General features: G+C 44.2%; 1 pseudogene; it reads right to left on the bottom strand.

The window, feature by feature from the left end:
- Window positions 1-32,959: 32,959 nt before the first annotated feature.
- Window positions 32,960-36,388, bottom strand: LOC137312579 (probable G-protein coupled receptor 139; annotated as a pseudogene).
- Between the last annotated feature and the right edge of the window lie 35,701 nt (window positions 36,389-72,089).

A 72,089-nucleotide genomic window follows, 5' to 3' on the forward strand; every position in this document is an offset into this window, starting at 1 on the left:
CTCTCTCTCTCTGTAAACACCTAGAGGCGGTGAAATTCTCTCTGAAAAACTGTTCAAAGAAAGAAATACATCGGACATGGGGAATGTACAAAAACATCGGTTTCAAATGACACCGCCGCCCCCCCTCCCCCCGCCCCCTCACAGAGCAGAGAGAAGGAGGAAATCAACACACATTCAAGCTCTAGATCTGCTGTTCATTTGTGGCATGTTCTGTTTAACTTTAGTTCTTTAAATGTCGTCGCCATGCAGTGTGGGATGTGTCAGGAGACGCTGCGTTACGTTATGGGACCAGTGACACTGAGACACACACGGACAAACAGAATGTATCGTCAGGAGACACGTGTCCTTTGTATAGACATTGGGATTGAATTGCGCTGAGCTGTGACACAAATGAATATGCGATTCAAATAACAAATTCAAATCAGTTTGCTGCAGACCTTCCCCATGTGTCCGTGTGGTTTCATTACAATACAAATTCACATAAGGGCACAAAATGGCTTCTGAATTAACAGCAATTTCTTTCTGAGTTTTAGGTGCACTTTTTCAAAATAATACTTAAAACAAAGAAAATATTTTAAGGCTGTTTTCATATTTGGGCAAACTGTGTGCTGCAAGGTGCTCCCAGTAAGTGCTTTTAATTTCGATTAAGACACTACATATGTTACATTGTTAGCCGTGGTTCAGTGGGTAGCACTCTCTCCTCTGAATTAGAAAGTTGTGGATTCAACTCCCACTCCAGAGACTTCAGCACAAAATTTACGGTGAAACTTTCAGTACAGTACTGAGGGAGCACTGCACTGTCGGAGGTGCCGTCCTTCAGATGAGATGTTCAGCCGAGGCACTATCTGCCCTCTTGGGTGGATGTAAAAGATCATTTGCCACTATTTTGAAGAAGAGCAGAAGAGATGTCCCGGCCCATATATTTCCCACAACCAACATGAATAAAATACATTTGATATGGTCATTATCACGCTGCTGTTTGTGCAATCTTGCTGTGCGCAATTTGGCTGCCGCCTTCCCTACGTTATAACAGCGATTACACTTCAAAAGTTCTTCATTGTCTCTAAAGCGTTTGGGATATCCTGAGGTCGTGACCGGTGCTGTATACATGCGAGACTTTCTTTCTTTAAACTCACCCCAAGTCAAAATCGAGACAGATGTGAACTGGCTCAAACTTTTTAGATTCGATGAAATGGACATTTAGATTGCCAGTTGTGGAGGTCACTTTATGAAGCATTCTGCTTGCCAACACATACGTTTCCCAATGAATATTCTGTTCTCACTGCTGGTAATAAGTTAAAAACCTGTCGGAAATGCACTCAAATTCTGGACTTCTATCCCTCTCACTGTCTCTGTCTCTCTGTCACTCTCTATCTGTCTCTCTCCAGGACTGTCCTACAAGCTCTAGGAATGATGTATTCATCTCCTGGACACTGCTGTGAGAAAAAATCCGGGAGAAAAATCATAGAAACTTTTTTAAAAGTACTTAAAATATGGGGATTTTAGGAGTAGGGGGCACAGTCTAAAAATTAGAGCCAGACCTTTCAGGAGTGAAATTAGAAAACAATTCTACACACGAAGGGGGTAGAAGTTTGGAACTCTCTTCCACAAACGCAAATTAATACTAGCTCAATTGCTAAATTTAAATCTGAGATAGATAGCTTTTTGGCAACCAAAGGTAGTAAGGGATATGGACCAAAGGCAGGGATATGGAGTTAAGATCACAGATCAGCATTGATCTTATCAAATGGCGGAGCAGGCACGAGGGGCTGAATGGCCTACGCCTGTTCCAATGTTCCTATGTTCCTATATATGTTTGCCACTGCTTATCCATCACCAACAGTGTCTATCCCTCTAACTATACGGTCGCCTACAAAAACCTCATTCCTTTTACTCCCCCTACTTGAATGGCCCGTATCACTTGTCCAAAAACACAACCAGGATTCCCCCTCGCATTCTGTCTCGCGCTACCCCTGTGCCCTCCTGAGTCTCAGGGTCTCCAGGCCCTGCAACGTAACCCTGTTGTCTGTCTGTCTGTCTGTCTTTGTAATTCCGTCTCCCCATTTATATAGAGTGCACACAGTCCGATCCGGCCCACAGCAGTGACCTGTGATTGCCAGTTTTGCCCATTTTGCTGTCGGTGCGGGGCAGTCATTCAGTTGAAGTCCAGCTGAGTTCTTTAGTGCCGCATTTTTGAGCAACAATTCATGTGTCGGCTGCAGAATAAGTCCTGCCTCAATAGGGCAGATTATTTATAATGTATATCAGAATCAGATTTAAGATCATTTCCGAGCTCGGTGCTGCTAATATAAAATGTATTTTCCGTCCAGTGTGAAGTGTAGGGGATAGAATATGAAATGGGATTTAGTTCTAGTGATTGAAACCCTTCAGCTCTTTCTATAATTTACCTAATTTAACAATTAGAATCAGTGGGTATTTCACCGCGTTCTTCAGCTCCTCTCTGAATTTAGTCTGGGTCAGGACATAAATACACGTGTTTGTGCAGGAACTGAGAAGCTGCAGCATTGCTGCTGCGCGTTCCGCGATATAAAGAGGGTCAGTGGGGAAGTAATGATGAACGTTTGTAATTCGCTGATAGATGGAAACTACAACCTGTGTCACCCATAACAATATGAAACTACCCGATATCCTGAAAAGTAAAATGATGAACTTTTTTCGGTTCTCCATCTCTGGATCCTTGTCATTCTCTCCATTGCTGCGACCACGGAGTCCCCTGCGGACTCGATTGGACAGCAAAATACGTCTGACCGTCAGAACATTGAGCAGCAAAATCAGACAGAACGGGATACAAGGGGTTAAAATGCGGTGAAACAACTCAAATGCGGCCCATGCGGGGGAAGTATTGAAGCTCGGTTTAATCGAACAAAACCAGGGAACGTAGTCAATTATAAAGTAAGGTTCAAATGTAAAGTACCAGGGGAGACTCTCCAAACAGCTCAGCACACTCACTGTTCCCAGAACCACAGCCGCCGTTTTCTCGGTGCAATATTTTGTTTTCAGCTTCTGACAACAAATGGCCACCAATCGATCAAAGGTGAAAGCGACTGTGAACCAGACGGAAACCTCTGTGGTTGCAAAAATCAGGAAGGAAACGAAGCTGCACACGGGAGTAATATTCAGGAATGAAAATGGGAAATGAAACAAACTGATCCCTCTCAATATAACATCAGTGATAACGACCAGGAGATCGGCCGCCGCCATTCCCACCATGTAGCGACTGATACATTTGGAGAGTCCGCACTTTACTCGGGACAGGATCACAATCGCCATCAAGTTAACTGTAAGAGAGTGGAAAGGAAGTAGATAAATTATTGATGAGACCTGGAGCCAAAGCATCAGTTTGAAAGGATCTGGGTTGAAATTTCCAGCATTGCTGCTGCATCGAAGGGTGGAAAGTGATTCGTTGACCTGGGCAGCGCTTTTGGGCAGAGAATTATTTTTAAACACAATGATTAATAATGAAATGGGAAATCTATAAATAAAGTGAATAAAGTGAGCACCGGATCCACTGGAAGGGCTGGGTGAGGGCACAGTGCCGGTGGGGTTGGAGAAGAGGTTTTACCGAGCAGGAATCCAGCGGATTAAGGCCGGGTTTGGGCTCCAGACGGATGGGGAAGGGAGCGAAGATTCGAGAAGGTGTAGGGACAGGTAGAGGTGCAGCAGGTTTGTTGCTCCGGATTAAAAAAGCCGATAGGGGCTGGCGCTAAACGGGGAAATGCGGCTGGAAACCGAGCCAGTGAGTGAGATTGGGAGGGAGACAAGGAAAAGGACAGGTAGGAGCTGGAGGGGAGACTGGAGCAGATAGTTTGGGAAAGCAAATAAATTGAAGCAATGGATCGTGGACAAAGGATTCAATGCAGTGGGAGGAGAGGCTGAGATTCACAGGGAGAGACAGCAGCAGAGTGTCAGAGGAAATCTAATCTATTGGTCCCAGTAACACAATCCAAATAATAAATTCAACAATTGATTTCTGTGGTTATTGGTGCAAGGGAACAGTTCGTTGGGTACGTAATGTGTCCAATAAATTACTTTGCACATTCAATTAAAATTATATAAAAATTATTAATGAAATCAGCCTCGTTCTTTATTGAATTAAGCAAATACATAGCTTTTGATTTCAGTATCGTAATAATTCACAACGGTTAACAAATGACTGAGTTTATTCTTTCAATACATTTCAATAGTGCTGATTTATTTAACCAGTAAATAAATGAAAGTAACAATAACCTGAACAGACTGAGGACAAAGTGGTGATAAACATACCATGCTCAAGTAAAATAAAACTCTCACAATCTGACAACATCCGAATGACACATTCAAGTCACATTTCCTCTTCACCATTGCACTGGAAGTTTCAAGAGTTCATTCAGTTTAATTGCTCACCTCGCTGCTGCATTCACTTTCTCTCTGACGATCTCTATCTCTCCCTCTCAGTCTGCCTCTCTCTCTGTCTCTCTCTCTCTGTCTCTCCCCTTGCCTCTGACACTCTTTCTTTTGCTGTCTCGCGTTCCATTTCTCCCTCCCTCTCATTTTCCTTCTCAGTCCATTTCTCTATCGCTCCTCGCTATCTTTCTCCACGGTCTCTATTATTTCTCTCAATGCCCCTTTTCACATCCGATTCAATCCTAACATCCTGCGCCTGCATTCTGTTCACCAACCCCGTGTTCCAACGATCCTATTATCAATGTCAGTTTATTAAATGGTAAAATCCCTGTGAATAGTTTAATGTTTCTACAGATCATACAATTCTACACCCGTTCCCCTACACTGTTCGCTCCATCTACAATGCACGGAAGAAACAGAATCGAAAGCCTGTTCCAGACACACCTCATATCAATTGAAATTCCCTTTCCTGTAGTTATAAAGCACAGTGTAAGATGGTGGCTTTCTTCAATTAACAAAACGCCAACTTCACCGCTGCTGCTTATAATCTACAGATAAATAGTAGGGCTCCTGATTGCAACAGATAAAGTGCAAACTGATTCAACATAACCTCAAAACATTTCATTTTACAGTTAATTCATCCACAGTGAAGCAGAGGAGATATGAAAGAATCAGCAACAAACTCAGTTCAGTATCCAGACATCTGAAGCGGTGTCAGATACACACATAATGAAATAATCTTTCACAACAGTGATAACCAATCAATACATTGAAATCCAAATTAAATTGAACGATGTTATGGGGGGTGGGGGTGGGGGGCGGACATTGCGCTGCCTCCTTGTAACAATGAGACCGTGAGCTGTCTCATTTTCAATCACGGAAAACGCATTGATGAAAAAATATTCCAGGACAGGTTAGTTCCACAATATGAAACTGTTAACAGCTCCTGATGGTCTGAAATCAGCTCTTAGCCCAGACACCTGATTCCAATACATTCAGTACAGAGAATAATCCAGTAACAATGCCAGGGTTGAATGCACAAAGTACATTACAGACATAATGCAATTGCTCCAGAACCGAACGTTTAGAAGTTAAGCGCATAATATTATTCAACAACACATTTGGGACAGAGAATAATCCAGCAACAATGTCAGGGTTGGATTATAAAGATCATTACAGATTTAATGCAGCTGCTACAAGACAAAAAGATGAGAGACAGGACATTCCATCAACTGATGGAACACAACAGGTAGCTGTTTAAAATATGATGAGAAAAATAAAATACCAAGTACAGCAGCACAGTTAACATCGATTTACACCATTAACAGCTGAGATTTCGGCTTACCAGAAACCCCAATGGCTGCAAGAACATCGTAATAACCGCGTTCTATCAGATAGATTACTGAATATCCCATTTCAGTAAGAAGAACTGTTTTCTGCTGTCTTGGAAACTTCAGCTCTGGAAGGCACTGTGAGCTGATTCATTCTAACGAACTCTGATTTATACAGGGGATAATTCTCCACTGACACAGTTGTACCCCTGATCATTGCTGTTATTTACAGTCACTTGATCAAACACATTACATCAGCAGCTTTGCCTCCAATGTAAAATAATGACGTGGATATAACAGAAACACCTCAAAATCCAGGCCATTATCATAATCAGACTCCTCTCAGGAATCAATTTACAAGCTGTACTCACACAGGACTGATCCAACAACAATGAGCGGCTTCATTTACAGTTTTCATATAATTGTATTGACCATGTTCACTCCTGCCGATTTATTTATCAATGATACCGATTTCTCTGCAGTATACATTGAAACTGGGGACACAAACAGACCCGTTTCTGCAGGAAAACGGAGTTGAGGTCGAAGATCAACCATGACCTGATTGAATGGCAGAGCAGGCTCGAGGGGCCGTATGGCCTTCTATTACTATGGCTCCTATTTCTTATGTTCTTCTTATGCTCACTGGGAAGGACAGACAATATAGAGATGGGCACGAAATACAAAGTGAAACGCAGACAAGAAATTATGGAATGCTAGAATTTTACAGCACAGGAGGAGGCTATTCAGCCCGTCGGGCCTGTACCGGCTCTTCGGAGGAGCTATCCCATTTAATCCTACACCCCAGCTTTGTCTCAATAACCCTGCAAATTAATCCTCATCAAGAACATATCCAATCGCCTTTTGAATGTTCCTATCGAAGCTGCTTTCACTACTCTTTCAGGTAATGCATTATAGATCTTAACAACCCTCTGTGTGAAAACATTTCTCCTAATTTCAGTTTTCGTTCTTTTGCCAATTATTTTACATCTATTATCTCTGGTTACCCACCCACCTGCGAGAGGAAACAATGTCTCACCATTTGCTCTATGAAAACCCTTCATTATTTTGAAACATCTCTATTAACTTTCTCTGTTCCAAGAAGAACAATTCCAGCTTCTCCAATCTGTCCACATAAATGAAGTTCCTCACCCTTGGTATCAACCTGGCAAATCTACTCTGTGCCCTCTCCAAGATCTTGACATCTTTCCGAAAGTTTAGGGCCCAGAATTGTACACAGAAATCCAGAAGAGGCCGAACCAGTGATCTGTAAAGTTTTAGCATGACTTCCTTGTCTGTGTATTCAATGCCCCAATTTATAAAGCCAAGTAGCCCATACGCATTCATAACCCCCTTATCAACTTGCCCTGCAACTTTCAAAGATTTGTGAATAGGAACCCCGGCCCCGGGCCCTCTGCTGTACCTCCACACACAAAATAGTGCCATTCAGATTGCACTGCCTTTCCGTGTTGTTCAGCTTAAAGAGCATCAATTCACACTTATCTGCATTAAATTGCACTTGCCAGATCAGAAATCACAAGTAAAACAAATGCACAGATCTCAACGTTATGTTTAAAAACTGGTGTTTTAGATCAAAACATTTTTAAAAGTTTTCTCAAAACTACATCCCACATCTGCCAATCTCCATGCCAGACCCAACCGATCTGCCGATGTGAGTTTGCACCAGTCCTTTTCTCTGTTTCTGTTTCAGTCTCTTGGTCTCTCTGTCTCTCTCTCTCTCACTCTCTCTCCCTCTGTCTCATTCAGTCCTGCTCTATTTCTCATGGTTTCCCTCTCTCTGTTTCTCTCTCCATCTAGCTTCCTTTCTCTTGCCCTCTTTTCCCCAACTCTTAGCCTCCCTGATTGCTGTTCTCCCTCTCTCTCTCTCTCACCCTCTGTCATTGTTTGTCTCGCCCTGCTTCTTGCTCTGTGCCCCTTTCATGCTGTCTCACTTTCCTTCAAACTATGTCTCATTGTCTCCCTCTTTCACTATTTCCCTTTCCCCGATCTCTCTCTCCCTTACTCACACTGTCTAACTTTCTGTCTCCTTCTCTTTATTTTCGGTCTCAATTTCTCTCTGTCTTTTGCACTTTCTCCCATTCTCTGTCTGTCTGTCTCTCTATGCCTTATTCTCTCCGTCTCTCTATCTCATTCTATCTATGTACGGTACATGTACAGAAGCTGACTCGGGGACACACAAGGACCGTACGGTATCAGACAGGCTTCAATCGTTCACTTTTAACTGCAGTGGACTGGGCATGCACATGAGCGGACACTGAGAAACACGTGGACCGTACATTACAGAGAAGGAGGTACAGACTGAGAGACATATTTTGTTCCAATGTAAATGAAGTGACTTTGATTCAGGAGTAGTCCTCAATTATGTGTTTGTTCAGGGCAAAAATTTTGAGTTAACACAGCACTGGGAAATTTATTGCAATGTTTCACTCCTAACTGGGAGAAACACACATTGTGCAGAATACCACGAAAAGCAAAGTGAAACACAGGTAGAGGATCACAGAATGATAGAATCTAACCACACAGAAAGAGGCCATGCAGCTCATCGTGCCTGTGTGAGCTCTTGGAATGAGATATCCCACTTAGTCCGAAGCCCAGCTTTTTCCGTATCAGCCTGCAAATCAGTCCTCTTTAGTGCAATTGGCTTTTTAAAGTTCCTATGCAATCTGCTTCCACCACGCTTTCAAGAAGTACATTCCAGATCATAACAACCCTCCAAGTGAAAATATTTATCATCTTTTACGCTCCAGTTCTTTTACAAATTATTTTAAATTCATGACCTCTGATTATCGACCCATTTGCCAGAGGAAACACGTTCTCCCTATTTGCTCTATTAAAACCCATCATTATTTTGAACACCTCTAATAGGACTTCCATTAACCTTCTCCAAGGACAACAATCCCAGCTCTCTAATCTCTCCACGTAAATGAAACACCGCATCCCTGGTATGAACCTGGTAATCGTCCTCTGAACCCTCTCCAAGGCCTTGGATTCCTTCCTAAAGTGTTGCATTGTGCACAATACTCCAGCTGATGCCTAACCAGTAATTTGTAATGTTTAAGCATGACTTCCTTGTTTATGTATTCAACGCCCCTATTTATAAAGGCAAGTTTACCATATGCTTTCTTAATCCACTTATCAACTTGCTCTGCCACCTTCAAGATTTGTGAATATGCACCCCGAGTTCCCTCTGCTCTTCCACCCCCTCAAAATAATTTTTAAATGCTGCTATTTCATTTTAAAATATTGAACGAAGTTTTCAAAAAATTACATCCTGCAAACTTCAATCTGAATGCCAGACACGACAAATCTACCGAACTGAGTTTGTACTCGAGCATTTCTCTGTTTCTGTTTCAGTCTCTCTCTCTCCATCTCTGTCTCTTTTTCTCCCTCCCTCTCTCTTACATTAAAACATGAGAACATAAGAACACTAGAAATAGGTGCAGGAGTAGGCCATCGGCCCTTCGAGCCTGCTCTGCCATTTAGTAAGATCAAGGCTGATCTTCGGCCTCAACTCCACTTTCCTGCCCGATCCCCATATCCCTTGATTGGTTTTGTGTCCAAAAACCCATCGATCTCAGTCTTGAATATACTCAGCGTCAGAGCATCCACAGTCCACTGGGGTAGAGAATTCCAAAGATTCACAACCCTCTGAACAAAGGAATTTTTCCTTATCTCGGCCTTAAATAGCCGATCCGTAAGCTTGAGACTATGATCCTTATTTCTAGACTCTGCAGACAGGAGAACCAAACACTCAAAACTTACCTTGCCATGCCCTCTAAGAAATGTATACGCTTCAAGGAGAACACATCTCATTCTTCTAAACTCCAGAGAATATAAACCGATTCTACTCAAACTCTCCTCATAGTACAACCCTCTCATCCCAGGAATCCATCTAGTGAACCTTCGTTGTACCCCCTCGAAGGCAACATTATCCTTCCTTAGGTAAGGAGTCCAAAACTGTACACAATACTCCAGTCGAGATCTCACCATATCCCTGTATAGTTGCAGCAATCCTTCCTTTCTCTTGTCCTCCAACCACCTTGCAATAAAGGTTAACATATCATTTGCTTTCATAATTACTTGCTGTACCTGCATGTTAACATTCTGTGATTCGTGTACAGGGGCTACTAAATCCCACAGAATACCAACATTTCGTAGTCTCTCAATTTCTAAAAATATTCAGCTTTTCTATTCTTAGAAATTGGATAATTTCACATTTTCCCACATTATGCTCCTACTGCCAACGTCTCGCCCACTCACTTAATCTGCCGATATCCCTTTGCAGCCTCTTTGCGTCTTTCTCACAGCTTACTTTCCCACCAAACTTTGCATCGTCAGCAAACTTGGATGCATTCCACTCGGTCCCCTCATTTAACTCTTTGATTTATATTGTAAACAGCTGAGGCCCAAGCAGTGATTATTGCGGCACCCCACTGATTACAACCTGACAACCCGAATGTGAACCGTTCATTCCTGCACTCTGTTTTCTGTCCGTGAACCAATTCCCAATCAATACTAATGTATTACCCCCAATCGAATGAGCCCTAATGTTGTGTAACAACCTCCAGTGTGGTACCTTCTCGAATGCCATTAGAAAAAACAAATATACATCCACTGTTTCCCCCCATCTACCGTGCTCGTTACATCCTCAAAAAACTCAACTCATCAATCAAACACGATTTATCTTTCATAAAACCGTGTTGAATCTGTCAAATCATAATATGATTTTCTAAATGGCCTCTTATTGCTTCCTTAATAATAGATGACAACATTTCCCCCACGACTGATGTCAGGCTAACTGGCCTCGAGTTCCCTCCTATCTCTCTTCTGCCTTTCTTGAATAACGAGGTTGCATTTGCTGTCTTCCAATCGACGGTGACTGTTCTGTCGTCTGCGAAATTTTGGCAGTTCACACCAATGCATCCATCATCGCTGCAGCCACGTCGTTAAGAACCCGAGGTTGTCGGCCATCAGGTTCAAGGGATTTGTCAGCATTTAGTCCCATTAGTTGCTCCATTACCTTTTCTGTACTAATCTTAATTACTATAAGTTCCTCCCTCTCATTGGACCCTTGGATCACCATTATTTCTGGTATGTTTTTGTGTCTTCTACGAGAAGACAGATATAATACATATATTTTTTATTCGTTCTTGGGATGTGGGTGTCGCTGGCAAGGCCAGCATTTATTGCCCATCCCTAATTGCCCTTGAGAATGTGGTGGTGAGCCGCCTCTTGAACAGCTTCAGTCCGTGTGGTGAACTTTCTCCCACAGTGCTGTTCGGAAGGGAGTTCCAGTGTTTTGACCCAGCGACGATGAAGGGACGGCGATCTATTTCCATGTCGGGATGGTGTGTGACTTGGATGGGAACGTGCAGGTGGTGTTGTTCCGATGTGCCTGCTGCCCTTGTCCTTCCAGATGGTAGAGTTCGCGGGTTTGGGAGGTGCTGTCGAAGAAGCATTGGCGAGTTGCTGCAGTGCATCCTGTGGATGGTACACACTGCAGCCACAGTGCGCCGGTGGTGAAGGGAGTGAATGTTTAGGATGGTGGATGGGGTGCCAATCAAGCGGGCTGCTTTGTCCGTTTGTGTCAAGCTTCTTGAGTGTTGTTGGAGCTGCACTCATCCAGGCAAGTGGAGAGTATTCCATCACACTCCTGACTTGTGCCTTGTAGATGGTGGAAAGCCACCATCTGTAAACCATTTGTTTAACGTCTCTGCCATTTCCTTATCCACCATTATACATTCTCCTGCCTCTGCCTCCAAAGGAGCAACGTTTACTTTCGCCATTCTCTGCATTTTTACTTCATTATAAAAGTCTAACAATCTGTTTTCATTCATGTCAGTTTATTCTCATATTCAATTTTCTCCCTCTTTATCAATTTCTTCCTTTGCTGATTTCTAAAACCCGCCCAATCTTCAGGCTTACTATTATATATGCCACGCTTGGATCATATTTCCCGTTGAGTTTTTGTTCCTCAAGTGAATGTATATTCGTTGTGAATTATGAATTTGTTCTTTAAATGTTCACTATTGCTTATCTACCATCTTATCCTTTAACATAATGTTCCCAATCTATGGTAGCCAACTCACCCCTCATATCTACATAATTGGCCTTGTTCAAAGTTAAGACCCTAGTTTCGGACTTAACTACTTCACTCTCAGAATCAATATGAAATTCTTTAATATTATGATCACTCTTCCCAAGAGGATCCTTTACTATAAGATTACTAATTATACCTGTCTCATTACACAATACTATATTTAAAGTAACCTGTTCTCTAGTTATTATTCTGGAAAACTACCTGGAATGTATTCCATGAACTCGTACTCCAAACTATGTTTGCCAATTTGCTTTTTCCCTTCTATACGATGTTTAAAGCCTACCACGATTATTGCATTAATCTTGTTACATGCGCCTCTAATTTCCTGATGGATACCCTTTCCAAATTTAGAACTGTTCGGGGGCCTATAATATGCTCCCACATTATTTTCTGTCCCTTGTTACGTCTTAACTCCACCATATTGATTCCACTTCCTGATTTTCTGAGCTCACTACTGCCTTTATCTCACCCTTTATAATCAGGGCTAACCCGGCACCACCCTTATCCCTCCTTTTCCATTTTGCTTATCTTCTCTAACAGTCAAGTGCCCTGGAATATTTAGCTCCCAACATTGGCCATACTGCAACCACGTCTCAGTGATGGCTAAAAGGTCCAACCCATTTATCTCTATTTGCACCATTCATTCATCTATCTTGTTGCGAATGCTTCGTGCATTCAGATATAGCGCCTTCAATTTTAACTTTTTACTATTTTTCCTTGATGGTACCTTTGTCAATAATGCCCTGTTATCATTGTTAAACTCTCTGTGTCATTCTGACACATGCTGCTTGTTTTACTCAAATCGCTACACTGCTCTGCAGCATTAACTTCTGTCTTTACATTAATAGATGTACCCATCCCTGAACCAATCTCCTTTTATTAGTTTAAAGCCCTATCTCCAACTCTTGTTATTCGATTCACCAGTACTGAGTGAATCATTCCCATTTACTTTCTGTGTATTGTGCATGTGCAGATGCTGATCATGAGGTACATGCATGCCGTACTCCCATTAACTTTCTGTTTACTGTATATGTACAGCCGCTAACACTGAGGCACACACGGGCTATACACTATCAGATTGGAGTTAACTGCTCCTGTTTACCGCTGTGTACTGTACATGTGCAGGAGCTCACACTGAGACATATTCGGGCCCTACATGATCAGACAAGAGTGAATCGTTCCATTTTAGGACATTGTACATGTATAATAGCAGAAACTGGAACACACAGGAGCAGTACGGTGCTAGACAGGAATGAATCGTTACATTTAATCCACTGTGCCTTGTACATGTACAGAAGCTGACCCTGAGTCACACAAGGGCCATACAGTATCAGACGGGAGTGAATTGTTCCCTTTTACCGCTATACACTGTACATGTACAGAAGCTGACCCTGAGACACACATGGGCCATACATTATCAGACGGGAGTGAATCCTTCCCTTTTACATACACGGACACGCTTCTCCTGATTGGACAGTGTTTATGTGTGCAGAAGTAGTGTGTCCCATGTCCACACTTTGCTCCTTCCAGCCCCTGTGTGTGGGTGTTGGGGGTGAGCTGTGTCTGGAATCGATCTCTTTCACTGGGGTCTGTTCCTTGCCCCCGAGCCCTGTAAAAGGGGCTTGTGTGAGTTGATTTCGGGGCAGTGGGGAAGGTGTTTATAATTATTGCAAACAGCAGTAATAATCCCCACTGGGGAGTGGAAAGGTTTCAAATCAGCAAAGAAAAACAATGTGTGGGATGTGAGAGGTGCAAACTTTCAGTTCTGGTATCATCCTTGTAAATCTTTCTTGAAATTTCTCCGGAGCTTCTATATCCTTGTTGTAACATGGAGCCCAGCACTGTTCACAGTACTCCAAGTATGGTCCAACCAAAGTTATGTAAAAGTTCAACACAATTTCCCTGCTTTTCAATTCTATTCACCTATAAATGAACCCCAGAGCTTTTTTTGCTTTTGTATGACCTTAATAGCTTGCGTTGCCACTTTTAATGATTTGTGCATTTGTACCCCTGGATCCTTGTGCTCCTTTTCCTCATTTAGACTCTTAGTGTCCAAGGAGTATGTGGCCTTCTTATTCCTTCAAACAAAATGTACCACCTCGCTCTTATCCATATTGAAATTCATTTTAAATTTACGCACCCATTTTGCATTTTTATAAACGTCTTCCTGTATTTTGTCGCAGATCTCCTCAGTATTATCTACGCCCCCGATTTGGTGTCATCCCCAAATTTTGAAATTGTACTTCCGACTCGGGAGTACAAATGGTGTCTGTCTTGTCAGAAGCAAACTTTGTGCGGTTTTAGGAGTTAAACCCTTAAATGCCATTTATAGCAATACAAAACTATATATTAAAGTAGATGGCGGAGAGGGCAGGAATGCTGTGGACCCAATCCCTCATCTCCACCCGGCTCAGTAATGCCAGGAAATCATTACCTGCTCCGCCATAAATTTTCTTGCAAGTGCATCTTTTCAAAAATAATAAAACGTGCATCAATCTATTTGTCGCTTATGTATGGCGATAACGTGACCTTCAGGTGAACTTGTGGAGTTATTGAGATGTTGTAACCGAGGCTCAGGCTTCATAAAGTGACCTTTACAACTGGTAATCTAAATATCCATTTCATCAAATCTAAAAAGTTTATGTCACTCTGTGCCCATTTAACATTTGTCCTGATTTTGACTTGGGGCCAATGAAAGAAAGAAAGGCTTGCATTTATACATCGCCTTTCACGACCTCAGGACATCCCAAAGCGTTTTACAGCCACTGAGGTTCTTTTGAAGTGTGGTCACTGTTGAAATGTGGGAAAGGCAGCAGCCAAATTGCTTGCAGCAAAATCCGACAAACAGCAATGTGGTAATGACCATATAATCTGAGTAGAAAATGAGTAAATGTTGGTTGAGGGATACTTTTGGCCAGGAAAGCGCGGAGAACTGCCCTGTTCTTCTTCGAATTACTGCCATGAGATCTTTTATGTCCAACTGAGAGTGCAGACGGGGCATCGGTTTAACGTCCCATCTGAAGGTCGGTGCCACAGACAATACAGCAGTCCCTCAGTACTGTACTGAGATACAGAGAGAGAGAGAGAGAGAAACAGAGACACAGGCAGAGGGACAGAGAGACATATCATATTCGCTCATTCACCAAGACCGCCTAATTCTACCTTCGTAACGTCGCCCGTTTCTGCTCCTGCCTCAGCTCATCTGCTGCTGAATTCCTCCTCCATGCCTTTGTTGCCTCCAGACTCCACTATTCCAATGCTCTCCTGGCAGCCTCCCATCTTTCGCCCTCTGTAAACTACAGCTCATTCTGCCCGTATTCAAACTTGCACCAAGTCCCGTTCACCAATCACCCGGTCAAATTGACTTGTTTTCTCCACTATTTTAATCATTAATAAACTAAAGTGATCAAAGTAATTTCTTTTAAAAAAACATTTAAAAACATTTCCTATGATTTTTCTCCCAGAAGTTCGCTCGCAGCAGTGTTCAGGAGATTAATCTTTCATTCCGGAGACCTGGAGGGCTGGGGACCCATGAATTAAATGAAAGAGATGGACAGAAAAAGAAACTGAGCAAGACAGAGAGACAGAGCTGGAGAGACAAAGAGGCAATGAAACAGCGACAGAGAGAGGCAGAGAGAGAGAGAGGTATTTATCGAAAGACCGAGAGAGAGAGACAGAGAGGGAGAGAGACAGTGAGATAGAGGAAGAGTAAGAGATAGAGAGACAGAGAGAAGCAGAGACAAAGAGAGAGACGGGGAGATGCAGAGTCAGAGAGAGAGAGCGAGGCAGAGAGAGAGAGACAGAAAAATAGATAGAGAGGCAGAAAGAGGGACAGGAAGAGACAAAGAGAGAGAAAGAGACGGAGAGACACATCATATCCGCTCCTTCAGCGGCCTACTTCCACCTCCATTACATTGAATCCACAGAGGAAGGCTCACTTAAAAAAATGGGACAAAGTGTGTAGGGTTTGTAGACCTTGTCAGAAGATGTACTTTAAAATTTAGTGAGATTGTTGATCCAGTGAAGTTCTGCACCTGTGAGCTGACAGTTAGTTAATTAGATATTGGACGTTTCATTGCAACATTCTGGTACAGAATGCATTGAGTGCAACCATGTTTTCATATACAGAACACCACGACTTTTGCTGTTAGTTTTCAGTTTTGGTACAATACTGAAGAAGTTGTCTCCACTGTAATGTATCAAGAGACAGGCTGCAACCTTTGATTTTACCCTGTCTGTTGAACTTCCCTCAATAAAGGATAGACCAGGGCCTTTACTCTGTAAACCATCAGTGAATCAGCACAGATTTGGGATCAGGGCCTTTACCCAGTAAAAGATCAGAGATTCAGCACAGACCAAGGATCCGGGCCTTTACTCAGTAAACTACCAGAGAATCAACACAGAACAAAGATCAGGGCCTTTACACAGTAAACCATCAGTGAATCAGCACAGACCAGGGATCAGGGCCTTAACACAGTAAACTATCAGGGAATCAGCAGAGTGCCGGGATCAGGGCCTTTACCCAGTAATCCCTCAGAGCATCAGCACAAACCAGGGATCAGCCCCTTTCAAATTTCCGATGAAATTCATTTGCATCATCATAAACATAAAATCTTCAATAAAACAGTGTAATCGGCCAGCGTAATAGAACGTTATCACTTTTATTTATTTTTTCTTTCCATTAAAATTATTGCTTGATGTATTTAGGAGTGGTAACCCGGTGCAGTTTTATTCATACAGTTAAAAATTGGGAGTATCACCAAAAATAAGCATTTTTAATAATAATTCCCTGTCCTCCACCTGTGAGTAACCTAGTTTATAATTACAGAAAGGGACTTTAAACAACTATATTGAACCATTTGCTTGGTTCATTGATGCACAATGCTCAATTTCTTAGTAAGTTAATATTTTTTGATGTGAAGAACATATTAAACCATGCCCACTTTTTCCTGAGTGCCTAAGAAAACGAGTACAATTAGAAGAGCTTCCCGAACCAGGGCAATCTGTGGAATCTCGCAACGTCGACCTGGGGACCTGGTCAGTTCTGTGGGCGAGACCAGATCCGGGACAACTGAATCTTCAACCAGCGTAAAAAATGGTGAAAATACAAAAGTAAGTGGTTTGGGTGCAACTCACTGTTTAAAATTTCCCCGTTCTTTTGCCCTGATTCGGACGATTCCTCCTGGATTGAACTGATACTATTGGTGTAAACAAATGTAAACACGACCTCTATACTTTACATTCTCCTTTAAAATCTACCTCTCTCCCACATTATCTCACTCCATGTCTGTCTCTGTTTCATTCTCTCTATGCGCGATTCTTTCTGTTTCATTCTCTCTCTCTGTCTCATTCTCCTTCTCGATTTCATTCTCACTGCCTGATTTTAATTTTGGCTCTGTTTCTCTCTGTCTCTCTGTTTCATTCTCACTCTCTCTCTCTCTCTCTCTAACACCCTCCCTCACTTTCTCTCATTCTCCCTTTATTAGCCTTTCATTCTCTCTCTATTACCTTCACTCACTCTGTACAATTTTCTCTCTCACTATATCACCCTCTCTCATTCTTTCTCTCTATCACCCTCTCTCACTCTCTCTCATTCCCTCTCTGTCATCCTCTCTCGCTCTCTCTCTGTTTCTCTCTCGATTACCCTCTCTTACTCTATTTAATTTGTTTCTCTCCCTCTATCACCCGCCCTCACTCTCTTCCATTCTTACTCTCATTCACTCTCTATCACCCGTTCTCACTCTCTCCCATTCTCTCTCTCCAGCAGCATCTCCCCCTCTCTTTCTCTATCACCCTGTCTCAATCTCCCCTTCTATCCACTTCTGACAAGATATCTTGAAGCAAAATTGCGAAGCTCTGTAGCGAACTTATTTCAATCTGATATTTCGATCCCCATATTCATTTGTGGCACAGTTCAGCTCAATTCGACATCAATGTGTGTACAAGGGTCAAGCGTCTCCTGACTGTGCAGTCTGTGTGCGTGTGTGTGCGTGTGTGCGTGTGTGTCCGAGTGTCACTGGTCCATTAACGTAAGGAAAGAGACCCCTCGCAGCCTGTATCCCCGTTCCTTTGTGCCTCGTGTGCCTCACTGTCACCGATCCCATAAGGTAATGTAGGGGTCCCCTCACAGTCTCGTCTCCCCCTCCCCCTGTGCCCCATGTGTCTCAGGCTCTCCAGGTCCAATAATGAAAACCCGTCAGCTGTCTGTCTGTCTCTCTCCTTCATTCTGTTTCTCCATTTATGTAGAGTGCACCCATTCTGATCAGGCCCACGGCAGCGACTGTGATTGGCAGGTTTGCCCATTTTGCTGCAGGTGCAGGGCGGCCATTTGGTTGATGCCCAGCTGAGCTATTCAGTGCCGTCTTTTTAAGCAACAATTCATGTGTCGTCTACAGAACAAGCCCTGCCTCAATAGGTCAGATTATCCATAAAATATAACATCAGAATCAGGTTTAAGATCATTTCCGGTCTCAGTGCTGCTAACATAATATGTAATTTCCGCCCAGTGGAAAGTGTACGGGATAGAATATGAAATGGGATTTAGTTCTAGTGCTTGAAACCCTTCAGCTCTTTCTATAATTTAACTGATTTAACAATTAGAATCAATGGGTATTTCACCGCGTTCTTCAGCTCCTCTCTGAATTTAGTCTGAGTCGGGATATAAACACACGTGTTTGTGCAGGTACTGAGAAGTTGGAGCATAGCTGATGACGATTCTGTGATATAATCAGGGCCAGTGATGGAGTCAGAATGATTATTTGTAATTCGCTGATAGATGGAAAATACAACCTGTGTCACCCATAACAATATAAAACTGCCCGATATAATGAAGAGTAAAATAATGGAATTTTTTCGGTTCTCCATCTCTGGATCCTTGTGACTCTCTCTATTGCTACGGCCCCGGAGCCCACTGCTGACTCGACTGGACGCTGAAATACGTCCGACCGTCAGAACATTGAGCAGCAAAATTAGACAGAACGGGACACATGGAGTTAAAATGCGGTGAAACATATCATATGGGGCACATTGTGTGTGGGGGAGTAGTACTGAAGCTCGGTTTAAGCACACATCAAGGAAACATCGTCAATGCTATATATATATATATATATATATATAAAGTACTAGGGGAGACTCTCTAAACAGCCCAGCACACTCACTGTTTCCAGAACCGCACCCGCCGTTTTCTCGGTACAATGTTTTGTTTTCAGCTTCTCAGAACAAACGGCCACAAATCGATTAAACATGAAAGCGACTGTGAGCCAGAAAGAAACCTCTGTGGTTACAAAAATCAGGAAGGTGACGAGACGTCACGCGGAAGTATTTTTTTATTCGTTCATGGGATATGGGCGCCGCTGGCGAGGCCGGCATTTATTGCCCATCCCTAATTGCCCTTGAGAAGGTGGTGGTGAGCCGCCTTCTTGAACCATTGCAGTCCGTGTGGTGCCGATTCTCCCACAGTGCTGTTAGGAAGAGTTCCAGGATTTTGACCCAGTGACAATGAAGGAACGGCGATATATTTCCAAGTCGGGATGGTGTGTGACTTGGAGGGGAACGTTCAGGTGGTGTTGTTCCGATGTGCCTGCTGCTCTTGTCCTTCTAGGTGGTGGAGTTCGCGTGTTTCGGAGGTGCTGTCGAAGAAGCGTTGGCGAGTTGCTGCAGTGCATCCTGTGGATGGTACACACTGCAGCCACTGTGCGCCAGTGGTGAAGGGAGTGAATGTTTAGGGTGGTGGAAAGGGTGCCAATCAAGCGGGCTGTTTTGTCCTGGATGGTGTCGACCTTCTTGAGTGTTGTTGGAGCTGCACTCATCCAGGCAAGTGTAAAGTATTCCATCACACTCCTGACTTGTGCCTTGAAGATGGTGGAAAGGCTTTGGGGAGTCAGGAGGTGAGTCACTCGCCGCAGAATACCCAGCTTTGACATCTACACTGGATTGAAGCTGTTTACAGTGAATAGCCTGAGATAAGGAAATGGTTAAACAATGCCTGAGAAACGACAAAATGACAAAAAACTTAAAAGAACAGGAGATGGGAGAGTATAGAAAAAACCTGAGGCCCAGAGCAGAGCGGAAGGAAGGTGTCAGCACTGATTCTATTTCTGTATCCATTGTGTATTTGGAGCAGATTCTGTTGAACTCTATTTCTTGAAATGTCGTCGCCGGGCAGTGTGGGATGTGCCAGGGGTAGCTGGGGTTCTTGGGCCACAGGGGGAGGGTGGATAGGCTGTGAGGGGACGCGGGTGACATTATGTGATCAGTGACACTGAAACACACACACCTTGAACAGTCAGTGACACATATCCCGTGTATGTGCTGACCAATTTATGACATATTTTTTCTATCAAATCAAACATTTCTCGGTGCTGTACATGTACATGTGCGGGAGCTGACACTGAGACTTACATGGGCCCTATAGTACCAGATGGAAGCGAATCGTTCCCTTTTACCCGCTGTGTGCTGTACATGTACAGGAGCTGACACTGAGACACACAGGACCGGACAGTAGCAGACGGGAGTGAATCTTTCCCTTTTACCAACTGTGCACTGTACATGTATAGGAGCTATCACTGAGATACACAAAAGTGGTACAGTATGCACAAGAACTTCAGCAAAAGGAGCAGGAGTAGGCCACACGGTCCCTCGAGCCTACTCCGCCATTCAAGAAGATCATGGCTGAACTTCGACTTCAAATCCACTTTCCCGCCCGATCCTCATATCATAGGAACATAGGAACAGGAGTAGGCCATTCAGCCCCTCGTGCCTGCTCCGCCATTTGATAAGATCATGGCTGATCTGTGCTCTAGTTCCATATACCTGCCTTTGGCCCATATCCCTTAATACCTTTGGTTGCCAAAAAAACTATCTATCTCACATTTAAATTTAGCAATTGCGCTAGTATCAATTCCCGTTTGTAGAAGAGAGTTCCAAACTTCTACCACCCTTTGTGCTTAGAAATGTTTTCGAATCTCGCTCCTGAAAGGTCTGGCTCTAATTTTTAGACTGTGCCCCCTACTCCTAAAATCCCCAACCAGCGGAAATAGTTTCTCTCTATTCACCCGATCCGTTCCCCTTAATATCTTATAAACTTCGATCAGATCACCCCTTAGCCCTCTAAACTCCAGAGAATACAGCCCCGATTTGTGTAATCTCTCCTCGTAACTGAACCCTTGAAGTCAGGGTATCATTCTAGTAAACCTACGCTGCACTCCCTCCAAGGCCAATATGTCGTTCCGAATGTGCGGTGCCCAGAACCGCTCACTAAGCAGTATCGCCCCTACCCCCAGTGAGCAGTATCACCCCAAAGTGAGCAGTATCAGCCCCACCCCAGTAAGCAGTCCAACACCTCCCCCAGTGAGCAATAGCAACAGCACCCCAATTAACCCCTCCAGTGAGCAGTATCACCCCCATCCTAGTGGTCAGAATCATCCCCCTCAAATGTAAATTAGCACCCCCACCACAGTGGTCATTATCAACCCCAACACAGTGAACCATCTCACCCCCACCCCAGTGAGCAGTATGAAGCCCACTCCAGTGAAAAGTCTCACCCCCACCCCAGTGAGCAGTATCACCCACCCCAGTGAGCAGTATGAAGCCCACCCCAGTGAGCAGTGTCACCCCCACCCCAGTGAGCAATATGAACCCCCCCCCCCCCCACGGTGAGCTGTATCATCCCCATCACAGTCAGCAGCATCACCTCCACCCCAATAAGCAGTATCACCCCTACCCCAGCAAGCATTATCATCCCCCCACGGTAAGCAGTATCACCCCACCGTTCTGCAGAGTCGACTCGCCCCCTCCCCCGTGAGCAGTATCATCCCCCCACAGTGAGCAGCATCACCTCCAACTCAGTGAGCAATATCACTCCCCGCAGTGAGCAGTATCACCCCCATCCCAGTGAGCAATATCACTCCCCTCAGTGAGCAGTCTCACCCCCATCCCAGTGAACAGTGTCACCCATCAGTGAGCAGTATCACGTCCCCGCACTGAGCAGTATCACCCCCACCTCACTGAGCAGTATCACCCGCACCACAGTGAGCAGTATCACCACGCCAGTGAGCAGTATCACCCGCACCACAGTGGCCAGTATCACCCCCCCTCCACAGTGACGATTATCACCCTCACCCCAGTGGTCAGTACCGCCCCCACCCCAGTGAGCATTATTGCCCCCCCACAGTGAAAATTATTGCCCCCACACCAGTGAACTTTATCGCCCCCACCCCAGTGGTCAGTATCACCACCACCCAAGCGCAAGGCCTGTTTAATTTGTTCATTGGTTATTTCACATTCTCTCCCCAATCCCTTACTGAATAGTAAGTAGAGTGTTTCGTGATACTGATGCAGCGAGCAGCGCATGTCAAGCACTCACCATATTTCTAACGACAGCCTCAGCTTTTGGGCTACCTATAATTTTTCAAAGAGCACGGCTGGTGATTTGCCATGCTCCTGCACAAAATGAGCTTTGCACATTTTAACAAATGCAGGGGAGAACTAATGGCAAATAGCTTTAAACTTCAGTATTCTCAGCATTGTTTCTGTTTCTGTTCTAATTTCATTCACTATTGTTTTGTTCACCTCTCTTGTTTGCTTCAAGTTGTATCTCCCTATACCCTCCTTGAGATTACTATTTTACAATGCTTTGCTGATTCCCTGTAATTATTCTTGGCTCTTTTTCCTGTGAGCCCCTTCACAAGGGTGAAGTCATTTCGATATGTGTGTCTCCCTACATGCCTCCCAGGGCTGGGAATCAGCTGCAAGTTCCACTTTTGCACTGAGTTTACATTCGCCTGCAGTGCTGCTCACAGGTGGTCTGGGCCCTGATCGATGATGGACTCCGACCACAGTGCAGGTAAAGTACAGATATGTGAGAGGAGCAGTGGATAAAGTAACAGATACGTGCAAGAGAGGGCTGCCACCCACTGACACTGTCAGGGGCATTAAGGACGGGTGTGTTTTCAATCTGGGCTGTCCCAGAAGCTCTCAGCGATGCCTGACACATCCCATATTTCCAGGGCAGCACTGTAAACGGAGGGAAAAGGAGTTGAGATGTTCATGTTTCTACGCTTAATTCCTGGTGCAGTGGTCCGCCGCACTGTTGGGCTTCCAGCTGAATATTGGCTTCACGATGTGCAGATCGTCACACCGACGATAAAGTGCAAGGCGACACAGGCTGAAACTCACAGATTGTGTTGATATAGGATTCACAAAACAGACAACTGCCGCAACAGGAATTTTACTGATACGGGATTCATGAAAGAAACACATGATATAGAAAGAATTTCATGAAATTTATTGACGTGGGACTCACGAGACAAACGAGTACGATAGTGCGACTTTCATGGATTTAATCGATAGAGAGTTGAAAATCTTGCATCAGTCAATGTAACGGCGTGCACCAGCGATCAACTACAAGGATCATTTCTCACTCCGAGGGGAGACAAAAAACCCAAAGGGAAAAACACGGTCCAATTTTTGGAAGCGCTCTAGGAAATTCCGGCCCGACTCCTTAAAGCAATCAAGCAAAGCTCCAGGAGACCGTGGTCAGCCGTAATACATTTGCAAAATTAGAAGCAACGCTAGCAGAACGAAACAACTGTCCATTCCCATGTGTGGTAAACATTGGCTGTTGATATCGATGAGCTTACACTTGTTCCAAATGGACCTGTTCTGAATGATTCAGTGCAACCATCAACTTTGCAGCATGTTCGGTATCCATCATAGAAAAGATACATGTGCAAGGTTAGTGTGAACACTCTTAACATATATATGTGAATGGGGTCACACCGGGAGGGAAGCAACAATGGTGAAACATCCGACACCCCACATTGCAACCATGAAACCTCTGGATCATTGATTAGGCGGCTGGGTGGGTTCCCCATGTGACAAAAGTCGCAACCAGCTGGTGCAGTGTTTGGATCTTGTGGGTTTTTCTTCTTATTGAAGTGTCCCAGAGCCTTTTGAACCCCTTGGCTGTCCTCGTCGTTTAACAGACCACAATCGGCAACCTTCAAGTGCCTGAAGGCGAAATTGACCCGAGTCCCACGAGGTTCGATGTATTGTGAAGTCCGGGGCCGCACAATAGCTGCAGCCGTCTCTTGTGCTGAGCCAGGTGAACCATCAGTCAGCCTGCTCCCCCGCCCCATGTGACAGACTGCGGCCACGGCTGCTCGGCTGTATGAAGCCGAGTGGTGTGCTGGCAGACATTGCTGGAACTCACAGTGCCAACTGCAAACTGGGTGCGGTCAGGTGGTGAGGGGCTAGGAGCTTTATCACCCACGGATGTCCTCTTCACGATGTACAATGCGGGGAGGAGGGGGGGGATCAGAGTCATCAACATCAGATGGAACAACAGTGACGGCATTCTCAAGAGGCACTTCAGTGAAGCTCAGTGAGTTGCTGCTTGGTTCAGCCGTCCCCTCGGAAATTTCCATCCAAGGTTCCTCTACTCGCTGCAACTTGTCAAAATGGCTCCGTTCCAGTGCTGGTCAGGAAGAACAACTGGTGGCGTCACGCATCGGATGCAAGTCAGTGCTTCTCAGCGCTTGTGAGGGGGCGCGGATGGGCTTCAGTTCTCTCAACACCAGCACCTGTGACTCTGTGCACACGAGTTTGCGATGACGGCCAACGGCCCACAGCGGGATAAGTCTCCCCAGAGAAAACGCCAAATGCCTTTGGGCTACAACTGCATATCTGCAAGAGAGTGAATACCAAAGTCAGAAAAGTCAGTTGCAGATAGCTTGACCATCACATATCGGCAGATTATACTCCTTAACACCAGAGGTCACCGTGACTGGATCAGCCTCCTGCTGTTTGAGGCGCAGGTGATACAAGGAGCGGTGATTCTTGCTCATTTCAAACAGCTTTATTTTCTCCAAAATTTTTATCACTAATAAACAAGTATTCAAAGTATCTTCTTAAAATCCTTTTTGTTAACGTTCCTTTGATTTTTCTCCCAGATTTTTGCTCGCAGCAGTGTCCAGAAGATTACGCTTTCATTCCTCGTGCTTCCAGGACAGGCCTAGAGAGAAACAAAGAGATAGAGAGACAGAGAGAGAGAGAGACAGTGAGCGAGACAGTTAGAAAGAAAAAGAGAGAAGGAGATTTCGAGAGCTAGAGAGACAGAGATAGAGTGAGAGAGAGAGAGACAGAGAGAGAGAGAGTGAGACAGATAGAGAGAGACAGAAAGAGAGAGAGCGGGAAAGACAAAGTGATAGAGAGACAGAAAGAGATAGCGAGAGAGGCAGAGGGAGTCGGAGACACACGTTCGAGACACAGGGAGAGAGACAGAGAGACATACTCAGAGAGAGAGAGATAGATACAGAGAGAGAGGGAGAAACAGAGAAAGAGAGACATATCAAATCGGCTCCATTACCAAATCTGCCTAATTCCATCTCCATAACATCGCCCTTGTCCGCCCCTGCCTTAGGGATTCTGCTGCTGAAACCCACATCCACGCCTTTGTCACCCAGACTCCACTATTCCAATGCTCTCCTGGCCAGCGTCCCATCTTCCACCCTGCCTAAACTCCAACTCATCCGAAACTCCTGCTGCTCGTAACCTAACTGGCAACAAATCCCGTTCAGCCATCACCCGGTCAGATAGCCTTTTCTTTCTCCTATACCTTTATCACTAACAAACAAAAGTGTTCAAAGGAACAATGATCATAGTATCATAATGTGTAGATTAGCTATCGAAAAGGACAAGGAACACTGTACAGTAAAAATACTTAACTGTAGGTGGGCCAATTTCCACTGGGTTCAGAACAGATCTGGCCCGGGTAATTGGAATCAAAGATTGGCAAGCAAAACTGTAATCGAACAATGGGTAGCCTTTTAAGAGAAGATAGGTCGGGTACAGTCTAGGTACATTGCTACGATGGGAAAGGGAGGGCAACCAAAGCCAGAGCTCCCTGGTTGGAGAAAGAGACAGAGAGTAAGATGAAGCAGATAAAACGGGCGTCTGACAAATGTCAGATTGATAATATAAGTGATAACCTGGCTAAATATAGAAAGTTCAGAGGGGAAATGAAAAAGGAAATAAGAGGGGCAAAGAGAGAGTATGAGAGTAGAATGGTCACTAAAGGGAATCCAAAAGTCTTCTATAGGCATATAAATACATGGACTGCAGGGGTTCAAGAAGGCGGATCACCACCACCTCCTCAAGGGAAATTAGGGATGGGCAATAAATGCCGGCCTCGCCAGCGACGCGCACATCCCATGAATGAATAATAACAAAATAAACGAGTATTAGGGGGAGGGGTGGACCAATTAGGGACCAAAAAGGAGGTCTACTAATGGAGGCTGAGAAACTAAATGAATGTTTTGCATCTGTAATACCAAGGAAGAAGATGCTGCTGAAGTCACAGTAAAAGAGGAGGAAGTTAAATACTGGATGGGCTAAAAAAATTATAAAGGGGAGGTACTAGAAAGGCTGGCTGTACCTAAAGTAGAGAAGTCACCCGATCCGGATGGGATGCATCCTCGGTTGCTGAGTGAAGTAAGGGTGGAAGTTTCGGAGGCACTGGCCACAATATTCCAATCATACTTAGATACGGGGGTGGTGCCAGAGGACTAAAGAATGCAAATGTTACACCCTTGTTCAAAAAAGTGTGTAAGGATAAACCCAGCAACTACGGGCCAGTCAGTTTAACCTCGGTGGTGGTGAAAGTTTTAGAGGGTGATGGGAGTCTGGAGCTCGATGACTGAAAGGGTGGTCGAGGCAAAAACCCTCAATTCATTTAAAAAGCACCTGAATGTGCACCTGAAGTGCCACAAGCTACAGCTACGGACCAAGTGCTGGAGGGTGGGGTTCGGCTGGCTGGCACATTTTCTGCAGGTGCGGGCACGATGGGACGAATGGCCTCCTTCTGTGCCGTACATTTTCTATGATTCTATGATTCTAAGCTGGTGTTATTTTCCTTGGGGCAGAGAAGGTTGAGAGGAGATTTGATAGCGGTGTTCAAATTCATGAGGGGTCTAGACAGAGTAGATAGAGAGAAACCGTTCACATTGGCGGAAGGGTCAAGAACCAGAGGACACAGATTTAAGGTGATTTGCAAAAGGACCAAAGGTGACATGAGGAAAAACTTTCTCACACAGCGAGTGGTTAGGATCTGGAATGTACTACCTGAGAGGCTAGTGGAGGCGGATTGAATCATGGCTTTCAAAAAGGAAATTGGATAAGTACTTGAAGGAAAAATAAATTGCAGGCTACAGTGAAAGGAATGTGGAGTGGGATGAGCTGGATTGCTCATGCAGTGCGCTAGCACGGGCTCCACGGGCCGAATGGCATACTTCTGTGCTGTAACCATTCTATGATTCTATTATTCCATGATTCGAAGCATTTTTAAAATATTATTTAATGTTCCTAAGATTTGTCTCCCTGATTTTTCCTCGCAGTATGTCCAGGACATTAATCTTTAATTCCTAGCGCCTCCGGGACAGTCCTGAAGAGAGGCAGAGAGAGAGAGAGCGAGACAATGAGAGAGAAACAGAGAGAGAGGAAGAGAGAGAGAGTCAGGCAGAGAGAAGGATACAGGGAGATCGCCAGACAGGCACAGAGAAAGACTGAGAGAAAGAGAAAATAGAGCGAAAGAGAGACAGGGTTGGATAGACAGAGAGAGTCACAGAGAGAAAAAGACAGAGACAGGGACACAGGGATAGAGAAACAGAGAGAGACACAGAGAGAGCGAGATAGAGAAAGAGGCACACAGGGATAGAGAGACAGAGAGAGACTCAGAGAGAGAAAGACAGAGAAAGAGAGAGAGAGAGAAACACACACACACAGATGGAAAGGGAAAGAGAGACAGAGAGACAGAGAGGCATTTCATATCTGCTCCATCACCAAGACCGTCCAATTCCTCTTCCATAACATCACCTTCCTCCGCCACTGCCTCAGCTCACCAGCTGCTGAAACCCTCATCCATTGTCACGTCCAGATTCACTATTCCAATGCTCTCCTGGTCGGCCTCCCATCATCCAACCTCTGTGAACTCGAGCTCATCCGAAACTCCTGCTGCCAGTATCCTAACTCGCAGTCCGTCCCGTTCATCCATCACACGGTCCAACAGCATTCTTTTTGCCTATAGTTTTATTATTTATAAACAAAAATGTTAAAAGCAATTTTTAATCATTTTTTAACGTTACTTTTATTTTTCTCCTGGAGTTTTGCTCGCAGCAGTGTCCGGAAGGTTAATCTTTCATTCCTGGAGCTATCGGGACAGTCCTGGAGGGCTGGGAATGTTAGAGTGGGGAAGGATGCGATCGGGGGCAGCAAGAATTAAATGAAAGAGAGGGACAGACAGAGAGGCAGAGAGAGAGAGAAAGAGAGAAGAAGACAGAGAGAGAGCAAGACAGAGAGAGAGACTGAAAGATGGAGAGACCGAGACAGAGAGAGAGAGACAAAGAGGGAGAGAGAGACAGAGAGAGGCAGAGAAAGAAGGAGAGAAAGAGAGACAGATACAGAGAGAGAGACACAGGGAGATAGCCAGAGAGATAGAGCAGCAGAGAGAGCCAGAGCGAGAGAGAGACTGAGATATAGACACTCTGAAAGAGAAAGCAGTCCTGATGTTGAGTGCATTTCCGATTTATTACCAGCAGTGTGAACAGTATGTGCATTCATAAACGTACGTTTGACCAGCAGAAAGCTTCATTAAGTGACCTTCACAATTATCAATCTAAATATCCATTTCATGGAATCTAAAAATTTAGGATCAATTTGGCCCAAGTTAACATCTGACCTGATTTTGAGTTGGGGTGAGTATAAAGTAAGAAAGACTCGCATTTATGCAGTCCCTTTAACGACCTCAAGATATCCCAAAGCGATTTACAGCGAATGAAGTACTTATGAAATGTTGTCACTGTTGTAGCGGAGGGAAGACAGATGTAAAACACAGATGATCTGTTCTTTTTCACATTGCTGTTTGTGGGATCTTGCCAAATTGCGCACAGCAAGATCCCACAAACATCAATGTGATAATGACCAGATCGTCTGTGTTTTAGTAATGTTGTTTGTGGGGTAAATATAGACCAGGACATCGGGGAGAACTCCCCTGTTCTTCTTCAATATGGTTCCATGGAATCTTTTAGGTCCACCTGAGAGAGCAGACGCAGCCTCAGTTTATCGTCTCATCTGAGGACGGAACCTCTGACAATGCAGCACTCCCTCAGTTCCTCACTACGTGTGTCAGCCTAGATTTTGTACGCAAGTCTCTGGAGTGGTATTATTTACCCACAATTTACTAATTCAGAGGCGAGAGTGCTGCCCACTGAGCCACGGCTGACAATGTGACCTGTGTGTGGTTTTAATTGAATGTGAAAGCATTCGCAGTTTGCGCCCTGCAACACCCGGTTTGCCCAAATGTGAAAAGAGCCGTAAAATATTTCCTTTGTTTTAAGTTTTATTTTTTTAAAAGGTGCACCTACAGAAAGAAATAACTGTTAATTCAGAATCTATTTTGGGCCCTGATGTGAATTTTTATTGGAATTCACCCTTTCAGACATATGGGGAAGCTTTGGAGCGAACTGATTTGAATTTGATATTTTAATTCCCTATTCATTTGTGGCACAGTTCAGGTCAATTCCAGCCCAATGTCATTACAAGGGACGCGTGTCTCCTGACTGTACAGTCCGTGTGTGTGTCAGTGTCACTGGTCCCAAAACGTAACCCAGGAGTCCACCTCATCCATGCCTTTGTCACCTCCAGATTCCGCTTTTCCAATGCTCTCCTGGTCGGCCTCGCATCTTCCACCCTCCGAAACTCCAACTCATCCGAAACTCCTGCTGCCCGTAACGTAACTCGCAACAAGTCCCGTTCACCCATCACCCGGTCAAACAGCCTCAGTAAAAAGACAAGTGGTCAAAGTATTTTTGACGTTCCAGTGATTTTTCTCCAGGTTTTTTGCTCACAGTAGTGACCAGGAGCTTAATCCTTCATTCCTCGAGCCCCCGCGGCAGACCTTGACGGCTCGGAATCCTAGAGAGAGGAAGAAGGCGATTGGGTGCAGCAAGAATTAAATTAAGGAGAGGGACAGTAAGAAAGACTGAGAAAGTGAGACAGAGAGCGACAGACATAGAGAGAGAGAGAGAGAAACTGAGATAAAGAGAGACCGAGAGAGAGACAGAGAGGGATAAGGAGAGACAGAGAGAGACACACACACAGAAAGAGAGAGAGACAGAGGGTAAGACAAAAAGACAGAGAGAGAGAGAGAGATCAATTGAGTGATAGAGACAGGAAGAGAGACAGAGAGAGACCCACACACAGAGATAGAGAGAGAAAGACAGAGAGACATATCATAACCGTTCCTTCACCAGGACCGCTTACATTCACCTCCATAACATTTGCCCAGTAAACCTTTAAGGAAGGTGAGGGATTGGTGTATTTGCCCATTCAACTTGTGTTCGGTTTGTGGATCTTGCTACGAGATGTGATTTAACATTTGGTGAGGTTGTTGATCCAGTGAAATTCTGCACCTGTGGGCTGACAGTTGTTTAATTAGATATTGTCACGTTTCATTGTAACATTCGGATACTGAATGTACTGGGTGCAACCATGTTTTGATCTACAAAAGCCCACAGTTCTTGGTGTTAGTTTTTAGTTTTCGTGCAATATTGAAGGAGCTGTCTCCACTGTGCTGTATCCACAGACATGCTGGAATAAAAGAGCACATATCTACCTTTGATTGTACCGAGTTTGTTGAATCTCTCTCACTAAAGGAGAGGCTTTCTTTTAATTGGAAGAAGCCTACTGTATTCAGCTTACTACAAGTATTTACAAGTATTCTTCAAAATAGAAGACTGACACACTTGATAACATTTACCTGGAAAGCCATCAGAGAATCAGCACAGACAAGGTATCAGCGCCTTTACGCAGTAAATTATTAGGTGAATCAGCATAGACCAGGGATCAGGGGATTTACCCAGGAAACTGTCAGGTGAATCAGCGCAGACCAAGGATCAGGGCCTTTACCCAGTAAACTATCAGGTGAATCAGCACGCACCAGGGATCAGGGCCTTTACCCAGTGAACTATCAGGTAAATCAGCACGCACCAGGGATCAGGGCCTTTACCCAGTGAACTATGAGTGAATCAGCACAAACCAGAAATGAGGGCCTTTACCCCGTAAATCATTGGGTGAATCAGCACAGGACAGGGATCAGTGCCTTTACCCTCCAAACGATCAGGGAATCACCACAGACAGGGATCAGGGCCTTTACCCAGTAAACTATGAGTAAAACAGCATAAACCAGGGATCAGGGCCTTTACCCACTAAACTATCAGGTGAATCAGCACACACCAGAGATCAGGGTCGTTTCCCAGTAAACTATGAGTAAATCAGCGCAGACCAGGGATCAGGCCCTTTCAAATTTCCGTTAAAAATCATTTGCATAATCACAAGCGTATGATCTTCAATTAACCAGCGTAATCGGGCATTGTAATAGAACGACATCGTTTCTTCTAATTCCTTTCCATTAAAAGGTATTCCTTGATGTATTTAGGAGTGGTAATCTGGTGCAGTTTTATTGGTGCTGCTGAAAATGAGGTTTATCACCAAAAATAGCATTTTTAATAATAATTTCCAATCCTCCACCTGTGAGTAACCTGTTTTTAATCACTGAATATGATTTAAACAACTACATTGAACCATTTACTTGTTTCATAGAATTATACAGCACGGATAGAGGCCCTTCGGCCCATCGTGTCCGCGCCGGCCATCAAGCCCTGTCTACTCTAATCCCATATTCCAGCATTTGGTCCGTAGCCTTGTATAGAGTCACAGTGTGTTTCATTGATATACACGAGTCAATTTCTTATTTTTTGATGTGAAGAACATTTTAAACCGTGCCCACTAATGCCTGAGTGCCGAAGAAAACGAGACAATTTGAAGAGCTTCCCGAACCAGCGCAATCAGCGGAATCTCGCAATGTCGACCTGGGGACCTGATCAGTTCTGTGGGCAAGCCCTGATCCGGTACAATTGATTGTTCAACGAGCATAAAAGATGACTGAAAATACCAACCTAAGTGGTTTTGGGTGCAACTCACTGAAGTTTAAAATCCCCCCCATCTTTTCCCTGGTTTGGCCAATTCCGCCCGGATTGAACTGATATCACTGGTGTAAACAAATGCAAACTCGACCTCCATATTTTAACTTCTCCTTTTCAATCTACCCTCAAAACCCCTCTCTCCCACATTATTTCTCTCTGTGTCTGTATCTGTCCCAATGTCTCTGTTTCCCTCTGTCTCTCTGTCTCATTCTCTCTCTGTCTCTCTCTCTCTATCACCCTCTTTCACTTTCACTCATTCCATCTGCTTCTGACAAGGTGTCTTGAAGCAAAATTGTGAAGCTCTGGAACAAACTGAATTGAAGTTGATATTTTAATCCCATGTTCATTTGTGGCACAGCTCAGTTCAAATGAACATCAAAGTGTGTACACGGGACACGTGTCTCCTGACTGGACATTGTGTGTATGTGTGTGTGTGTGTGTGTGTCTGTCGCAGTGTCACTGCTCTCATAACGTAAAATGGGTTCCCCTTCAAATCCTGTCTCCCGCTCTCCCTGTGCCCTATGTGTCTCAGGCACTCATTGCCCAATAACGTAACGCAGGGATCCCCCTCACAGCCTGTCTCACCTTTTCTGTTTGCGCCATGTTTCTCAGACTCTCCTGGTCCAATAACCTAACCCAGAGGTCCACTCGCAACCTGTCACCCCCTCCCCATGTGCCCCTTGTGTCTCAGTGTTTCCTGGTCCCATAACGTAACCCTGTCGTTTGTCTGCCTGTGTGTCTGTCCATCTCTGAAATTTTGTCTCTCCATTTCTGTAGAGTGCACCCATTCTGATCAGACACTCAGCAGTGACTATAGTTGCCAGGTTTGCCCATTTTGCAGTAGATACAGGGCGGCCATGTAGTTGAGGGCCAGTTGAGCTCTTTAGTGCCGCCTTTTTGAGCAACAATCCATGTGTCATCTGCAGAACCAGCCCTGCCACAATAGGTCAGATTATTTACAAAATATAATATCAGAATCAGGTTTAAGATCATTTGAGGTGTCGGTTCTGCTAATATAAAATTAACTTTCCGTCCATTGGGAAGTGTGGGCACAGAATATGAAATGGGATTTAGTTCTTGTGCTTGAAAACCTTCAGCTCTTTCTATAATTTTACTAATTTAACAATTAGAATCAGTGGGTATTTCACCGCGTTCTTCAGCTCCTCTCTGAATTTAGTCTGGGTCAGAACATAAATACACGTGTTTGTGCAGGAACTGAGGAGTTGCAGCATTCCTGCAGTGGATTCCGTGATATAAAGAGGGTCAGTGGGGGAGTAATAATAATAACTGTTTGTAATTCGCTGATAGATATAAAATACAACCTGTGTCATCCATAACAATATAAAACAGCCCGATATACTGAAGAGTAAAATGATGGATTTCTTTCGGTTCTCCATCTCTGGATCCCTGTGATTCTCTCCATTGCTTCTGCCCCGGAGTCCTCTGCGGACTCGACTGGACAATAAAATACGTCTGACCGTCAGAACATTGAGCAGCAAAATCAGAAAGACCGGGACACAAGGGGTTAAAATGAGGTGAATCATGTCAAATGCGACCCATGCGGTAGAAGTATTGAAGCTCGGTTTACTCACACAAAACCAGGGAACATTATCAATAATATATTTAGGTTCAATTATGAAGCACCAGGGGAGACTCTCCAAACAGCTCAGCACACTCACTGTTCCCAGAACCACAGCTGCCGTTTTCTCGGTGCAATATTTTGTTTTCAGCTTCTCACAACAAATGGCCACAAATCGATCAAAGGTGAAAGCGACTGTAAGCCAGACAGAAACCACCGTGGTTGCAAAAACGAGGAATGTAACGAGACTACACACGGGAGTAATATCCAGGAATGAAATTGGGAAATAAATCACACTAATCCGCCTCAATATCGGATCAGAGATAACAACCAGGAGATCGGCCAATGCCATTCCTACCATGTAGCGAGTGATACATTTGGAGAGTCCGCACTTTCCTCTGGACAGGATCACAATCGCCACCAAGTTAACTGTAATGAGAGAACATAGAGCAGAGAAATTACTGACCAGACCTGGAGCCAAAGCAGCAGTTTCAGAGGATCTGGGGTGAAATTTCCAGCTTTGTTGCTGCATCAAACGGTTGAAAATGATTCATTGACCTGGGCAGCGCTTCCGGGCAGAAAGATGTTTTTAAACACAATGATCAATAATGAATTGGGAAAACGATACAGAAAGTTAATAAAGTGAGCACGTGACCCAGTGGAAGGTCTGAGTGTGGGCGCAGTGATGGTGGGGAAGGAGAAGGGGATTCACTGAGCGGGAATGCAGCGAATTAACGCCGGATTTGGGCTCCAGACGGACGGGGAAGAGAGCTAAGTGTCGAGAATGTGAGAGGACAGGGGTAGGTGCAGCTGATTTGTTGCTCTGGGTTAAGATAGCCGACAGGGACTGGCACTGAACGGGGAAAGGCAGCTGGAGATCGAGCAATTGAGTGAAATTGGGAGGGGAACAATGAAAAGGACATGTGGGAGCTGGAGGGGAGTCAGGAACGGGTGGTTTGGGAAAGCGGATATACGGAGGCAACGGGTGAGGAGACAGAGGATTCAATGCAGGGGGAGGAGAGGCTGGAATTCATAGGGAGAGACTGCAACAGAATGTTAGAGGGAATCTAATCTATAGGCTCCACTAACACAATCCAATCAATAAATTCAACCATTGAATTCTGTCCTTATTGGTGTCAGGGAACTACTCGTTGGGTAGATGTTGCTTTCAATAAGTTAACTTTGCATATTCGATTAAAATTAAATTAAAATGTATTCACTAAATCAGCCTCGTTTTTTTATTGGATTAAGCTGACACATAGCTTTTAGAATGCAGTATCTTAATAGGTCATAACGGTCAAGAAATGACTGAGTCTATTCTTTAAATATATTTCAATTATGTTTATTTATTCAGTCAGTGAATTATTGAAAGGAACATTGATCTAAACAGATTGAGGACCTGAAAGCGATAAACACACCAGGAGAGAGTACAATAAAACTCTCACAATCTGAAATTATCCTAATAAAACCTTCAAGTTACAATTCTGCTTCATAATTGTACTGGGAGTTTCAGCAGCTCATTCCGATTAATTGTTCACTCCGCTGCTGCTTTCTCTCGGTCTCTCCCCACACCCCCCCCCCCGCCCCCGTATCTCTCTGTCTCTCTGCTCTCTTTCTCAATGCCAGTTTGCACATCCGATTCAATCCTAACATCTTGAGCCTGCATTCTGTTCACCAGCCCCGTGTTCGAACGATTCTATTCTCCGTGGCAGTTTATTAAATGGTGAAGCCTCTGTGAATAGTTTAATGTTGCTACAGATCATCCAAGTCTCCACCTGTTCACCGACACTATTCACTTCACCTACAATGCATGGAATAAACAGAACCGAATGCAGCTCCCAGACACATCTCACAATAATTGAAATTCATTCTCCTGCAATTATAAAGTACATGATGCGGAGATGCCGGTGATGGACTGGGGTTGACAATTGTAAACAATTTTACAACACCAAATTACAGTCCAGCAATTTTATTTTAAATTCACAAGCTTTCGGAGGCTTCCTCCTTCCTCAGGTAAATGTTCCTTTAAAGTACAGCTTTAGATGGCGGCATTGACCAATTAAAAAAACGCCAAAATCACCTCTGCTGCTGATAATCTACAAATAAATGGAATGGCTCCTGATTCCAACAGAAAAAAGTGCAAACTAATAGAACAAAACCTCAAAATATTGCATTTTACAGTCAATTCATCCACAGTCAATCAGAGAAGGAGATTTGAAAGAATCAGCAGCAAACTTTGTTCATTAGCCAGACATCTGAAGCCGCGACAGATACACACAATGAAATAATCTTTTACAACAGTGATAACCAATAAATACATGAAAATCCCAGTTAAACTGAGCCATTTTATTGTGGAGGGAGGACATTGCGCTGTCTCTTAGTAACAATGAAACAGTGAACTGTCTCATTAACAATCACTGAAAACTCATTGATGAAACAATATTCCAGGACTGGTTAGTTCCACACCATGAAACTGCTTACAGCTCCTGATGGTCTGATACTAGCTCTTAGACCAGACACCTGACACCAGTACTTTCAGTGCATAGAATAATCTGATAACAATGCCAGAGTTGGATTACAAAGTACATTACAGATATAATGAAGCTCCTCCTAGACCAAATGTTTAAATGTTAAGAACATACCATTATTCAACAATATTTTCAGTATAGAGAATAACCCAGTAACAATGCTAGGGTTGAATTATAACGGATAAAATGCAGCTGCTACAAGACGAAAAGAGCAGAGACAGGACATTCCATCGATTGATAGAATACAAGAACTGCCGGCTGTGTAAAGCATGATGGGAGAAATAAAATACCATGTACAGCAGCACAGTTAACATCGACTTACCCGAAACTCCAACGGCTGCAAGAACAGGATAATAAATGTGTTTTATCTGACGAATTACTGAATAATGCATTTCTGCGAGAAGCCGTGACTTATTTTGGCTTGAAAACCACAGCTCTGGAAGGCACTATGAGGTGATTCATTCCAACAATCCCTGATTTATACAGGGGATAAATCTCCACTGACACGGTTATGCACCTGATTATTGTTATTAATTACAGTCATTTGAACAACCACATTACATCAGCAGCTTTGACTCCGATGTAAATAATGACATGGATATATCACAAACATCCCAAAGTTCAGAAAACCACCTGAATCAGATCTATCTCAGGAATAAAGTTACAAGCTGTGCTCATACACGACTGATCCAACAATAATGAGCGGCTTCATTTACAATTTTCATATAATTGTATTGACCATGTTCACTCTTGCCGATTTATACCGATTTCACCGCCTGCACACTGATTCCAGGAACACAAACAGACCCGTTTCGCTCTTTTCCTGCAGTTTCCCAGTTAAAATATGGATTTGAACATCTGTGTAGGGTATTTCTAACACGATTATGGTACAGTGGAGTTTTATTATGTTTCTCAGAAGGTTCAGCACTATGCGTGCTTAAGCAATAGTTAGTAAATACAGAACTAGAGTTATATTACCCGTCCTGTGTCGAGAGTGTGCTTACTTCGCACAGGACTCTTGACGGTCATCCCCCCAGTGGTCTCTTCCGCTAATATCGTTGTCCTTCCCCGTAGAGGCTTCCTCTGTCTACGGTTGGGGTCTTCCTATCCCTCGAGACAAGGTTCCCTTTCTACCCCCTCTGAGGCTTTCCTGTTCTCCAAGACAAGGCTCCCTGTCGGTCCCTATCTCGTTGGCCTCTGACCATTTTGGATCCAGACATTTCCTTCCTTAAGGATGCCTACTTTCGATCCAGGGTCAACGGTTACTCACGTCTGTGTCCTCTATAACCTGACACTCGCAAGGGTTGTCTCTTTCATGCCACTTTTGAGGGTGAGCCTATTATTGGCAGAGGGGTTTACACAATTGGGGTCTCTCAAAAGGGCGAGATGCCAATAGAGCGTCGAGTATCCTTCTCTCTTTCTCGGATGGACAGGGGGTGATGGAGTTGCCACTCCTACCACCATGCCATGCCCCTTGAATTGACCAATCACCAGTTACCACCATTCCCTCGGGACTGGACCCTCACTTTATCTGGTGGTGTTTTTCTAAAAGCCAATTTTAGCACCGTCTGTTATCTTCCACTCCTGTCTGGGCCCCAGGCTTGGAAATCTAAGTCTCCATTGTTTCATATGGAACGTTAGGTTCCAGCCTCGTGGACATATCTGCGTAGCTATGGTGACAGGTTATGTGCCGTGCTGGCGATTTCATACTTTTTACAAAGCTTGGCAGATTCTAAGTTGTGTGGTTAATTACTATATACTTGCTTATTTAATATAAAAGAGAAAATTGCGTTCATACAAGGATAGAAGAAGGTACATGTCCCAAAAATAGGTTGTACAATGAGTCCAAGTACACGTATGATTAGGGCAATACATTGGTTAACAATCATCAAATATAAATTTAATTAATACAAAAAGTACATTGCCAAAACGATATATTTGATACAGATTTCGCAGGTGACAGTATAATCTTACAAAAGGACAGTTAAAGGGCAGGTTGAGAATTACAGCCGAGAAATGACTGTGGGTGATATTTGGGGTCGGACACTGAACGCGCTTCATTGCCATTCCTCTCTCCATTGTATTACTGCAGATGTTTCCGCGTTTTTACTAAATTTGATTCATGGCTCCAATAAAACTGGTCCCGTGTAACCCCGAGCTGAGCTCATGACCCGATTTGACCTCCATCACAAAGACCCCGTGCTTCCCTCACCCGCCTTCATTCCTTCCTCAGCCTATTGCCATTGAAACTTTCATCAATGCCTCTGTCCCCTCCAGACTCCATTCCTCCAGTTCACTCCTGGCCGACCATCCATCCTCCACCTTCCGACCCGCACCAGGACCTTCTCGGCCTCAATGACCCTCACTGGCTCCCAGTTCCCCATCGCCTTATATTTAAACTTATCATTCTTGGGTTTAAATACCATAGACCCGCCCCCACCCCCCGCATCCCACTGCCCCCTCCCCCCAGCTCCACACATAAAATGATCGAATCTAGAGCACAGAGTACGCAGTTCGACCCATCGTGCTTGTGCTGGCCCTTTGAAAGTACTATCCAATTCGTCGCCCTCCTCTGCTCTTGCCCCATAGCCCTGAAAAGTTCCCCATACAACTACAGGAAACCCACTGGTGACCTCCTCATTCATCTCACACGTGCTGTGTACTGTACATGTACAGGAGCTGACATTGAGACACACACAGGCCGTACAGTACCAGACGGGAGTGAATCATTTATTTTACTTGCTGTATGTTGTACGTGTACAGGAACTGACACTGAGACACACAAGGGCGGTAGAGAACCAGACGGGTATGAAATGTTCCCTATTACAAGCTATATGCTGTACGTGTACAGGAGCCGACACTAAGACACACACGGGCCGTACAGTACCAGACGGGCGTGAATCATTCCCTTGTACTCACTGTGTACTGTACATGCAAAGAAGCTGATAATGAGACACACACGGGTTGTACAGTATGGGAAGGAGTGAATCGTTTCCATTTACATTTGCATAGAATTACGTAGAATGTACAGCACAGAAACAGGCCATTCGGCCCAAAAGGTCCATGCCTGTATTTATATTGCATATGCACCTCCTCCCTCCTTCTTCATCTAACCCTATCAACATACCCTTCCCTTCCTTTCGCCCTGCTGTGTTTATCTAGCTTCCCCTTAAATGCATCAATGCTGGAAGCCGCAATTACTCCTTGTGGTAGCGAGTTTCACTTTCAAACCACTCTCCGGGTAAAAAAGTTTCTCCTGAATTCACTATTGGATTTATTAGTGACTATCTTATATTTATGGCCCCTGGTCTACCATGCAAGTGAAAATATCTTCACTATGTCTACCCTATCAAAATCTTTAATAATCTTAAAGACTATTATTTCACCCCTCAGTCTTCCCTTTTCTAGAGAAAAGAGCCCCAGCCTGCTCAATCTTTCCTGATGCAAGTTCAGGAGCTGACACTGAAGCACACGTGGGCCATACATTACCAGACAGGAGTGACTCGTTCCCATTTACCCATTGTGCACTGTACATGTACGGGAGCTGACACTGAGATGCACACGGGCCGTACATTATCAGACAGGATTGAATCATACATACCCTTTAGGCCATTATGTGCTGTACCTGTACACGAGCTGACACGGAGTCCTTGTTTCTCTCGCTCTCTCTCTCTCTTTCCCTCTTTCCCTATCTCTGGCTCCTCTCTCTTGCTCCTATATCTCACCCTGTTTCTCTCCCTCTCTATTTCTTTCTTCCACTCTCTGTTGTCCCTCTCATTTCTTCTTTATTGAAAAGTACGGGGGTGGGGGGAGGGGGGGTTGGGGGGGGGGGGTGGGGTGGGGGGCGGCGAGGGCTCATTTCTAGCCCAGGGTTTTATTTATTGTCCATGTCTGATGTATTTATTTCTTTGAACAGTTTGTCAGAGAGAGTTTCACTGCCTCAGAGTGTTTACAGAGAGAGAGAGAGAGAGAGTTAATGAATGATTTAAAAACAACAATCCAGCCCAGTGTAGTTAAATCGTATCCCCTATTAATCCAAACGCACTTTATTATGATCAAAATTCAGTATTTCACAGGTCAAGTATGCACCGGACATGGATTATACCAACCTCCCACTCAATACTTTACTGTAAATAGTGTCTGCCAAAATCAAAACCGGTTTAGCAACTGAACCCCTCAAATAACCGTTATACTGAATATTGCAATCTCTCACTGATTCAATCCATTTCACCCATTGTGTGCTGTACATGTACAGGAGCTGATACTGAGACACACACGGGCCGTACAGTATCAGACTGGAGTGAATCGTTCCCTTTTACTCGCTGTGTACTGCACATGTACAGGAGATGAAACTGAGACACACACCGGACGTACAGTACCAGACGGGAGTGAATCGTTCCCTTTTACATGCACGGAGACGTGCCTCCCGATTGTACATTCTGTGTGTAGAAGGAGTGTGTCCCATGTCCACACTTTGCTCCTTCCAGCCCCTGTGTGTGGGTGTTGAGGGTGAGCTGTGTCTGTAATCGATCTCTTTCACTGGGGCCTGGTTTTTGCCCTCGAGCCCTGTGAAAGGGGCTCGTGTGAGTTGTTTCCGGGGCAGTGGGGAAGTAGGATCAGTGTTTGTAACTAATTAAAAGTGCACTAATATTCTCCACAAGGATTTAAGAGAGCGGAAAGGTTACAAATCAGCCAAAAAAAGTCTGTGGGATGTGAGAGGTGCACCGTTTCAATTTGATATCATCCTTGCAAATCTTTTTTGAACCTTCTACAGAGTTATGGTATGAAATGGAGACTTGAACCAGTCACAGCACTCCAAGTGTGAACTAACCAATGTTCTATAGAAGCTTAAAATATTTCAATTATCGTCCCATAGAAATGAACCCCATAGCTTTATTTGTTTATTCTTAATGACTTTGTCAACTCGCGGTGCTACTTTTAATGATTTGTGTATTGGTTCGACGAGATCCCATTGCTCCTCTTCCCCATTTAGACTTTTATTTTCCAAGGAATATGTGGTCTCCTTATTACTCCTACCAAAATGTACCGCCTCACGCTTATCTATATTGAAATTCATTTGCCATTTACTCGCCCATTCTTCAAGTTTTATAACGTCTCCCTGTGTTTTGTCGCAGTCCTCCTCAGTACTGCAATCCTTCCCGGGGATGAGGGGGCAGACATATGAGGAGAGGTTGAGTAGATTGGGACTCTACTCATTGGAGTTCAGAAGAATGAGAGGCGATCTTATTGAAACATATAAGATTGTGAAGGGGCTTGATCGGGTGGATGCGGTCAAAATGTTCCCAAGGATGGGTGAAACTAGAACTAGGGGGCGTAATCTTAGAATAAGGGGCTGCTCTTTCAAAACTGAGATGAGGAGAAACTTCTTCACTCAGAGCGTAGTAGGTCTGTGGAATTTGCTGCCCCAGGAAGCTGTGGAAGCTACATCATTAAATAAATTTAAAACAGAAATAGACAGTTTACAAGAAGTAAAGGGAATTAGGGGTTACGGGGAGCAGGCAGGAAATTGGACATGAATTTAGATTGAGGTTAGGATCAGATCATCCATGAACTTATTGAATGGCGGAGCAGGCTCGAGGGGCCGATTGGCCTACTCCTGCTACTATTTCTTATGTTCTTATGTTCTTTGTATTAACCAAACCCTCCAATGTGGTGTCAATTATACTTCTGATTCGCGAGTCCAGATGATGTCTGTCTTGTTAGAAGCAAACTTTGTGTGGTGTTAGGAGTTAACCCCTGACATGTTGTTTCTAACAATACAAAAAATATAAGTTAAAGCAGATGGTGAAGAGACCAGGAAAGCTGTGGACCCAATTGCTCATCTCCACCCAGCTCTGTAGTGCCAGAAAATTAGCATCTTCTGGGGCCCAAATTCCTCTCTAAGTTCCTTACAAGTGCAACGTTTCAAAAATAGCACAAAGTGTATCAAACTATTTGTGGCTTATGTGTGGAGAGAATACGACCTTCAGTTGAACTTATGGAGACATTGAGATGTTGTAACCGAGGCCCAAGCTTCATAAAGCGACTTTCCCCACTGGAAATCTTAATATCCAATAAATTGAATCTCAAAATATTGGGTCACTTTGGTCCCAGTTAACATCTGTCATGATTTTGACTTGCGGTGAATGTAAATAAGGAAAGAAAGAATCGCATTCATACAGCGCCTTTCATGACCTCAGGATACCCCAAATCATTTTAAAGCCAATGAAGTACTTTTGAAGTGCAGTCACTGTAGAAATGTAGTAAAAGTGACCGGATAATCTGTGTAGATAATCACTAAATGTTGGTTGAGGGATAAATATGGCCAGAGAAGCGGTGAGAACTGCCCTGTTCTTCTTCAAAATAGTGCCGTTGGATCTTTTACGTCCACCTGAGAAGGCAGACTCGAACTCGCTTTAAAGTCTCATCTGAAGGACGTCACCACCGACAATGCAGCATACCTTCAGTAGCCTGCTGAGTGAGAGACAAAGAAAGAGAGACAGAGACAGAGAGACAGACAGAGAAACAGAGAGGCATATTATATTCGTTCCATTGCCAAGACCTCCATAATATAGAGTCATAGAGAGTCATAGAGTGACACAACACGGATAGAGGCCCTTCGGCCCAACATGTCCGCGCCGACCATCAAGCCCTGTCTACTCTAATACCATATTCCAGCATTTGGTCCGTAGCCTTGTATGCTATGGCATTTCAAGTGCTCATCCAAATGCTTCTTGAATGTTGTGAGGGTTCCTGCCTCCACAACCCTTTCAGGCAGTGAGTTACAGACTCCAACCACCCTCTGGGTGAAAAAGTTCTTTCTCAAATCCCCTCTAAACCTCCCGCCTTTTACCTTGAATCTATGTCCCATTGTTATAGAACCCTCAACGAAGGGAAAAAGCTCCTTAGTATCCATCCTATCTGTGCCCCTCATAATTTTGTACACCTCAATCATGTCCCACCTCAGCCTCCTCTGCTCCAAGGAAAACAAACCCAATCTTCCCAGTCTCTCTTCATAGCTGAAGCGCTCCAGACCTGGTAACATCCTGGTGAATCTCCTCTGCACCCTCTCCAAAGCGATCACATCCTTCCTGTAGTGTGGCGACCAGAACTGCACACAGTACTCCAGCTGTGGCCTAACCAGTGTTTTATACAGCTCCATCATAACCTCCTTGCTCTTATATTCTATGCCTCGGCTAATAAAGGCAAGTGTCACATATGCCTTCTTTACTACCTTATCTACCTGTTCCGCCGCCTTCAGGGATCTGTGAACTTGCACACCAAGATCCCTCTGACCCTCTGTCTTGCCTAGGGTCCTCCCATTCATTGTGTATTCCCTTGCCTTGTTAGTCCCTCCAAAGTGCATCACCTCGCACTTTTCCGGGTTAAATTCCATTTGCCACTGTTCCGCCCATCTGACCAGCCCATCTATATCGTCCTGCAGAATGAGGTTATCCTCCTCGCTATTTACCACCCTACCAATTGTTGTATCATCAGCGAACTTACTGATCATACCTTTTACATTCATATCCAAGTCATTAATGTAGACCACAAACAGCAAGGGACCCAGCACCGATCCCTGTGGTACCCCACTGGCCACAGGCTTCCAGTCACAAAAACAACCTTCGACCATCACCCTCTGCCTTCTGCCACTAAGCCAGTTTTGTATCCAAAGTGCCAAGGCACCCTGGATTCCATGGGCTCGTACCTTCTTGACCAGTCTCCTGTGGGGGATTTTATCGAAGGCCTTACTGAAATCCATGTATACCACATCCACTGCGTTACCCTCATCCACACGCCTAGTCACCCCCTCAAAAAAAACAATCAAATTAGTCAGACATGATCTTCCCTTGACAAAGCCATGTTGACTTTCCCTGATTAATCCCTGCTTCTCCAAGTGGAGACTAATTTTGTCCTTCAGAATTTTTTCCAATTATTTTCCTACGACTGATGTTAGGCTCACTGGCCTTGAGTTCCCCGGTTTTTCCCTACTCCCCTTTGAGAATAATGGTACTACATTAGCGGTTCTCCAGTCCTCTGGCACATCCCCTGTGGCCAGAGAGGTTCTGAATATATGTGTTAGAGCCCCCGCAATCTCCTCCTTTGCGTCACACAGTAGCCTGCGATACATTTCGTCCGGGCCTGGGGATTTATCTATTTTTAGGCCTGATAAAACCGCCAATACCTCCTCCCGCTCGATGTTAATATGTTCGAGTATATCACAGTCCCCCTGCCGTATTTCTATGTCTACATCGTCCTTCTCCATAGTGAAAACAGATGCAAAAAATTCATTTAGAACCCCTCCTACATCTGCCGGCTCCACACACAGATTGCCATTTTTGTCCCTAATGGTCTCTATTTTTTCCCTAGTCATCCTCTTACCCTTAATATACTTATAAAACTTCTTAGGATTTTCCTTTATTTTGCTCACCAGTGTTATTTCATGGCCCCTCCTTGATCTCCTAATTTCTTTTTTAAGTATCCCCCTGCACTTTTTGTACTCCTCTGGGGCTTCCTCCGTCTTTAGCCTTTTGTATCTGCCAAAAGCACTCATTTTTTTCCGAATCCATTCTCGTATATCCCCTGACATCCAAGGTTCCCTGGAGTTCTTGGAACCACCCTTGACCTTTACGGGAACATGTTGCCATTGTATGGTCTCAATCTCCCTTCTGAAAGACTCCCATTGCTCCGATGCGGATTTTCCTACAAGCAGCTGATCCCAGTCCATTTTGGCCAGATCCTGCCTTATCCTATTAAAATCGGCCTTCCCCCAATTTAGAACCTTTATTTCCGGCCCCTCCCTGTCCTTTTCCATGACCACCTTAAATCTCACCGAATTATGGTCACTGTCACCAAAGTGCTCACCTTTCTGGCACTTCTTCCACTTGGCCGGCCACATTCCCTAGAATTCGGTCCAGTCCCGCCCCCTCTCTTGTCGGACTTTCTACATGCTGGCTCAAAAATCTCTCGTGGATGCACGTTAAGAATTTTTTACCCTCTAAGCCTTTTACACTCTGAATATCCCAGTTAATATTGGGGAAGTTGAAATCCCCCACTATTATTACCCTATTATTTGCACAATTTTCTGAGATTTGCCTACATATCTGTTCCTCTATCTCCCCCTCACTGTTTGGGGGCCTATGGTACACTCCCATCAAAGTGCTTGTCCCCTTTTTGTTTTTAAGCTCCACCCATATGGCCTCATTAGAGGAACCTGCTAATATATCATCCCTCCTTATGGCAGTAATTGATTCTTTAATTAATATTGCGACCCCCCCCCCTTCCTCTTATACCTCCCCCTCTGTCTCGCCTGAAGATTCTGTACCCCGGAATATTGAGCTGCCAGTCTTGCCCCTCCCTCAACCATGTCTCTGTGACAGCAACAATATCATACTCCCATGTGTTTATCAACACCTCCAGTTCATCCACCTTATTCGCAAGACTCCTTGCATTAAAATAGATGCCATCCAGCCTTGCCCTCACATATTTGCCCTGTCTTCCAAGCTGACTTGTTTTTTTCTCTATATTTGGCTGCACATCACCCCCTATTGTAGCTCCACTCTGTATCCCATCCCCCTACCAAGTTAGTTTAAATCCCCCAACAGTGCTAGCAAACCTCCCCGCAAGGATATTTGTCCCGCTTTGGTTCAGGTGCAACCCGTCCGACTTGTACAAGTCCGACCTTCCCCAGAAGCAGGCCCAGTGATCCAGGAAACTGAAACCCTCCCTCCTGCACCAACTCTTTAGCCACGCATTCATCTGTTCTATCCTCCTATTTCTATACTCACCAGCCCGTGGCACTGGGAGTAATCCAGAGATTACAACCTTTGGGGTCCTGCTCTTTAATCTGCTACCTAGCTCCCTAAATTCTTGATCACTGCAAAATTACAGATGGTCAGAAAATTTGCACCTTCCAGGCCTCAAACCCCAATGTCTTTGGCTTGTGAATTGATAAATCTAGGTCCAGATGCGCCAAATAAATGCACAAAGGAGGAACATTGTCCGAGGTTCCTGCACCTGCAAGTAAGAAAACACAGCTCTCATAGTTATACTACAAATGAAATGGATACACCGACAAAGGGGAGCACATGGTGAGAAGCTCGTTGTAAGGTGGCCAAAGGGGAGCACATGGTGAGAAGCTTGTTGTCAGGTGGCCAAAGGGGAGCAGATGGTGAGAAGCTCGTTGTAAGGTGGCCAAAGGGGAGCACATGGTGAGAAGCTCGTTGTACAATGGGCAAAGGGGAGCTCATGGTGAGAAGCTCGTTGTAAGGTGGCCAAAGGTGAGCACATGGTGAGAAGCTTGTTGTCAGGTGGCCAAAGGGGAGCTCATGGTGAGAAGCTCGTTGTACAATGGGCAAAGGGGAGCACATGGTGAGAAGCTCGGTGGACAATGGGCAAAGGGGAGCTCATGGTTGGAATCTCTTTGTACAATGGGCAAAGGGGAGCTCATGGTTGGAATATCGTTGTACAATGGGCAAAGGGGAGCTCATGGTTGTAAGCTCGTTGTACAATGGGCAAAGGGGAGCTCATGGTGGGAAGCTCGTTGTACAATGGGCAAAGGGGAGCACATGGTGGGAAGCTCGTTGTACAATGGGCAAAGGGGAGCTCATGGTTAGAAGTTCGTTGTACAATGGGCAAAGGGGAGCTCATGGTGAGAAGCTCGGTGGACAAATGGGAGCACATGGGCCTTACACAATGTGCTGCAGCTTTACGTGCTCCAGACAAAAGGCACAGGGCATAACACGTGGAGACAAACGCAAGAAACAAAGTAACAGGCAGGCAGTTTTGCATGGATCATATCAAATGCACTGAACACAATAAGCGGCATGTAGCGAACTATACTCACAGACTTTCACACAGTGATGTTAACCGTACCCACGGACTTTCACAGAGGGGAGACCTGAAGGATTCTTCAATTGGCTAAAAATACGGTGCTCATCAGGGTTAATGCAGCAAAGGAAAATGTGAGGCCACATCGAGCAAGCACTAACCTGACTACTATGATTCATGCAGTCGTTGATGATGCTATCTCGAAGCACGTCTGATGTTAACGTGCAACGATAAGAATCTACGAATCGCTACAGCGGTTGAAGCGATTCTACTGGTAGCTCACGCAACTACTATGAACTCACAAAATACAACCGTGATTAAAGCAGCAATCAACAAGAACGTTAAAGCGCAACTACTATGAACTCACTGATATTGAACCAGCAATCAACAATTAAAAAGCAAAGCACATCCAAAGATACCACAAAGATCCACTTAGCTTTATGCCGCAGAGCATTGAACAACTTCGGTGAGTCCAGCATGGTATCAAACGGGTCAAAGGTTCCCCCGTCAACGTTCCCTCGCAGGCTCGGTCAGTCCAGCAAGGCAGCAAAGGGGTTCTTGCTTCCCCTGGTAGGCTCGGTTGGTCCAGCAAGGCATCGGTCAAAGTTCCTTCAGCAGACTCGGTCTCCCTCCAGGCACGGCTTACCAATGGCAGCTACTACGATGGCTGAAGTTCGAACATGGCGTGTCTGCGCGGCACGATGGACCATGCGCGGCCGTGGGCTCAACACCACGCGCGCCTATGCGGCTCAACATCATGTGCGCATGCCCGACAACAAGGCACATGCTCGGTGCAAAATATTTGATGTGGCTCAAATCACAGTGGATAAATATGGGTCAGGACATCCGGGAGAACTCCCCTGCTCTTCTTAAAAATAGTGCCACGGGATCTTATACGTCCACCTGACAGGACAGATGTGGCCTCGGTTTAACGTCTCATCTGAAGGATGGAACGTTCGACAGTGCAGAACTCCATCAGTACAGAACCGGGAGTGTCAGCCTAGATTTTTGTGCTCAAATCTTGGGAGTGGGACTTTAGCCCACAACTTTCTAATTCAGAGGCAAGTGTGACACCCACTGAGCCACGGCTGACAATGTAACATATGTAGAGTTATATTTGAAATTAAAAGCACTTGCAATTTACACAAATGCTGAAAACGGCCTTTAAATGTTTTCTTACTTTAAGTTTTATTTTTGAACAAGTGCACCTAAAATTCAGAAAGAAACAGCTGTTAATTCAGAAGCCATTTTGGGCCCTGTTGTGAAATTGTATTGTAATGCAACCACACAGACACATGGGGAACCTTTGGAGTGAACGGATTTGAATTTATTATTGTATTCGGAAATTCATTTGTGGCATAGCACAGCTCAATTCAATCCCAATATCTGTACAATGGATACGCGCTTCCTGACTGAACAGTCTCTGCGTGTGTGCCTCAGTGTCACTGGTTCCATAACATAACACAGGAATCCCCCCCATCCATGCCTTTTTCACCTCCAGACTCCACTATTCGAATGCTCTCCTGGCCGGCCTCCCATCTTCCACCCTCCGTAAACACCAACTCTTGCTGCCGGAAACTAACTCGCACCAATCGCATTCACCAATCACCCGGTCAAACGTGTTTTTTATCCAATATTGTTATCACTAATAAACAAAAATGTTCAAAGTATGTTTTCAAATCCTTTTTGTTTACGTTCCTGTGATTTTTCTCCCGGATTTTTGCTCGCAGCAGTGTCCAGCATATTAAACGTTCATTCCTGGAGATTCTGGGACAGTAATGGAGTGAGACAGAGAGAGACAGAGAGAGAGTTAGAGAGAGAGACAGTGAGAAAGAGCGAGCGAAAGGGCGAGTTCGAGAGCAAGAGAGACAGAGACAGTGAGGGAGAGAGAGTGTGTGTGATGCAAACAGAGAGAGAGAGCGTGAGAGGCAAAGTGATAGATAGACAGAAAGAGAAAGAGAGCGAGGGACGGAGAGAGAGAGAGGCAGAGAGAGAGACAGTCCGAGATACAGGCATAGAGAGACAGAGAGAGACAGAGAGGGAGAGACAGAGACAGAATGAGAGATAGAACGACATATCATATCCGTTCCATCACCAAGTCCCCTAATTCAATCTCCAAAACATCGCCCTTCTCTGCCCCTGCCTCAGCTTATAGAATCATAGAATCATAGAAGTTACAACATGGAAACAGGCCCTTCGGCCCAACATGTCCATGCCGCCCAGTTTATACCACTAAGCTAGTCCCAATTTCCTGCACTTGGCCCATATCCCTCTATACCCATCTTACCCATGTAACTGTCCAAATGCTTTTTAAAAGACAAAATTGTACCCGCCTCTACTACTGCCTCTGGCAGCTCTGCTACTGAAACACTCATTCCTGCCTTTGTCACCTCCAGATTCCACTATTCCAACGCTCTCCAGCCGAACTCTCATCTTCCACCCTCTGCAAACTGCCACTCATCCGAACCCCCTGCTGCCCGGTTCATCCATCACCCCGGTCGAACAGCCTTTGTTTTCTCCAATACTTTTATCACAAACAGAAGTGTTCAAAGGAACAGTGATCATAGTATCATAAGGTTTAGATTAGCTATGGAAAAGGACAAGGAGCACTCTACAGTAAAAGTACTTAATTGTAAGCACCAACCCAGTGGGTTGAGAATGGATCTGGCCCGGGTAACGTGGAATCAAAGATAGGCAGGCAAATCAGTGATCGATCAATGGGCGGCCTTTGTCAGAGGAGATTGGTCGGGTACAGTCTGGGTACATTTCCACGAGGGGAAAGGTAGGACAACCAAAGCACAGCTCCCTGAATGACGAAAGAGATAGAGAGTAAGGTGAAGCAGAAAAAGGGAATGTTAGGTTCATAAATACAAGTGAGAATCAGGCTCAATATAGAAAGTTCAGAGGGTAAGAGAAAAAGGAAATAAGAGCGGCAAAGAGAGAATATGAGAATAGACTGGTAAATATCTTTAAAAGAAATCCAGAAGTTTTCTATAGGCGTATAAATAGTAAACAGGTAGTAAGAGGAGGGGTGGGGCCAATTATGGACCAAAGAGGAGATCTGCACATGGAGGCAGAGGGCATGGCTGGGGTACTAAATGAATGTTTTGCATCTGTCTTTAACAAGGAAGAAGATGCTGTCAAATTCACAGTAAAAGAGGAGGTAGCTTAGTTAATGGATGGGCTAAAAAATGACAAAGAGGAGGTACTAGAAAGCCTGGCTGTACCTAAAGCAGATAAGCCACCCTGTCCGAATGGGATGCATTGTAGGTTGCTGAGGGAAATAAGGTTTGAAATTTCGAAGGTACTGGCCATAATTTTCCAATCGTCCTTTGATACGGAGGTGGTGCCAGAGGACTGCAGAATTGCAATTGTTACATCCTTGTTAAAAAAGGGTGTAAGGATAAACGCGACAACCAGCGGCCAGTAAGTTTAACCTCGGTTGTAAGAAAATATCTGGAAAGGATAATCAGGGACAAAATGGAAAATCAGATGGACAAGTGTGGACAAGTGTGGATTAACTAAAGCCAGCACGGATTTGCAAAGGCAAATCGTGTTTAACCAGCTTGATTGTTTTATTTGATGAGGTAACAGAAAGGGTAGATGAGGGCAATGTGATTGATGTTGTGTATATGGACTTTCAAAATGTGTTTGATAAAATGCCACTTAATAGGCTTGTCATCAAAGTTGAAGCCCATGGAATAAACGGGGCAGTGGTGGCATGGATACGAAATAGGCGAAGTGACAGGAAACAGAGTGTAGTGAACAGTTGTTCTTCTCACTGGAAGAAGGTCTACAGTGTTGTTCCCCTGAGGTGGGTAGTAAGACCACTATCTTTTATTGATATATTAATGACTTTGACTTGGGTGTACAGGGCACAATTTCAACATTTGCAGATGACACAAAACTTGGATTTGTAGTGAATAGTAAGGAGGATATTGATAGACTTCAAGAGGACACAGACATGTTGGTCGAATGGGCGGACACATGGGAGATGAAATTTAACGCAGAAAAGTGCGAAGTGATTCAATTAGGTAGGAAGAACGAGGAGAGGCAATGTAAACTAAATGGTACAATTCTAAAGGGAGTGCAGGGGTAGAGAAAACTGGAGGTATATGTGTGCAAATCGTTGAAGGTGGCAGGGCAGGTTGGGAAAGCATTTAAAAAGCATACGGGACCATGGGCTTTATAAATAGAGTCATAGAGTACAAAAACAACGAAGTTATGATGAACCTTTATAAAACATTGGTTCGGCCACAACTGCAGTATTGTGTCGAATTCTCGGCACTGCACTTTAGTAAGGACGTGAAGGCCTTAGAGATGTTACAGAAAAGATTTACTAGAATGATTCCAGGCCTGAAGGAATTCCGATAGACTGGAGAAGCTGGGGTTGTTCTCCTTCGAGCAGAGAAGGTTGAGAGGAGATCTAATAGAGGTATTCAAAATCATGAAGGATCTCGACAGAGAAGATAGAGAGAATCTGTTCCCATTGGAGGAAGTGTCAAGAAACAGAGGACACAGATATAAGATGATTTGTGAAAGAACCCAAGGCGACAGGAGGAAAAACTTTTTTTAAACAGCGAGTGGTTAGAATCTGGAATGCACTGACTGAGGTTGTGGGGGAGGCGGATTCAATAGTGGCTTTCAAAAGGGAATTGGACAATTGTTTGAAGGAAAAATAAGTTGCAGGGCTATGGGGAACGGATAGATGAGTGAGAGTAGCTGGAGAGCTCGTGCACAGAGCCAGCACGGGCTCGACGGGCCCAATAACCTACTTCTATGCTGTAATCATTCTATGATCCTATTATTCTATTATTCGAAGTAATTGTTCAAAAAAAAATCCATTTTTAACGTTCCGAAGATTTGCCTCCCTGATTTTTCCTCGCAACCGTGTCCAGGACATAAATTTGTAATTCCTGGAGCCGCCGAGACAGACCTGGAGATGGACAGAGAGAGAGAGAGAGCAGAGATAGAGAGAGGCAGTGAGAGTGAAACAGACATAAAGGGAGAGAGAGAGACAAACAAAGAGAAAGATAAATCGAGAGAGACAGACAGGCACAGAGAGATAGACAGAAATAGAGAGAGGGTTAGAGAGGCAGAGAGAGAGAGCAGAGAGAGACAGTGAGAGTGAAACAGAGACATAGAGGGAGAGAGAGAGACAAACAGAGAGAAAGAGATATCGAGAGAGACAGACAGGCACAGAGAGATAGAGAGAAATAGAGACAGGGTTAGATAGACAGAGAGAGAGAGAGAGAGAAAGAGAGAGAGAAACACAGAGACAGCGAGGCAGAGAGAGAAATAGCCAGAGAGAGAGAGACAGAGAGGCGTACCAAATCCGCTCCATTACCAAGACCGCATACTTCCAGCGCCGTAACATCGCCTGTCTCTGCCCTTACCTCAGCTTATCTGCTGCTGAAACCCTCATCCAAGCTTTTGTCACCTCGACACTCCACTATTCCAAAGCTCTCCTGGCCGGCCTCCCATCTTCTACCCCTGTAAGCTGCAGCACATCCGAAACTCCTCCTGAGAGATAGAGAGACATAGAGAGAGAGAGAGACCGAGAGAGAAACAGAGAGCGGGATTGAGAGAGAAATAGACCAACAGACAGAGCGGGAGAGAGAGAGAGAGACAGAGAGAGAGAGAGGGACAGTGAGAGATGGAAACAGATAGAAAGAAATATAGAGTGATATATCTTATCCGCTCCATCACCAAGATCGCCTCGTCCCACCTCCGTAACATCGCACGTTTCCGCCCCTGTCTCAGCTCACCAGCTGCTGAAACCCTCGTCAATGCCTTCGTCACCTCCAGACTCACTATTCCAATGCTCTCCTGTTGCCCGTATCCTAACTCGCACTAAGTCCCGTTCACCCATCACCCGGTCAAACAGCCTTCTTTTTCTCCAATATTTTTATCATTTGTTAACAAAAGTGTTCAAAGTAATATTTTAATCATTTTTTAACGTTCCTATGATTTTTCTCCCGGATTTTTGCTCGCAACAGTGTCCAGGAGATTATTTTTTTCATTCGTGGAGCTACCGGGAAACTTCTGGAGGATTGGGAATGTTAGAGCTGGGAAGGATGCGATCGGGGCAGCAAGAATTAAATGAAAGAGAGGGACAGACAGAGAGGCAGAGAGAGAGAGAAAGCGAGAGACACACACACAGAGATACAAAGAGGCAGAGAGATGGAGAGAGAGACAGAGAAAGAAAGCGTGAGACAGATACAGAGAGAGACACAGAGAGAGAGAGAGAGAGGCATAGAGAGACAGAGAGAGAGAGAGAGAAAGACAAAGAAGTCCAGATTTTGTGTGCATTTCCGACAGCTTTTTAACTTATTACCAACAGTGAGAACAGAATATGCATTCGTAAACGTACGTTTGACTAGCAGAAAGCTTCATAAAGTCACCTTGACAACTGACATCCATTTCATCGATTCTAAAAATTTAAGCTCAATCGTTGTCCCCATTTAACATCTGCCGTGATTTTGAATTGGGGCGAGTGCAAAGTTAGAAAGAATCGCATTTATGCAGCTCCTTTCACGACCACAAAGAGTTTTACAGCCAATGAAGTACTGATCAGGTGTCGTCACTGTAGTACTGTAGGAAAGATAGATGTAAAACACAGATGATCTGGTCTTTATCACATTGCTGTTTGTGGAATCTTGCCAAATTGCGCACAGCAAGACCCCAAAAACAGCAATGTGATAATGACTAGATCGTCCGTGTTTTAGTAATGTTGTTTGAGCGATAAATATGGACCAGGGCATCTGGGAGAACTCCCTGTTCTTCTTCAACATAATGCCATGGAAACTTTTAGGTCCACCTGAGAAAGCAGAAGTGGCCTCAATTTAACGTCTCATCTGAGGACGGAACCTCTGACGGTGCAGCACTCCCTCAGTTCCTCACGAGGACTGTCAGCCTAGATTTTGTACGCAAGTCTCTGGAGTGGGATTATTAACCCACAATTGGCTAATTCAGAGGCGAGAGTGCTGCCCACTGAGCCACGGCTGACAATGTGACCTGTGTGTGGTTTTAACTGAAATTGAAAGCCTTCTCGAGGGCAATTAGGGTTGGGTAATAAATGCTGGCCTCGCCAGCGACGCCCACATCCCGTGAACGAATTAAAAAAAAACTGGCAGGGAGCGCCCTGCAGCACCCAATTTGCCCAAATGTGAAAACAGCCTTAAAATATTTCCTTAGTTTTATGTTTTATTTTGAAAAAGCTGCACAGACAGAACGAAATAGCTGGAAATTCAGAATCTATTGTGGGCCCTGATGTGAAATCGTATTATAATTCAACCACTCAGCCACATGGGGAAGGTCTGAAGCGAACTGATTTGAATTTGATATTTTAATTGCCTATTCACTTGTGGCAAAGCTCAGCTCAATTCAGCCTCAATGTCAGTAAAAGCGACGCGTGCCTCCTGACTGTACAGTGTGTGTGTGTGTGTGTGTGTGTCAGTGTCATTGGTCCCAAAACGTAACCCAGTTGTCCCCCTCATCCATCCCTTTGTCACTTCCAGACTCCACTGTTCCATGCTCTCCAAGCCGGTTTCCCATCTTTCACCCTCCGAAACTCCAGCTCATCCGAAACTCCTGCTGCCCGTAACCTAAGTCGCAACAAGTCCCTTTCACACATCACCCGGTCAAACAGCCTCATTAATAAACAAAAGTGTTCAAAGTAATTTTTGACGTTCCATTGATTTTTCTCCCGGCTTTTTGCTCACGGCAGTTTCCAGGAGCTTAATCCTTCATTCCTCGAGACCCCAGGACAAGACTTGAGGGCTCGTAATCCTAGAGGGAGGAAGGAGGCGATTGGGGGCAGCAAGAATTAAACGAAAGTGAGGGGCAGAAAGAAAGACTAAGAGAGAGAGAATCACGATCCGGGATTCACCATAGACAGGGTTCCAGTAATCCTCAGAGAATCAGCACACAGCAGGAATCAGACCCTTTCAAATTTCCGTTGAATTTCTTTTGCATAATCGCAAAGGTATAATCTTCAATTAACCAGCGTAATCAGGCAGTGTAATAGAAAGTAATCATTTATTTTAATTTATTTCCATTAAAAAGTATTCCTTGATGTATTTAGGAGTAGTAAACTGGTGCAGTTTTATTAGTACAGCTCAAAATGGGGCTTATCACAAAAATTAGCATTTTAAATAATAATTTCCTTTCCTCCACCTGTGAGTAACCTGGTTTATAATCACTGAAAATGACTTTAAACAACGATATTGAATCATTTACTTGTTTCATTGATGTACACTAGTCAATGTCTTAGTAAATTAATATTTTTTTGAAGTGAGCAACCTTTAAAACGTGCCCATTATTATCTGAGTGCCTAAGAAAACGAGTACAATTTGAAGGGCTTCCCGAACCAGCAGAACAGGTGGAATCTCGCAATGTCGACCAGGGGATCTGGTCAGTTCTGTGGGCGGGACCTGATCCCGGACATCTGAATCTTCAACCAATGTAAAAGATGGCTGAAAATATCAACGTAAGTGTTTTTGTGTGCAACTCACTGACGTTTAAAATTCCCCGGATCTGTTCCCTGGTTCGGCCAATTCCACCCGGATTGAACTGATACCATAGGTGTAAACAGTTGCAAACTCGACCCCAATTTAACCTTCTTCTATTTAATCTACCCAATAAAACCTCTCTCCCACACTATCTCTCTCTCTGTCTGTATCTGTCCTAATCTCTCTGTTTCTCTCTGCCTCTCTGCCTCATTCTCTCTCTCTCTCTCACCCTCTCTCACTTTCACTCATTCTGTCTGCTTCTGACAAAGTGTCTTGAATCAAAATTGTGAAGCTCTGGAACAAACTGATTTGAATTTGATATTTAAACCCATATTCATTCGTTGCACAGCTCAGCTCAATTCAACATCAATGCGTGTACAAGGCACACGTGTCTCCTAAGAGTACATTTTGTGTGTGTGTGTGTATGTTTGTGTGTGTGTATGTGTGTGTATGTTTGTGTGTGCCGCAGTGTCACTGGTCCCATAACGTAACAAAGGGGTCCCCCTCAAATCCTGTCTCCCCCTCTCCAGGAGTGCCCCATCTGTATCAGACACTCCTGGTCCAATAACGTAACTTAGGGCTCCCACTCTACCGCCTGTCTTACCTTTTATCAGTGCGCCATGTTTTTCAGGCTCTCCTGGTCAGATAACCTAAACCAGGGGTCCACTCGCAGCCTGTCACCCCTTCCCCCTGTGCCCCATGTGTCTCAGGGTTTTCTGGTCCCAGAACCTAACTGTCGTTTGTCTGCCTGTCTGTCTGTCTGTCTATCTCCGCAATTCCGTCTCTTCACTTATGCAGAGTGCACCCATTCGGATCCGACCCACAGCAGTGACTATGATTGCCACCTTTGTCCATTTCCCTGTCGTTTCAAGGCGGCTATTTAGTTGAAGTCCAGCTGAGCTCTTAAGTGCCGCCTTTTTGAGCAACAAATCATGTGTCGTCTGCAGAACAAGACTTGCAACAATAGGTCAGATTATCAATAAAATATTTCAAAATCAGATTTAAGATCATTTCCGGGCTCGGTGCTGCTAATATAAAATGTACTTTCCGTCCAATGGGAAGTGTAGGGGACAGAATTTGAAATGGGATTTAGTTCTAGTGTTTGAAACCCTTCAGCTCTTTCTACAATTTAACTAATTTAACAATTAGAATAACTGGGTATTTCAACCCGTTCTTCAGCTCCTCTCTGAATTTACTCTGGGTCAGGACATAAATACACGTGTTTGTGCAGGAACTGAGAATCTGCAGCATTCCTGATGTGCGTTTTGTGATATAAAGAGGGTCAGTGTATGAGTTATAATAGCGGTTTGTAATTCGCTGATAGATGTAAAATACAACCTGTGTCACCCATAACAATATAAAACTGCCCGATATACTGAAGAGTAAAATGATGGATTTCTTTCGGTTCTCCATCTCTGGATCCTTCTGATTCTCTCCATTGCTGCGGCCCCGGAGTCCCCTGCGGACTCGACTGGACACTAAAATACGTCTGACCGTCAGAGCATTGAAGAGCAAAATCAGAAAGACCGGGACACATGGGGTTAAAAGGCGGTGAATCATTTCATATGCGGCCCATGCGGGGGAAGTCTTGAAGCTTGGTTTAATCAAACAAAACCAGGGAACATTATTAATTATATATTTAGGTTCATATATAAAGTACCTGGGGAGACTCTCGAAACAGCTCAGCACACTCACTGTTCCCAGAACGACCGCCGCCGTTTTCTCGGTGCAATATTTTGTTTTCAGCTTCTCACAACAAAGGGCCACAAATCGATCAAAGCTGAAAGTGACTGTGAGCCAAACAGAAACCTCGGTGGTTGCAAAAACCAGGAAATTAATGAGACGACAGACATGAGTAATGTCCAGGAATAAAACTGGGAAATAAAAGGCATTAATCCGCCTCAGTATCACATCAGTTATAACGACCAGGAGATCGGCCACTGCCATTCCCACCAGGTAGCGACTGATACATTTGGAGAGTCCGCACTTTCCTCGGGACAGGATCACGATCGCCACCAAGTTAACTGTAAGAAAGAGAAAAGAAGCAGAGAAATTACTGATCAGACCTGGAGCCAAAGCAGTAATTTGAGAGGATCTCGGGTAAAATTTCAATCTTTGTTGCTGCCTCGAAGGGTGCAAAGTGATTCATTGATCTGGGCAGCACTTTCTGGCAGAGAAATGTTTTTAAACACAATGATCAATAACGAATTGGGAAATCGATAAAGAAAGTGAATAAAGTGAGCACCGGATCCACTGGAAGGGCCGTGTGCGGAAGCAGTGCCGGTTGGGAAGGGAGAAGGTGTTTTACTGAGCGGGAATCCAAAGGATTAAAGCCGGATTTGGGCTCCAGATGGATGGGGAAAGAAAGCGAAGGGCCGGGAAGGTGAGGGGACAGGGGGAGGTGCAGCTGGTTTGTTGCTCTCGGTTAAGAGAGCCGACGGGGCTGGGTAAACGACGAAAGGCAGTTGGTGACTGAGCCAGTGAGTGAGATTGGAGGGAGTCAAGGAAAAGGACATGTAGGAGCTAGAGGGGAATCAGGAGCAGATGGTTTGTGGAAGAGAATAAACTGAAGCAACGGATCAGAAGTCAGAGGATTTAATACAGTGGGAGGAGTGGCTGGGATTCACAGGGAGAGACAGCAGCAGAGTGATGGAGGAGTTCTAATCTATAGGTCCCAGTAACACAATCCAATCAATAAATTCAACCATTGCTTTCTGTGGTTATTGGTGTCAGGAAACAGCTCATTGCAGATAAAATGTGCTCATAAATTTACTTTGCACATTCAATTAATATTAAATTAATGCATTAAAGAATGCAGCCTCATTCTATATTGATTTAAGCTGGCACATAGCTTTTAGAATACATATCCAAATAATTCATAACGGTCATGAAATGACTGAGTCTATTATTTAAATACATTTCAATCATGTTTATTTATATATGTTTATGTTATATATTTATGTTTGTAAATAAGAAAAAAGAACATTCATCTAAAGAGATTGAGGACCTGATAGCGATAAACACACCTGGAGAGAGCAGAATACAACTCTCACAATCTGACAACATCCTAATAGCTCCTTCAAGTCTTATTTCCTCCAAATACTTGTGCTGGAAGTTTCAGCAGTTCATTCCGATTAAGTGTTCAGCCCGCTGCTGCTCTCTCTCTCTTTCACCCTGTCTGTCTGTCTCTGTCTCTCTCTGTCTCTCTGTCTCTCTCTGTCTCTCTCTCTCTCTCTCTCCCTGTCTCTGTGTCTCCCTGTGTATCTCTCACTCTCACTTTCTCTTTCTCACGTTTCTTCTCTCCCCCTCTCGTTTTCCTTCTCGGTCTCTCTCTATCTCTTCTCTCTATCTCTCCTCACTCCCTACTCCCCTTGTCAATGCCCCTTTTCACATCCGATTCAATATTAACATCCTGCGCCTGCACTCTGTTCAACAGTCCCGTGTTCCAACGATTCTATTCTGAATGTCAGTTTGATAAATGGTGAAGCCTCTGTGAATTGTTTAATGTTTTTACAGAACATCCAGGTATCCACCTGTTCACGTACACTGTTCACTTCGTCTACAATGCATGGAATAAACAGAATCGAATGCCTCTTCCAGACAAACCTCACAATAATTGAAATTCTTTCTCCTGTAATTACAATGTAGAGCGTTAGTTGGCGGCATTGTTCAATTAACAAAACGCCAACATCACCGCTGCTGCAAAAAACACAAAGATAAATAGAATGGCTCTTGAGTCCTACAGATAAAGTGCAAACTCATGCAAAATAATCTCAAAGCATTGCATTTTACAGTGAATTCATCCACAGTGAATCAGAGAAGAAGATGTGAAAGGATAAGCAGCAAACTCAGTTCAGCAGCCAGACATCTGAAGCGGCGTCAGATACACACACAATCAAATAATCTTTCATAACAATGATAATCAATAAATACATTGAAATCCCAGTTAAACTGAGCTATGTGATTGGGGAGGGAGGACATTGCGCTGCCTCCTTGTAACACTGAGACAGTGAGCTGTCTCATTATCAATCACTGAAAAGACATTGATTGAAAAAATATTTCAGGACACATTAGTTCCACAACATGAAACTGTTTAACAGCTTCTGGTTGTCTGATACCAGCTCATAGCCCAGACACCTGATTTCCATATATTCAATACAGGGACTAATCCAGTAACACTGCCAGGGTTGGATGTACAGATTTCATTCCAGATATAATGCAATTGCTGCAAGACCGAAGGTTTAGAAATTAATGACATACCATTATTCAATAATGCATTCGGAACAGAGAATAATCCAGCATCGATCGCAGGATTGGATATAAAATGTACGTTACATAAACAAATGTAACTCTTACAAGACAGAAAGAGCAGAGACAAGACATTCCTTCAGCTGATAGAAGAAAACAGGTGGCTGTGTTAAACTTGATGGGTGAAAAAAGTGCCAAGTACAGCGGCACAGTTAACACTGATTTACACCATTAACAGCTGAGATAACGGCTTACCTAGAACTCCAACGGCTGCAAGAACAGGATAATAAATGAGTTGTATCTGATAGATTACTGAATATCCCATTTCTGTGAGAAGCACTGACTTCTGTTGGCCTGGAAACCACAGCTCGGGAAGCTACTGTGAGCTGATTCATTCCACCGATCCCTGATATATAGAGGGAATAATTCTCCACTGACACGGTTATACCCCTGATCATTGCTTTACAGTTACAGTCATTTGAACAAACACATTAAATCAGCTGCTTTGACTCCGGTGTAAATAATGACGTGGTTATAAGAGAAACATTTGAAAGTCAAGGACATTAATAAAGCAGATCTCTCTCAGGAATAAAGTTACAAGCTGTGCTCATTCAGGACTGATCCAACAATAATGAGCTGCTTCATTTACAGTCTTCATCTAATTGTGTTCACCATATTCATTCTTACCTATTCATTTCAATTTAAACCAATTTCACCGCAGTTTACACTGAATCCACGGACACAGCAGACCCATTTCAATCTGTTCCTGCAGTTTCCCAGTTAAAATATTAATTTTGAGTCTCTGACAGAATTAACTGGCAGGTTCAGTATTTTAGCCGAGAAATGACAGTGGGTGATATTAGGGGTCGGACACTGAACGAGCTTCATTTCCATTCCTCTCTCCGTTGCTTTATTGCAGATGTTTCCCCGTTTATTCTACATGTGGTTCATGGCTCCCTAACATTGGTCCCGTGTAACTGAGTGAAGCTCATGACCCGATTTGAGCCCCGTGCTTCTCTCACCCGCCTTTATTCCTTCCTCAGCCCATTGCCATTGAAACCCTCATCCATGCCTCTGTCCCCTCCAGACTCCATTCCTCCAGTTCACTTCTGGCCGGGCACCCATTCTCCATCTTAGGACGTGTACCAGGTCCTGTTTGCCATCACTGAACCTCACTGTCTCTCAGTTCCACATCGCCTTACAGTTGAAATTCTCAGTCTTGAGTTTAAATCCTTCCATGGCCCAGTCATCCGCACTCCCCTCCGCCCCCCCCCCCCCCCCCCCCACCCACCCCGACATATAAAATGATAGAATCATAATGCACAGAAGGCCATTCGACCTATCGTCCCTGTGCTGGCTCTTTGAAAGAGATGTCCAATTAATCGCATGCCCCTGCTCTTGCCCCATAGCCATGCAAATTTCCCCATACACCTGCTGTAAACTCACCCGTGACCTCCTCATTCATCTGACACTGGTCTCTTTGGTTGTAACTACCCTCGCTTGGTTCCACTCACCTATCTGATCATAGGCAGGAGAAGCTTCTCTTCCCACCCTATCACTGTAATCTCTGATGTCTCTAAAGTTTCAATCCTTGGCGCCCTCCTCTTCCTCATCTACATGCTGTCCTTTGGTGACATTGTCCGCAGAGATGGATCAGCTTCAGCTGCATGCTGACAAAACCAACACCTCTCTTGACCCTTCCAATGTCTTTGTGTTGTCAGGCCGACATCCGGTTTTAAATGAGACAGTTGCAATTCGAAAGTCATGATACATGGTCTCACGATCTCCACTTCCTTGCACTGATTGCATTCCCATCCCGGGCTTTTTTCTGAGGCTAATCCTGACTGTTCGTAACTTCGATGTCAGATTCAACCCCGAGCTGTGCGTCTGATCCCCTATCCTATCCATTGCAAAGCCCACCGACTTCCGTGCCGGTAATAATGACCGTCCCACCGCCCTGCTCATCTGCTGCTGAAACCCTCAGACATGCCTTTGTAGTGTCTCCGGTCAACACACATATTACCAGCAGGGAGTGAATCGATCCCTTTAACCCGCTATGTGCGGCTCCAGTACAGGGGCTGACACTGAGACAGAGAGGAGATGTACAGTGATGACAGAAATGAATCGTTCCCTTTTACCTAATGTCTACCCTACATGTACAGGAACTGACACTGAGACACACATGGCCGTAGAGTTCAGAGAAGGAGATACAGACTGAGAGAGACATTTTATTTTAATGTAAATACAGCGATTTTGATTCAAGTGCTGACCTCAATTTTGAGTTTGTTCTTAGGCACCATTTTGTGTTAACACAGCACTGGGACATTTTTACAGAGTACCTCTCCTCACTGGGAAAGACACACACTGTACAGAGGACCACGAAATACACAAAATCATTGAATGATAGAATCATACAACACAGAAGGAGGCCATTTAGCCCGCCGTGCCTGTGCCGGCACTTCCAAAGAGCTATCCCATTCAATCCTACACCCCAGCTTTTTCCCCATAACCCTGCAAATTAATCCTTGTGAAGTACATGTCCAATCGTCTTTTGAAAGTTCGTATCGAATCTGCTTTCACTACTCTTTCAGGTAATGAGTTATGGATCTTAACAACCCTCTGTGTGAAAACATTTCTCCTCATTTCCGCTTTAATTCTTTTGCCAATTATTTTAAATCTATGACCTCTGGATACCGACCCGCCTGCCAGAGGAAACAATTTCTCCCTATTGGCTCTATCAATAACCTTCATTATTTTAAACACCTCTATTAAAGCTCCCCTTAACTTTCTCTGCTGTAAGGTGAAAAATCCCAGCTTCTCCAATCTCTTCACATGAATGAAGTCCCTCACCCCTGGTATGTTTGTAAATCTCATCTGTACCCGCTCCAAGACCTTTGAATCCTTCCTGAAGTGTGGTGCCCAGAATTGACTACAACACTCCAAGCTGAGACATAACCTGTATTTTGTAAATGTCCAACATGATTTCCTTGTTTTTGTATTCAATGTCCCTATTTAAAAAGCCAAGTATCCCATTTGCTTTCTTAGCCGACTTATCAACTTGCACTGCCACCTTCAAAGATTTATGAATATTTTCTCCCGCCGCCTCCCCGAAGTCCCTCGGCTCTTTCACCTCACTCAAAATAGTACCATTTGGATTATGCGGCCTCTCCGTGTTGTTCCTCTCAAAGTGCATCACTTCACACTTATCTGCATTAAATTGCATCTGCCAGGTCAGAAGTTGCAGAAGTAAAACACAAATGCAGATCGTGTTGTGTTTCAAAACTGTGTTTTGTTTTAAAATATTGAATAAGGGTTTCTCAAAACTGCATCCCATATCACCCAATCTGAAAGCCAGACCCGACCAATCCACCGATCCAAGTTTGCACCGGTACATTTCTGTTTCTCTTTCTCTCTCTCTCTCATACGAACATAAGAATATAAGAATAGGAGCAGGAGTAGGCCGTATGGCCCCTCAATTTACTCCACCATTCAATAAGATCATGGCTTATCTTCTACCTCAACTCCACCTTCCCGCCCCAACCCGATATCCCTTGATTCCCTTCGTGCCCCAAAATCTATTGATCTCAGTCAACAACGGAGCATCCTCAGCTCTCTGCGGCAGAGAATTCTAAAGATTCACTACCCTCTGAGTGAAGAAATATTTCCATATCTTGGCCCTAAATGGCCGACCCTTTATCTTGAGACGATGACCCCGAGTTCTAGACTCTCCAGAAAGGGGAAACAGCCTCTCAGCACCGACCCTGTCAAGCCCTCTATGAATCTTCTATGTTTCAATGAGATCATCTTTCACTCTTCTAAACTCGAGAGACTATAGGCCCATTCTACACAATCTCCCCTCATAGGACAACCTTTTCATCCCAGGAATTAATCCAGTGAACCTTTATTCCACCACTCTAAGTCAAGTATATCCTTCTTTAGATAAGGAGAACAAAACTGTGCACAGTACTCCAGATGTGGTCTCACCAGACCCTATATCATGGCAGCATGTCTTCCTTACTCTCATACTCCGAAACTCTTGCAACACAGACTAACACAACATTTCATTTCCAAATTGTTTGCTGAGACTGCATAATAATTTTCTGTGGTTCGTGTGCAAGTACACCTAAATCCGTCTGAACATCAACATTTCTCAGTCTCTAGCCTTTTAAAAACGATTCCGTTTTTCTATTCTTCCTATAAAGTGGATAATTTCACTGTTTTTCATCTTATTCTCCAGCTGCCAACTTCTTGCCCACTCACTTAACCGCTATCTATCCCTTTGCAGTCTCTTAGCGTCCTCCTCACAGCTTACTTACCCCCTAGCTTTGTATCATCACCAAATTTGGAAACATTACACTCGGTGCCCTCATTTAAGTCATTGATATATATTGTAAACAGTTGAGGACCATGCACTGATCCTTGCGGCATCCCACTAGTTACAACCTGCCACCCGAAAATGACCAATTTATTCCGACCCTCTCTTTTCTGTCCGTTAAACCAATCCTCAATCCATGCTGATATATTACCCCCAATCCCATGAGCCCTAATCTTCTGTAACTACCTCTTATGTGGCACCTTATCGCATGCCTTTAGGAAATCGAAATATACATTCATTGGTTCCCCCTTATTTACTCAGCTAGTTACACCCTAACAAAACTCCAATCGATTTTTCAAACACCTTTCATAAAACTGTGTTGACGCTGCCGAATTATTTTATGATTTTCTAAGTGCCCCATTACTAGGTCCTTATAATAGGATCCAGCATTTTTCCTACAACTGATTTCAGATCAAAAACAATGCATCCACTATCACTGCAGCCATATCTGTTAATACGCTAGGATATAGGGGCCATCAGGTCCAAGAGTTCTGTTGGTTTTTAGCCCCATTAACTTCTCCAGTACTTTTTCTTTACTAATCTTAATTAATTTAAGTTCTTCACCCTCATTAGAGCCTTGATTCCCAAATATTTTCGTTATGTTTTTTGTGTCTTCTACTGTGAAGGCAGATAAAAGTATTTGATTAACGTCTCTGCCATTTCTTTATTCCTCTTCATGCACGATCCTGTCTCTGCCTCTAAGGGACCCACGTTTCCGTTCGCCAATCTCATCCTTTTTGCATGCTTGTAATAGCTTTTACAATCTGTTTTTATATATCTTGCTAGTTTACACTCATTTTCAATTTTCTTCCTCTTCATCAATTTCATTGTCATCCTTTGATGATTTCTAAAATCCTCCCAATCCTCAAGCTTACTAGTCTTTTGGCAACATTGTAAGCCTCTTCTTTTAATCGAAAACTACCCTTGACTTTTCTAGTTAGCCACGTTTGGATCACTTTACTGTGGAATTTACATTCCTCAAGGGAATGTATATTCGTTGAGGATTATGAATTATTTCTTTAAATATTCACCATTGCTCTTCAATATTCTTTCCGAATCTACCTTAGCCAACTCACCCGTGATGCCTATAGAATTGTTCTTGTTTAAATTTAAGACCATAGTTTCGGACTTAAATACACGACGTCCTAACACTATATGAAATTCTATCATATTATGATCACTCTTCACCAGAGGATACTTTACGACAAGAATACTAATTAACACTGTCTCATTCCACAATGCTAAATGTAAAATAGCCTGTCGCCTAGTTGATCCCTCGATATATTGTCCTAGAAAATTGTCTTGATTGCATTCCATCAACTAGTCATCCAAATTACGTTTGCCAATTTGGTTTTCCCAGTCTATATGAGGGTTAAAGTTCGACACGATTATTGCATTGCCCTTGTTACATGCACCTCCAATGTGCAGATGCATACTTTGTATAATACTATAACTGTTAAGGTGTGAGAAACTACGCCCACCCGTGTTTTATGCCCCTTGTAATTTCTTAGCTCTAAAAATACTGATTCTACATCCTGATTTTCTGAGTTAAGGTCCTTTCTCACGACTGACTTCATCTCATCTTTTATTATCAGAACTACCACCACCCCACCTCCCCTCGCACCCCCCACCCCCACCCACACCCCCACTCCTTTTCCATTTCGCATTTCTTGTCGAAAAGTCAAGTGCCCTGGAATATTTAGTTCCTAGCCTTGGTCACCATTAATTCATCTATCTTGTTGCGAATGCTTCGTGCATTCAGATATAGCGGCTTTAATTTTAACTTTTTACTATTTTTCCTTGATATGGCCTTAGTCACTAATATTAACTGGGAGGAATCAGTGCAACAGGTATACAGGGGGCAGAACTCTTAAATTGCATTCAGGAGAACTTATTTTTCCCAGTATGTAGCAAGCTGGACAAGAAAGGGGGCAGTTCTGGACTTCGTTTTAGGGAATGAAGCTGGGCAGGTGGAAGCAGTATCAGTGGGAGAGCATTTTCGTGGTAGTGATCATAATTCAGTTAGATTTAGCGTATTTATGGATAAGGACAAAGATGGAACAGGAAAAAAAGTTCTCAATGGGGAAAGGCCAATTTTACTTAACTGAGATATGATTTGGCAAAAGTGGACTGGAAACAGCTACTTGAAGGTAAATAAGTGTCTGAGCAGTGGGAGGCATTGAAGGGGGAGATAAGGAGGGTTCAGAGCAAACATGTTCCCACCAAGTAAAAGGGTGGCACCCCCAAGCCTGGAGCCCCCTGGATGTCAAAGAGCATACAGGGTACGTGAAGGCAAAAAATGGAAGCTCATGTCAGATAACGAGAGCTCAACACTGCAAGAAAGCCAAGAGGAGTACAGATAGTGCAGTAACTATTTAGAAAGGAAATTAAGGAAGCAAAGGGAAGGCACGGGAAAAATGTATTGTCAAGTAAAATCAAGGAAAACCCAAGGATGTTTAAAAAATACATAAAGAACATGAGGATGACTAAGGAAAGGTTACGGCCGACTAGACACCAAAAAGGTATCCTGTGTGTGGCGGCAAAATACCTGGGTATGGTTCTTAAGGAATACTTTGCGTCTGTCTTCAAAAACCGGGGGACGATGCAGACATTGTAGTTAAGGAGGAGGATTGTGAAACATTGGATGGGATAAACATAGTGATAAAGGAAATATTAAAGGGTTTAGCATCTTTGAAATTAGGTAAATCGCCAGGCCCGGATCAAATGTATCCCAGGCTGTTAAGAGAAACTAAGGACGAAACAGCGGAGGCTCTGACCATCATTTTCCAATCCTCTCTGGCTACAGGTGTGGTGCTGTGGGACTGGAGAGCTGCTGACGTTGCACCATTGATTATAAAGGGAGCAGGGAAGAAACCGTGTAATTATAGGCCAGTCACCATAACCTCGGTGGTGGGCAAATTATTGGAAAAAATTCTGATGGATACATAAATCGACATTTAGAAAGGCACGGATTAATCAAGGACTGTAGGCATGGACTTGTAATGGAAGATCTGTCTGACTAACTTCATTGCATTTTTTGAGGAGGCAACAAGGAAGGTTGATGAGGGTCGTGTTTTTGAAGTAGTCTACATGGATTTTAGCAAGGCTTTTGACAAGTTTCCACATGTCACACTGTTCATAAAAGTAAAAGCCCATGGAATCCAAGGGAAAGTGGGAAGTTGGATCCAAAATTGGCTCAGTGGAAGGGAGCAAAAGGCAATGGTCGACGGGTCTTTTTGTGACTGGAAGGCTGTTTCCAGTGGGGTTCCGCAGGGCTCATTACTAGGTCGCTTGCTTTTTTGGTATACATCAATGATTTAGACTTAATGTCGGCAGCATGATTAAGAAGTTTTAGATGAAACAAAAATTGGCCGTGTGGTTCATAGTGAGGAAGAAACCTGTAGACTGCAGGAAGACATCAATGGACTGGTCCGGTTGGCAGAAAAGTGGCAAATGGAATTCCATCCAGAGACGTCTGAGGTAATGCATTTGGGGAAGGCAAACAAGGCAAGGGAGTACACAATAAATGGAAGGATACTGAGAGGTGAAGAGGGACAGAGGGACATTGGAGTGCATGTCCACAGATCCTGAAGATAGCAGGACAGGTAGATAAGGCAGTTAAGACGACATACCGGATACTTCCCTTTATTAGCAGAGACATAGAAAGTAAGAGCAGGGAGGTTATGCTCAAGATTATAAAACAGTAGTTAGGCCGCAGCTTGAGTACCGCCTACAGTTCTGGTCACCACTTTATAGGAAAGATGAGATTGCACTCGAGGTGGTACAAAGGAGATTTACAAGGATGTTGCCAGGACTGGAGAGTTTTAGCTTTGAGGAATGATTGGATAGGCTGGGGTTGTTTTCTTTGGAACAGTGGAGGCTATTGGGAGATTTAATTGATGTGAGCAAAACTATGAGGGACCTCGAGAGAGTGGATAGGAAGGACCTGTTTCCCTTAGCAGAGAGCTCAATAACCAGGGGTATAGACTTAAAGTTATTGGTAGAAAGATTAGAGAGCAGTTGAGGAGAATGTTTTTCACCCAAAGTGTGTTGGGAGTCTGGAACTCACTGCCTGAAGGATTGGACGAGTTGGAAACCTCATCGCATTTAAAAAGTACTTGGAAATGCACTTGAAGTGCCATAAGCTAAAAGGCTGCGGACCAAGAGCCGGAAAGTGGAATTATTATCCTGATAGCTCTTTTTCGGTTGGCACAGACATGATGGACCGAATGGCTTCCTATTTGCCGTAAATTTCTGTGATTCTATTCTAAAGCCGTGTTACCTTTGTTAAACTCGCTGTCCCTTCCGAACACACTCTGCTTGTTATTACCAAAATCGCTACTCTGATATCCAGCCTTGACTATTCTCTTTAGTCTTATCAATTTACCCTTATCTGAACCCTGCCCCCTCTTTCATTAGTTTAAAGCCCGATCTGCCATCCTAGTTATTCGACTCGCCAGTAAGGAGTGAACCATTCCCATTTTCTTTCGGTGTACTGTCCATATACAGGAGCTGAAACTGAGGCACACACTATCCATAGATTAGAAGACGGGAGTGAATCGTTCCATTTTATAAGCTTTGCACTATACATGTACGAGAGCGGTAACTGGGACACACGTGAGCTGTATAGTACTGGACAAGAATGAATCATCAACGTTTATCCTATGTATGCTGTACATGTACAGGAGCTGACGCTGAGGCACACATGGGCTGTACAGTGCCAGATGGGAGTGAATCATTTCCTTTTACCCACAGTGTACAGTACATGTTCATGAACTGACACTGAGACACATATGATCTGCACATTACAAGACCAGAGTGACCGTCCCCTCTACCCACTGTGCACTGTACATGCAAAGGAGCTGAAACTGAGATATACACAGGCCGTAAAGTACCAGATGGGATATCGTTAAAAAATGTCTGAAAAACTTCAAAATGACAAAATACAGAAAGGAAGAGATGGGAGAATACACAAAACCTGTTTCAACACCAATTCCAGTCTGAATCAATAGTGTCTTTGGAGCAGATTCTTTTTAACTTCAGTTCTTTAAATATCGTTGCCAGGCAGTATGGGATGTGCGAGGGGCCCCTGTGGTGTTTGGGCCTCAGGGGAATGAGGAGACAGGTTGTGAATGGACCCGGGGTTCTTGGGCCACATTGGGAGGTGGTGACAGGCTGCAATGGGATCCTGTGGTGTTTGGGCCACAGGGGGAGGGTAGACAGACTGTAATGGTTTCAAATCAGCAAACGAGGTCATTTGAATGTGCCTCATTCCAACATGTCTCCTGGTCAAACTAGTCCTGGCCTGGGCTGTCTATGGATTAACATCACAATGGACAGGCACCCAAGGGAGTAGATTGCGATTCATCCCAACACGTCAAAGGCTCAAGCAAGGAGTTCACATGGGAGAGGATGGCTGGGCGGTGTGTCCCATCCCAAACCCTTTCCCCTTTCTCTCGGGGGGTGGGGAGAATTTCTCAGTCAGCCTGTGCTCTTCAGTCTGTCCTAAGTATCTTTCTGTCTCTCCCAACTTTTCGCTATCCCCTGTAGATCTTCTGGTTTGTAAATGGGATTTGTTTGTCAATGTTGTGGCTGAGAGATTGCCCGAGTAACGGAGAGAGTGAGGGTGAGGGAGCCCTGGGCTCTTTCTCTTTGTTTTTAATACCTTGCTTTGTTTCTTAATCAATTCCTTTTCTCTCTCTCCCTCTACCCTTAGGATATGTTTGTCAAAATATCGCAACGAGTAGATCAAGAAAGATTAATTTTGGGAGGAGGAATCATTGTATCACAGTATTATAGTAGGTACAGCAGAAGAGGAGGCCATTCGGTCCATCGTGTCTATGCCAGCTCTCTTAAAGAGTTACCAATTAGTTCCACTGCACCGCTCTTTCCCCATAGCCCTGTATTTTTTTTCCTTGAAATATTTATTCAATTCTCTTTTGAAAGTTACCATTGTATCTGCTTCCAGTGCATTCCAGAGCATCGCAACTCGCTGCGTAAAAAACAAAATGTTTTCTCATCTCCCCTCTGGCTCTTTCGGCAATCACCTTAAATCCGTGTCTCTGGTAACCGACCGTTCTGCAACTGGAAATAGTTTCCCCTTGTTTACTCTGTCAAAACCGTTCATGATTTTGAACACCTCTCTCAAATCTCCCCTTAACCTTCTCTGTTCCAAGGAGAACAACGCCAGCTTCTCCATCTCCCCACGAAACTGAAGTCCCTCATCCCTGGCACTAATTTGGTAAATCTCTTCGACACCCTCTCTGAGACCTTGACATCCTTTCCTAAAGCATGGTGCCCAGAATTGAACACAATACTCCAGCTGAGGTCTAACCATTATTTTACAAAGATTTAGCATAACTTCCATGCTTAATAAATCCCAGGATCAAATAGGCTTTTTAACCGACTTCTCAACATGTCCTGCCACCTTCAAAGATTTGTGTGTGTGCACCCCCACAAATCTCTCTGTTCCTGCACCCCCTTTACAATTGTACCATTTACATTATATTGCCTCTCCTCATTCTTCGTACCAACATGCATCATTTCACACTTCTCTGCATTAAATTTCATCTGCCGTGTGTCCTCCCATTTCAGAAGTCTGTCTGTGTCCTCCTGAAGTCCGTTACTATCCTCCACATTGTTCACTACATTTCCGAGTTTCGTGTAATCGGCAAACTTTGAAATTATACCCTCTATACCCAAGCCCAGGTCATTAACATATATCAAAAAGAGCAATGGTCCTCATGCTGACTCCTGGGGATCACCACTGTTTACTTCTCTCCTGTCTGAAAAACAACTCTTTACCATTATTCTCTGCTTTATGTACCTTAGCGAATTTTATATCCACGCTGCCACTGTCTATTTAATGCCATGGGCTCTGATTTTGCTAACAAGTGGTACTTTATCAAATGCCTTTAGAAAATCCACATACACATCAACCGCACTACTCTCATCAATCCTTACGTTACTTCATCAATGAATTCAATCAATTTAGTCAAACGCGATTTTACTTCCACAAATCCGTCCCGACTTTCATTTGTTGGGCCATACTTTTCCAAGTGCCAATTTATTTTGTCCCGGATTTAAGTTTCTGCACCAGATAATAGATTCTGTCTTTGGCCGCATCAACGACATCATCCCTTTCCAGTGCTATAATAGTTTATTTGATTAATACTGCCACCCTCTCCCTTCTTTCCTTCCCTATCTTTCCTGAATACCTTCTAGCCAGGAATATTAAGTACGTCCCCTTCCCAATCCTCCCCCACCTTGAGCCAGGTCTCTGTTATTGCCACTATATCATAGTGCCATCTGGACTTGAGCCTGCAGCTCACCGACATTATTTCCCAAGCTACGCCCATTTATGGACATGCATTCCAATGTCATCAAAGACTGCCCCACATTTGCCCCCTGCCTGGTCCCTGCTATTTCTGAACTATTCTTTATTCTAATGCTACTTGTCTCTCCCAGTCCTCTGTGCACCTTATTTCTCCTTTCTAATCAATCATTGGACAAGAAGCTTTCTCTCCAGACGGGAAGGACTGAGACATTCACCGCAGGCTGCACCCGATGAGACTCACGTGAGTTGTATCAATCAGAGAGCACGGGGTAACGGCTATCGACGGAGTCTGGTTTCGACAGAGTCTGTGATTGGGAATTTGGTGAGTGAGGGGATTTTTAAGGGTTGACCTTCATCTAAAATTTCATTAAGTTTGGCATCAAGCATTTACCTTAAATTTAATCTTAACTTGCAGTTTTCAGTTAGTGGTAAACAAGCAGCTTGAAGTGACAGTTGGTCACCTAGTTAATTAGGTGACTTGTTAGAACTGGTAATCTACTGTCAGCTGGGCTCACTCAGGTGACTGGTATTCTAGCGAGCATAAATTAAGAAAGGTTTTCCTAATGCACGGGAATGAGGGAGCATGGAGAAGCAACAGCCATCGCCATCGACGGAGTTTGGTTTCGACAGAGTCTATAATTGACGATTTGGTGCAGTCAGGGGTGAGGTGCATTTGATTAGTCATCAGAGCGGAGAGGAGCGAACCGAGAGCGGGCCACAGCAACAACAACACAAAACTGCAGTGTGACGTCGCAGGTAAGGCAGGTCGGTGGTTGGTGGTGAGAATCTTT

Source organism: Heptranchias perlo, unplaced genomic scaffold, assembly GCF_035084215.1.
Source record: "Heptranchias perlo isolate sHepPer1 unplaced genomic scaffold, sHepPer1.hap1 HAP1_SCAFFOLD_43, whole genome shotgun sequence".
In the NCBI taxonomy this organism is placed as follows: Eukaryota; Metazoa; Chordata; class Chondrichthyes; order Hexanchiformes; family Hexanchidae; genus Heptranchias; species Heptranchias perlo.